Source organism: Juglans microcarpa x Juglans regia, chromosome 1S (assembly GCF_004785595.1).
Source record: "Juglans microcarpa x Juglans regia isolate MS1-56 chromosome 1S, Jm3101_v1.0, whole genome shotgun sequence".
NCBI lineage: Eukaryota > Viridiplantae > Streptophyta > Magnoliopsida > Fagales > Juglandaceae > Juglans > Juglans microcarpa x Juglans regia.
This window is the reverse complement of record NC_054595.1, coordinates 17651558-17712291: the sequence shown is the minus strand read 5'-3', so window position 1 is coordinate 17712291 and position 60734 is coordinate 17651558. Positions and strand designations below refer to the sequence as shown.

The 60734-nt window shown below is 39.1% G+C and overlaps 2 protein-coding genes across 2 annotated transcripts; one reads left to right on the top strand and one right to left on the bottom strand.

The window, feature by feature from the left end:
• Positions 1–2052: 2052 nt before the first annotated feature.
• On the top strand, positions 2053–22482 carry LOC121245975 (DNA-directed RNA polymerases II, IV and V subunit 9B). The gene is made up of 4 exons (XM_041143915.1): positions 2053–2276; positions 2450–2525; positions 3660–3818; positions 22237–22482. The coding sequence occupies exons 1-4, from the start codon at positions 2248–2250 to the stop codon at positions 22315–22317; spliced, it is 345 nt and encodes a 114-aa protein (XP_040999849.1). The 5' UTR covers positions 2053–2247; the 3' UTR covers positions 22318–22482.
• A 799-nt stretch (positions 22483–23281) lies between these two features.
• LOC121245974 (bromodomain and WD repeat-containing protein 1-like) lies at positions 23282–55359 on the bottom strand. Its single transcript, XM_041143914.1, has 25 exons — positions 54966–55359; positions 54678–54791; positions 49364–49715; positions 48920–49074; positions 48376–48615; positions 45137–45246; positions 44886–44963; positions 44640–44746; positions 41802–41896; positions 41601–41716; positions 41332–41435; positions 41175–41252; positions 40922–41000; positions 40545–40713; positions 33463–33533; positions 32812–32892; positions 32541–32611; positions 29812–29908; positions 29445–29504; positions 28501–28555; positions 28008–28399; positions 24771–26609; positions 24056–24628; positions 23908–23966; positions 23282–23767 (listed from the first exon to the last, which is right to left on the bottom strand). Exons 3-25 carry the CDS (start codon positions 49708–49710, stop codon positions 23572–23574), a joined length of 5172 nt encoding a protein of 1723 aa, XP_040999848.1. The 5' UTR covers positions 49711–49715; positions 54678–54791; positions 54966–55359; the 3' UTR covers positions 23282–23571.
• Positions 55360–60734: the final 5375 nt, after the last annotated feature.

The following is a 60734-nucleotide window of genomic DNA, read 5'->3' as shown; positions in this document are numbered from 1 at the left end:
CCAACACTATCTATCTGTAAATTGGCAGATCTACTATTATATCTAAATTTAAAATCACCAAATAGGTCTCGGAATGAACCACCAAATCAATGGGGACAGATCAGAGCTACATGATTAGTCTTTACTCTGATAACTGATTGAATTATGTGAAAACATCCTAATTATTGAGCTTCTCACCAACCTAGGTCATTGATAACTTTCTCCATATAAAAATTGGTGAGTTGTTTAAATGCTACATAAAGTATCATCAACCCAATTGCTATGCCAGAAGGACGAATATGCAGTGTATGCAACAAGATTTTAGTGCAGGAATGTGGATCTACCCTGCATATACAGAGAGAAAACCATTCATAGAAGTGAGTCTGTGTGGCATTTGTCAAAAGCAAGAAAATTCTAAAAGAAAATTAGCATGTTGATCAGTTTCTTATTTTTGAGCCCATCATTCAATATAAGCACAATGAAGGGCTTTCTGTACCTGTCATATCTTCTGATGAGTTTTTTGTGCAGGTTAAATCCCTATGACCAACTTCCTTCAAGTCCTCACTTATAGGGTATGGATTTGTTAACGCGACCCATGTCACCATTTTCCTTTTGCAATGACTCTTTCTGATGGCAAGAAGTCTGGTTTAAGACTGCCTCACTTGACAACTTCAATGATGGAACTTCTAAGCTGTAAAATGTAACTGGAGGGCATATATCAAAATTTATATAAAAGTAAAGATATAGGTGTTTGTTCGTCGCAAGAAAATCTATCTATAAGTAATAATTAATGAAAATGAAATCAAGTTAAGAGAAATTGGTGTTAGTGCTTTGAATAACAGTTATGAACCTTCATCAAAGTCCACTATTGGAGGCTAACAAGTTGTTCTTCACAAACTCGGAATCCTCAAACTTGGAAGGAGAAGTTCTCACAGAGTTACCATTTGATCCATCCTCTTTTTTATGATTGTGAGGCCCAATGAGCTTCATCCTCAGCTTACTAGGAGAAATAATACCAGTCTGCAATTGAAGAAACCAGACCACATCAACCTATTCATCTAAAACTAATTTAGGAAGCTCCAAAGCTTGTCAAATTTCAACAAATTCATATCTTCCTCATAAAACACCAAGTGTCTCGGTATTCTTGTGGCTTTCCTCCTCTGTGAAAAGTAGAGTAATGGTTTGCAAACAAATGTAAAGAAAAAAAACAGGGGGGACAAAACTCAAGGTTCTTGGTTATTTTTATTTAAACCGTGTATGTATGTATATCATATATATATCCGTTTGTACATAAACAAAGTAAAAATCATGAAAACCGTTCCATCATTATAACCAGGAAAAAGTAATAAATAAAAAGAAAATCCATATTTATGGATAATTGAATTGAACCAACCTCCTCAGCTTCCCCAATGAAAAAATTCAATCACCTGCCCAAGTAAATATTCTGAGTTGAAGAAAACCTATAACTCATACAAAATCATATTTCCCAAAACCATTTCAAGACCAAACCAAGTGCAACAAATGCCATGTTTTGAGCCCAAATCCAAACATTTCATGTCCAACCCCTTTTTATACAATGAAAGAGGAAAAAAAGAACAACTCATCCCAAAACCCACATTAATGGAGAGACAATGCTCGAGGAAAGAGAGAAAATGGAGAGAAAAGGAGAGAAAGTGGGAGAAAGGGAAAGAATCGTTCCAAGAAACGAAGAAAAATTTTTTCTTCTCTCAAACAGAGCGAAAATGGTGATTTGGGAGAGAAAACAAAAAGAAATGGAGAGAATGTGAGTTTCATACCAGAGAACCTTGTTCCAGGAAACAGAGTGGTAGAGCTGGCCAGAAGGAGGAGCGTCGCTCGGTGTCGCTGGACAGAGAAACGGTATCACCGGGTGGCACTGGGCAAAGGAAGGTGATGCGGGCGTGGGAGGAGGAATTTCATATGGTCAAATTTTGAATGGGCAAAAAAGCAACCGACCCACCTTTTGTTAAAAAATAATAATAATAATAATAATAAAAAGACACTTAAGGTGCGCTACGGATCGGCTGATCCGTAGTAGAACTCAAAACATTTTCCGACTCTCGAGAAGATAGAGCAGCCAGTCTCTGTGATATTTATCACCTGCGTAACGTCGCAATGTTGTTTTGAAGTTGGAGTTGAGACTTGAGAGCCCGCCAAAGCACACCCCCAAGCACAGCGCTGAAATCACCTATTCTACCGGCTCTCGCTCTCTCCGCCTGTCTCGCCCATCTCTTCCTTTTACGTTTCAAGATGAGTACCATGAAGTTTTGCCGGGAATGGTCAGTACCCCATCTCCGTTACCTTTACCATCTTCATCATCATCATCATCCTCACCACCTATCGGCTTACTTTCACATTCATTTGCAGCATTTATTTATCATGCCTCTGTTATACCATAAAAAAATTATTTTTTGTAACTTCGTTTTGGGGTTTTTTTGTTTTGAAATTTCAGCAACAACATTCTCTACCCTAAGGAGGATAAAGAGCAGAAGATCCTCCTGTACGCGTGCCGGAACTGCGATCATCAGGTCCTATCTCACTCTCGCTTTTGTTTCTTTCTTAAGAAAATAATATTCAAACTCTGAATATATGAACTGAGTTGAGGTTTATTGTTCTTATCTTATACATGTTGTATTCAATACAATTTCTTCATTTTTTGCTGGATAGACCCATTACACTACCCCAATTTTACTTTTTCGATTGCCTTCTTTTTCTTGGATATAGAGTGACAAAGGTTACACACCCTATTCCTAGATTTTTGGGCCAAAAAAGGTGTTTTTATCACGCTAATTGTCCTTTTGCAAGGATTTTGGAGTCCTTGTTGCTTTGATTCTTTCATGCTCTATTCCATGCACCCAAAAAGTGAGTTCAGTCCATCTTGAAGCCCGAATTCCCATATCTCCCACACATAAATCTAAAGATTAACATGCTGTCTTAGTATGTTGATTCTAATTTTTTTATTTTATTTTGGAGTTCTTGTTGCTTCGATTCTTTCATGCTCTATTCCATGCACCCAAAATTGTGTTCAGTCCATCTTGAAACCTGAATTCCCATATCTCACACACACAAATCTAAATATTAACATGCTGTAGTAGCATGTTGATTCTAATTTTTGTTTATTTTGGAGTCCTTGTTGCTTTGATTCTTTAATGCTCTATTCCATGCACCCAAAAGTGAGTTCAGTCCGTCTTGAAACCTGAATTCTCACATCTCACACACACAAATCTAAAGATTAACATGCTGTAGTAGCATGTTGATTCTAATTTTGTTTAATAAGTTTACGAATTTAATTGGTCCTTCTCGTCTTATATTCTATTATTAATTATAGACATTTTTGCTGGCTTCTGAACCCTCTCTAAGCCTATTTTCCCCCCTCTAGTTCTTAGCCTTGCTTTTATTCTGTACGCTGACCTCTTCACTTCCACTTCACTAAATTAAAATTTTTCTCTGCAGTGAAAATGTTAAGTGATTGCATTTTATTTTGAAAATTCATTTGTTTTGGTTCAGTAAAACTGGAATTTTTGCTAGAGTGCCGATTCAGCTCATAATGCTACAGGGTTGGGTTTGCATAGATTGATTTCGTCCTTTTTATGGAGTCTATGATTTCTGGTTGGGTTTTTTTTGTTCTCCTATGTGTTTATTGTTTATCCAACACCATGCAGGAGGCTGCTGACAACAACTGTGTCTATAGAAATGAGATACATCACTCTGTTGGAGAGCGCACTCAAGTATTACAGGATGTTGCTGCAGATCCAACTCTTCCCCGCACTAAATCTGTTCGCTGTGCCGAATGCAACCATGGAGAAGCTGTCTTCTTCCAGGTGAAGTTTCTAACCTATTTAAACTGCTATGGTATTTATCGTAGTTACAACATAGTTATTTAATTGACCTTTTAACCTGTTCTAAAATATAATAACTTTTATGACTATATTGGTTATAAAACTAAAAGAGCATCAGTTGATAACCTCAAAATGATACGCGTTGAGAAAGCCAAAAGACTACTAATTCTAAATGAAAGTAACCCATCTGATAAAGGCAAGGATTTTCTCTCCGTACACTTTTTGCTTTGTTGGTTTTTTGCTCTTTCAATGGCAATAATTCCTTGTGGTGATTAGTGTGTTGTCCAGTTTGGAGTGTAGTCCAGTTGGTGATTAGTGTGTTAGTGTATTGGTTGGTTCCGATGGGAATGCACAGTGAGGTTTTTATTGAATAGAAGTTATTTGCGTTTAGAAAGGAGAATGATAGGTGGTAGAGAATCACTGAGAGTAGCTGTCAAGTGGTGAAATACATCTCCTTGGATCATGAAGCTTTGGGTTGGTTGGGCTTTATAGTGAAGGAATGTGCGGTGTCGTTGGGCTCTTCAAAGTTTCTTGGAACACGTAGAACAGGAAATTCTATGTTAACGATGCAGAGGGGCTGCAACCACAATGGTAGTTTTTTTTCCCTTTCGGAGTTTGGGCATGAAAAGAGGAGAGGTATGATAGTAGTTCTAGAAGGTAGGAAGGGGGAGGGCTGGAGGAAATTTGGAGCCATTTTGAAGGAACTCACAACTCATTCCTTTGGTTTGAGTGGGAAAAATAGAGTCCCATGGCCCTCCCAGGTAGACAGTTTGAAGGTTTTTAGGGGAGATGGTGGTGTTCCATTGCTAAAGGTAGATGCCTCAAGGACGTACAGCGAGGTGCTTTAAGCACAAAAGGTACGGCAGCGTGAAGTGAGTGGAGCGGTGTCTGGTGTGTTTGAGGACGTGTAGAGGTGTGGGGGAGATGGCAGGAAATCGTTGGGGCCAAATGAAGAATATATGTTAAGGGTTTTGGGTGACATGGAGATTAAAGTGGGGATATTACTGGCAGGCTGGGCTAGTGAAGGGTCATGGACTAGGCCAGGCCCAGGCCGTAGGCCCAAAGAAGGCTTGGAGGGCTTTGCAGCGATTGCCTCCCGAGATATCGGTCCAGGAGTTGCCTACCGATATCTTGGTCCAAGACTTGAATCTCGCGTTTGTGACGCTAATAAGGCCTTCAACGAACTCCATACCGGCACAGAAAGGGATGCTGGTCGCGGTCGACCATCACGGTGTGTCGACGCTGTCACCTAGACTGGAGGTTTTTGAGGAGGGTGAGTTGGACGAGGAGTTGGAAATGAACGGGCTCTTGATTGTTCATTTTCTGTCGCCAACGTGTGGGCTGCCGTTGGTGAAGGTCTAGAATCAGTTGTGTGTGGCGGAAGGAGGCACAACAGTGCTTCCAGTGCTGTCAAACTCGTCGGAGCAAGAACTGAGGTCTTCGACAGGTTTGTTTTCTTTGGAGATGGGTTCTTTCAAGGGGACTAAGGTTGGGGTTGGGCTTGATAATTTCAATCTTGAATTAGAGAGTGTGAGTGGCTCAGAATTGGCATTGAGGGTTTTATCGAGTGTTGAATCCAGTGTTGAACCTAGGGTTGGGCTTGAAAATTTCAGTTTTGAGCCAGAGTGTGTGTGGTTCGGAAATGGCGTTATGTGTTCCTGCCAGTACTAGTGAGGAGGGGGCCATTCTAACTCCTTTGTGTACACTTCCTCCTAGCTCTAATTATAGCAATAGTTCATCAAATTGGGTTTTCAAGAAAGTAGAGGAGATTCAAGCTGTCATTGGGATTTTGTTTGGAGGGTATGAAGAACAATTTAAGGCTCTCATCGTTGCTCTTGAGGCATTCGAAGTCAGCCTCAAAACGGGATATGGAACTTAAAAAGCTTACTTGCTCTATTAATTATGATGTGAAAGAAGGAAGTGGCGGAAGGGATAGATCGAGAGGAAGGGGCAATGTAGTTTTTTTATGAAGCCTAAGATTTTATCATGGAACGTACGAGGGCTCAATGGTCGCAATAAACGCCTTTGTATCAAATCATTATTGCTGATATGGAAGGGCGATGTGGTGTGTTTTCAAGAAACAAAGTTGCGATTCATTGATAGGAAAATTGTGTGAAGTTTATGGGGGTGCACGCATATGGGTTGGACTTATTTGGCCTCTTTGGGAGCCTCAGGTGGAGTGTTACTTATGTGGGATAAAAGAGTGGTTGAGTCAATTGAGGAGTGTATTGAAGATTTCTCGGTTTCGACTTTATTAAAAAATGTGGTTGATGGATGAGAATGGGCATTTGTAGGCTCCTATGGTCCTAACGTGGACAGGGATAGGAGAAGGTTATGGGAGGAGTTGGCGGGTTTATATTCCTTATGGGATGTGCCATGATGTATGGGGGGTGATTTTAACATTACTCGTTTTCCTAGTGAATGATCAGGACTTTATCGGTATTCAGTGGCCATGGAAGAATTCTCCGAGTTTATTTTTTATCTGGACCTCATAGATCTCCCCTTGGTGGAGGGCGAGTACACGTGGTCAAACGGGCAGGTTTGGTTGAGATTGGATAGATTCCTTGTATCTTCTTCGTGGGAAGCTCACTATCTGGAAGTAAGTCAGAAATGGTTAGCTCGAGTTAGTTTAGATCATTTCCCTATCCTTCTGGATTGTGGGTGTATTCACAGGGGGCATCGGTATTTTAAATTTGAAAACATGTGGTTAACAACGGATGGGCTTGCAAGTAAGTTGAAGGCACTGAAACAAGACTTGAAGAAGTGGAATTTGGAAGTTTTTGGCCACATTGACAACCAGAAGTCTACACTGTTGGAGGAATTGCAAGAGTTAGAGGGTAAAGAATTATTGGGAGATACCTCGGAGGAGGTGTTATTGAGGAAGGGCAGGGTTATGGCAAATCTAGAGAGGGTATTGTTGTCAAAGGAGACTTCATGACATCAAAAATCCAGGGCCCTTTGGTTGAAAGAAGGAGATAGGTGTACGAAGTTCTTTCACAAAGTGGCTAATTCATATTGGCGCAACAATGCTATTGAGTCACTTCTATCAGGCTCTCGGGTGCTATCTTCTCCTCCCGAGCTAGAAAATCATATTGTACATTATTATGAAACCCTTATCACAGAATCGGCTTCTTGGAGGCCGAAGCTTGATGACTTGCCCTTTGAGGCAATTGACTCGCGAAGTGTGAGTGTTCTGGAGAGACCGTTTGTTGAAGAAGAAATTTACAAGATCATCTCTAGCATGGTTAAGGATAAAGTGCCTGGTCCAGATGGTTTCTCAATGGGTTTCTTTCAAACTTGTTGGGATATTGTGAAAGGTGATGCTATGCAAATTTTTAGTGAATTTCACTCTTTTCAAAAGTTTGAAAAATCCCTTAATGTGACCTTCATTGCTCTCATTCCCAAGAAACAAAGGGCTTCGATTATTGAAGACTTTCGTCCTATAAGCCTAGTTAGTAGTGTTTATAAAATTATTTCGAAGGTTCTTGCAAACCAGTTTAGCCCAGTGATGGAACATATTATTTCTAAGTCCCAGAATGCTTTTGTTCGTGGGAGACAAATTCTTGATTTGGTACTCATTGCAAATGAGTGCGTGGACCACAGATTACGGGAGGGTGGTTCTGGTGTTCTTTGTAAGCTTGATATGGAGAAGGCTTATGATTATGTGAATTAGGAATTTCTCTTATACCTGCTTGAGAGGTGCGGTTTTGGGGCTAGGTGGATTCCATGGATGCGTCACTGTATTTCAATTGCCAGGTTCTTAGATGATGAAATATATTGACAATGATTGTGTTAGATTACCTACCCGTGTGTTGTTGGTGGTGTTTATTCACTAACCAAATATTTAACAACATACCCATTTCGATGTCATTAAAAAATCTGTAACTACATATACACTTACAAGTGGTTTGAGTGAGAAATTAATATTTTAATATTTAGCCAACCACTATAACAAAAATTTAAATTGTTTTAGAGATGTCCAATTTAATGTGAAGTCTTTGTAAGCTTGATATGGAGAAGGCTTATGATCATGTGAATTAGGAATTTCTCTTATACTTGCTTGAGAGGTACGGTTTTGGGGCTAGGTGGATTCCATGGATGCGTCACTGTATTTCAATTGTCCGGTTCTTAGTTCTGGTTAATGGCACACCCGTTGGCTTTTTTGATTGTTCTTGGGGTTTGCAGCAGGGAGATCCTCTATCTCCTCTTCTATTTGTTATAGGTATGGAGGCTTTAAGTAGGATGGTGCAGGTGGCCGTTGGGGGAGGTTTCTTATCTGGTTTTCAGGTGGGCAATGGTTCTGGTAGCTCTACTATCATCTCACATCTTTTTGTAGATGATACCTTAGTCTTTTGTGAAGCGAATGCTAGCTAGATACATTATCTACAAGCACTGTTACTCTATTTTGAAGCAATGTCAGGGCTTAAGGTGAACATTGGCAAGTCTGAGATGGTTCCTGTGGGTGAGGTTTCTAATATCCGTAGTTTAGCAAGCCTGCTGAATTGTAAGATGTCTTCTTTTCCAATGAAATATCTGGATCTTCTGTTGGGAGCAACTTTCAAGAATAGAGTTATTTGGAATGGCTAGTTGGAAACGGGTGTATTTATCAAAAGGGGGCTGCTTCACTCTCATCAAGAGTACTCTCACTAACCTTCCTACTTATTTTTTATCGTTGTTTCCTATGCTTATAGGGGTGGTGAACAGGATGGAGAAACTTTTTAGGGCATTCTTATGGGGAGGCATGGGGGAGGAGAAGAAATTCCATCTGGTGAGATGGAAGACAATATGTGTCTCAGTTGAGAAAGGGGAGTTGGGAGTGTGTAATTTAAGAACTTTTAATAAAGTTGAGAAAGGGGAGTTGGGAGTGTGTAATTTAAGAACTTTTAATAAAGCTTTATTGGAGAAATGGCTTTGGAGATATTATTTGGAGGAGGGATCATTGTGGAAGGAAATTATTGACGCTAGATATGGTGTCGCTAGGGGTGGTTGGTGTTCTAACGAAGTGAGAGGGGGTATGGTGTGGGTGTATGTAAATTTATAAGGAAAAGGTGGCCACGTTTTGTAAATCAAATTCGCTTTGTTGTTGGTGAGGGCAATCGAATCAGTTTTTGGAGGGACGTGTGGTGTGGAGATCAAGCATTGGAAAGGGCTTTTCCGGCTCTATATCGCATTGCAGGTAATAGGAAGGCTTCAGTGGCAGATGTGCGGTCATTTTCTTATGGTGCGGTCATTTTCTTATGGTGCGCACCAGTGAAACATTCTTTTTATTAGGGATTTTCATGACTGGGAATTATGTATTGTTTCAAATTTTTTTTAGCCTACTATATTCTATGGGGACCTATAGGGCATAGAGAGATGGATTGACGTGGTCTTATGATCATAAGATATGTACAATAAAGGCGTATTATAACATCTTAACAACACAATAGCATACTCTGTTTCCCTGGAAGAATATTTGGAGGACTCGTGTGCCTTCTAAAGTAGCTTTTTTTGTGTGGAATGGTGCTCTTGGAAAGATATTGACCATGGACAATTTGAGGAAGAGAGGATGTGTAGTGATGGATTTGTGTTATATGTGTAAAAATAATGGAGAATCTGTGGACTACCTCTTATTACATTGTGAGGTAACTAGGGTGTTGTGGGATGAGACTTTTCAAAGGGTTGATGTTGCATGGGTTATGCCTATGAGGGTGGTGAATTTGTTGGGTTGTTGGAGAAAAATGCAAGGCTGTTATCAAGTGGTTGCAGTGTGGAAAATGATTCCGTTGTGCATTATGTGGTGCATTTGGACAGAAAGGAATGCGCAATGCTTCGAAGATAAGGAACGCACAATGGCCGAGTTGAAGAATTTTTTTCTCCACACTTTAATGTGCTGGTTTTCTGCTATTGTATTGCATGGGGATAATGTGCATGATTTATTGTCTTTAATTTATCGCTTTTAGAATGTAATTAGGGGTCCTTCTGTATACTTCCTGTATACAAGGGCTATGTCTACTTCACTCATTTATATAATATTTATCTCTTACTTATAAAAAAAAAAAAAATTCTAAATGAAAGTTACTAAAGCATATATTATTTTCATATAATCACTTTAATTAATGACGGTATTTTAATTAATGACAGTTTTCATGTAATCATATAATCAGGGGGTGAGTAGATGTCGTGGCTTCGTAGGAGTAAAGTTTACAGAATTATATATTATATAATAGATAGAAAATATAATGCTTGGGAAAATAATGATGATGACAATGATTAGGGCTGCAAACAAGCTGAGTCGAGCTGAATTCGAACAAGGGTACTCAAGCTCGATTAGCATGTTTACTGCTCATTCGAACTCAGCTCGAACTCGAATAAGACTTGAATATCTTTTGTTAACCATTAATGTTGTTCAAATTTGGTTCGAGCTTGACTAAAAATAAACAAATGACACAAACTCCCTCTCTCTCTCTCTCTCTCTCTCTCTCTCTTTTAATTCTAATTCTTATCTTTTGTTTAATGTATTTTTTTTTTTTTAATTTTACAAAAAATTCTAACCATATAAGTATTCAACCAAGTAGTTTTGATTCAAAAATTCTTATGATATAACTTTTTATAAAATAAATTAACTTATAGTTGTAAATTAAAAAAATAATACATAAGATAAATGTATTAAACTAAACCATTTAATTTATAGAAAACATAATAAATCAAAAGTTCTAGTTGTGTAATATATTATTATTAAATATAAGTTATGAAGCTTACATTAGTAATTATTATATTTATAAGTGTATTACAAGCCTATGATATAAGTATATAATTATTACATATAAGTTCATGTACATATATTACACTATAAAAATATAATAATATGCAACTATAAATAATAAGTAATAGTTATAACTTACAATATGTGTTATCATTTATCTAGTATAATGAAAACCATGTTGTGTATAAGGTTAATGATAGGATTCCTTAATTAAAAGGAAATACCATCAACTTATGTTATGAGGTGCATTATATATACAAATTATAGTTATTCAATTATAGATAATTTGGTAATCGTTTCAAGTAAATGTGTATTCAGCTATTCATTTATTACTATATCAATAGGCTATAATCTATATAACAATTAGAAGATTAATATATAACATTAATACTTATAAAAAATTTAATATATAATATTAACGTTATATTACATAATACATATTTAACTAAATTTATAAAATAAATTGTATTACAAACATAAAATAGCTTGATATATCATATAACTTGTAATAAAATACACAACTAAACATTCATAACTAATTACATAAAATATTTTCTATAAGAAAAAGAATAATACAAATTATCCTAAACACACTTTGGGCACATAATAAATATATTAAATAAGGTGAACTATATTTTTTTTTTGATAAGTAATAATCTTTATTGATGTGAATGAAATTAGGCAGTGCCCAAGTACACAGGAAATATATTAAGAGAGGCACCTAATTACATTCTAATAGACTAGAAAGAAGATAAGAACTCATGAACATTCCCTCCCCTCAATACAATAGCAGAAAACCACTAGAAAATAGAGAATACAAAAAAGTTCCAGATTTCCCCCATTGCACGCTCCTTGTTATTAAAACATCTGTCATTCCTTTCCAACCATAAACACTACATTAAGCACAAAGGAATCATCCGCCACACGGCTGCTAATTGGGCACTACCATGAGACCTATTCCAGCATGCTAATAGGTCCACCACACTCTTGGGCATAGCCCAACTTAGCCCAGCTCTACTAAGAATACCAGCCCAAAGCTCCCCAGCCACCTCACAATGTAAGAGCAAGTGATCTACCGATTCTCCACTTTTTTTACACATGTAGCACCACTCTATAATCACCATACCTCGTTTTCTTAAATTGTCAACCGTCAATATCTTCCCATGAGCAGCTGTCTAAGTGAAAAAGCAACTTTAGAAGGCACTAACACCTTCCATATACTCTTCCATGGAAAGAAAGTGGGCTGTAGGACTGTCAAAGCCTTATAGAAAGATTTAACAGTAAACTTCTCTTTCCTCGTGTGAGTCCACAACATACGGTCTCCCCTATTGACCCCTAGCTTTGCTGAATATAAGTAACTGTAAAACTCTGCCAGCTCTTCTAATTCCCAGTCCTGAGCATTTCTTGTAAAAGTGACATTCCAAGTGACCATCCCGTTGGCACGACATAGAACTTCTGAAACTGGGGCTTGCTGATTTCCAGCCAAATTAAAAGCACTTGGGAAAGCCAGGCAAAGAGGACTCTCCCCACTCCATACATCGAACCAAAAGCGGGTACGTGTTCCATCACCCACCTCAAACTTAAGATGTTTTTCAAAGGTATTCCACCCCTTCCTTATGAATTTCCACAGGCTTACTCCGTAAGTCCCCCTACCCTCCTTAGAGCACCATTCCCCCCACTCACAACCATACTTATGATCAATAACCTCTCTCCACAGCGAATTCCCTTCCTTATGATACCTCCACAGCCACTTCCCTAAGAGTGCCTTGTTGAAAACACACAAGTTTCGTACCCCTAACCCCCCATTCGCCAATGGACAGCTCACCATTTGCCAACTCACAAGGTGAAATTTGGATTCCTCCCCATACCACCCCACAAAAAAGCTCTAAACAACTTTTCTAACCGGTTTGCCACACCCACCGGTAATGGAAATAGAGAAAGATAGTAAGTGAGAAGGTTGGAAAGAGTGCTTTTAATAAGGGTTAATCTCCCCCTCTCGATAGATATAGCCGTTTCCATCCTGAAAGTCGTTGCTCAACCTTCTCTACCACCCCATCCCAAATGCTCTTTGCTTTGAAAGACGCCCCTAAGGGAGTCCAAGATATGTCATAGGGAGAGAGGCAATTTTGCAACCTAGTAACTCCGCTAAAGAGGCTATATTGTTCACCTCCCCCACCGGAACCAGCTCCGACTTCCCCAAGTTCACCTTGAGTCCCGAAACAGCTTCAAAACACAACAAAACTGCCCTTAAAGCTTGAATCTGGCCACTTACAGCATCACAAAAAATGAGCGTATCATCTGCAAAGAGTAAATGTGAAATGGAGCTGGTATTACTATTGCTGTCCACTGAAAAACCAGCAAGAATTCCCCCCTTACAGCGGCCTCCACCATACGACTCAATGCCTCCATTACAATGACAAAAAGGAAAGGGGATAGTGGATCCCCTTGTCTCAAACTCCTGGAAGATTGAAAAAAACCACAAGGTCTTCCATTGACTAGGACCGAAAATCGAGCGGTTGAGACACAATGTTTAATCCAAGCACACCATCTATCCCCAAAACCACATCTTCTAAGCATATAAAGGAGAAAATCCCAACATACATGGTCATAAGCTTTCTCCATATCGAGCTTGCAAAAGAACCCCCGGGGTGCCCTCTCGCAACCGACTATCCAAGCACTCATTTGCTATCAACACTGAGTCCAGGATTTGCCGCCCCTTTACAAATGCATTTTGAGGTTTGGAAATGAGTTTGTCCATAACCAAACTCATACGATTAGCTAACACCTTTGATATGATTTTATAAATTCCCCCTACCAAACTAATATGCCGGAAGTCTTTCAATTCATATGCACCGGCTATTTTCGGAATGAGAGCAATGAAAGTAGCGTTTAGTGACTTCTCAAACTTTTGACTAGAATGAAAAGTATTGAAAATCTGCATCACTTCCTCCTTCACAATGTCCCAACTCTCCTGAAAGAAAGCCAAAGAGAAACCATCCGGACCGGGTGCTTTGTCTCTGCACATACTTTTCACCACGAGATGCACCTCCTCTTCATCAAAAGGCCTCTCCAACCATCCAGCTACATCCAAATCCAATTGAGCAAAGGGTAAACCATCTAGTTTGGGGCGCCATTCTTCTTTTTCAGCAAGGAGATCCTCATAATACTGCACTATGGGGTCTTGGATTTCTTCAGAAGAATGTAACACACTAGGACCAGAATGGAGTACTTCAATGGCATTGTTGCGCCTATGTGAATTAGCCACCTTGTGGAAAAACTTAGTACATTTATCCCCCTCCTTCAACCAAAGTGCCCTTGATTTTTGCCTCCAAGATATTTCTTCTAGCAACAATACTTTCTCAATTTCTGTCACCACCACTTTCTTCCGTAATAAAGAGTCCGCATTAACTACACCTTCCTCCAAAGCCTGCAGCTCATCCCAAAGGATATTTTTCTGCACTTCCGTATGTCTAAATTCTTCTTCATTCCACTTCATCAGGTCATACTTGAGAGCTTTAAGTTTACCCGCCACTATGAAACTAGGGGTATCCTCAAAAGAATAACTGTCCCACCAAACCTTTACCTTATCCGCAAATCCTTCAACTTCCAGCCACATATTCTCAAATTTGAAGGAGCATCTACCCCCACGAATACCACCACAATCAAGCAAAATTGGGAAATGATCGGAACAAACACGTGGCAGTCTTTTCTGACATAGGTCCGGAAAATGCGTCTCCCAAGAAGAGGAGACTAGAAATCTGTCCAGCCGGGACCCCCCTCGGCTATTGGACCAAGTGTAGGCCCCCCCAACCAGCGGAAGATCCACAAGATTCAGATCAAAGATCAACTCTGAAAAGGCTTCCATTGCCCCTGACGACGTAGAGGCCCCTACTCTCTCACTAGGGAACCGAACAATATTAAAATCTCCTCAAAAAACCCAGGGTAAATCCCATAAGGAGTGAAGACCTGCCAATTCCTCCCACAAAAAGCATCTATCTCTTTCTACATTGGGCCCATACACACCCGCTAAAGCCCACAACCACCCATCCTCAGTGTTCCTAAAAGATACAGCCATTGTGAATTTCCCCATGCAATTCTCGACCATCTCCACCACACGCTTATCCCACATTACCAACACCCCTCCCGAAGCCCCCGATGAGGGTAGAGAACACCACCCCACAAAGGAACAGCCCCACAAGCTTCGAATTATGTATCTACCAACGCCACACAACTTAGTCTCTTGAAGGCATACAATGTCAGCCTTCCAACTCCGAATGAGGGATCTAATACGGAGACATTTATTCACGTCATTGATCCCCATTACATTCCATGAGAGGATTTTAGGTTTCATTAAATAACGAAATGCCCTTACCCTTCAACCTCTCCCTCCCCACACTTTCCTCCTTGTTGTCGTAATTAATAGAGCATTTGAGACGTTTCAACTCCCGGTCCCGTTTCACTGCTGATTTCAGAACCGTAGGTCTCCCTGCCTCCATTGCAATCAACAGGGCCTTAAGTTCTTCATACCCAGCAAACGAAATTCCCACACACTCTTGAACTTCCTCTACTTTTTTTAACAGCCAATCGTCTGTTATATTGTACACTGGCTTTGGAGAAATAATACGTAACGGGATAGGACTTTCCAACTCATCCTTATCGCCCTCAAAGCCGCTGCCCATGAGCTGATCCGTTGGTTGGACCATAAAATCAGCCTCCTTCAACACCACTGAATATGACCCAGTGCCCCATCGATCCCCCCTTCCATATCCTCCACCCACAAGTTCCGAGTGTTACACCTCTCATCCACCTCCCCATCCTCCAAAGTTTTCCCAACAGGCTCATCATTTTCGACCTCCACTGCTTTCAGAGCCTCTTCTTCCACTTCCGCCAACATGGGCAGTACCTGAGCTACTCCTAAGCCTTCGACGGTGGTCGGCGACATGATCTGGGCGTACCCCGACGTCGCAGGGGCATCAGCTACCTCTGTCGCACCCATCGTTGCAGGTCCCGAAATTAGATCCATGACCATCGCCCCTGAAACTTCACTCCCCAGTGGACAGAACTGTTGCAATAACGTCAGAGAGACCTCAGAGCCCTCCGTCGCAACTTTTTGTGCTAGTTCCGATGAGTGAGCACCTCGACATCCTCTGTCAACCTCCATCGCACCTTTCTCCCCTGTTTCTCGGAGCTCTGCCACTGTTTCCAGCACCCCAGCTGACGACGGGAGACCCACCCCCTCTGACGGCGGCCCCTGGTCCATTGTCGGCGGTGGGTGTTGAGGCCCACCCGACGACGAAGGAGTTTCGGCCCTTGGAGGCCGACGTCTCCAAGCAGTCTCCACTGCCTGTCGCTTGACAGGCTGGGCTTGTTGAGCCACGCAGGGGGCCTGCTGGGCGTATCCTGGCCCATATGCAGAGAGGCCTTTCCCTTTGGAACAATCCAGCCCCAAGCCCAACTCCCTCCAATCCCCCTCCACAACACTGCGTTTCACTTTCTCCAAATTACTCTGCAGAGTACTAATTTGAGCCTGCATATCTGACAAGAGACGAACCATACCTTCCTTGTCAAGGCCATCACGTCCCCTGCCATCCTCCCCACTACTCTGCACCCCAACCAAACCACCATCCCTCCCATGCATGTCAGGACTAGAGCCCAGTCTAACAGTACCTCTAGTAATGTCCAGATAACTTGGTTTCTGTAAAGCATCCATGCTGCCGCTGGAATGAGGCAGCACTGCCGTCGACTGGAGTTGTTGAGGCAGCACCTCCCTCAACACCTCCATCATCCTCCTCCATCCCGCTCCCTCACGATCCTCAGGAATGAAAATACAGTTCCGACGGCCCCCCCTGTTTATATTCCACCAATGCCATGAATGCTCCTTGAGGATTGGAACATCGTTGAGCTATGAATCCCCTATCTCCTTCCCGATGAGCTGTGTAGAACTCTCTTCTCCTTAACTTCAAGCAGTCGTCCAGTGCCTTGATAAACCAACTTGTTGCAGCTGAACCCAAGTGCAGTTTTTTTACAAACTTCCAACCACGTTCAGTGATAAGCACCCCAGAACCATCTCTCACCACCACAAAAGACTTAAATTCACTGAAAACAACATTCGAAGCTATCTTCGTCCTATTCATACCCTCACCCATCTTAATCAACTAAACTACAGAACCAATCAACGTAACAAAGCAACAAGATGCATGTGTACGGAGAGAAAAGTTTTAGGAGAGAGAAAATGAAGCCTTCTCATGTCACAAAGGTCAAGGAATAAAGTTATTAAGGTAAACTATATATATATATATATATATCAATAATATATAATTAAGTATATAAAATACAACTAACATGCAATAAATATAACACATACATATAGAACACATTACAAGCTTCAAAATGAGTTAATTCGAGCTTTTACGAGATTTGTTCACGAACCAGGAATGTTTTCCGACTTTCCCTCACCGTCAAGCGTAGGATCTTTGGCACAACATGGACAGACAACTCCGAGGGTGGGTTTTCAGGTGGCACCATGCCAACGAAGGATTTTCAACAGGAGGTGGGGGCCCGAGAGCTGTGGACAGAGGTTGGAAGTGATGGGGGTGTTGATATAGGGCCCTCAAGAGGATTACAGGTCCTTAGTGCCAATGCAAGGCTTCCTTTAGGAGGACTGTAGGTCCCTCTTTACTGAGGGGGAGATGGGAGAGTCGGTGGAGTTGCAGTGGTCAAGTAGGGACGAGATTGACATGGTAGGGGAGCCCACACTTCTAAACTATCTGTTACCAGGTCAGCATTGAGCTTATAATTGGGTTTTACATAAGGTGTCAGAAATCCAACACTGTGTGGGGCTTGAATGTTCAGGTTTTGAGGAGCAGTTCATGGCTTTGCTTATTGCCATTGAAGCTGGACGCAATCAAATTAAGAATTCAGAATTAAAAAAAAAAAAAAAAAAAAAAAAAAAAACAGAGGGAGCTAAAGAGGTTAACTTGGTCTATTAACTACGAGGGAAGCTCAAGTAGAGATAGATCCAAAGGGAATGTCCGAGGGCTTAACGAGGCCAATAAGCGATTTTGGATAAAAAACTTGCTCCGTGGGTGGATGGTGGACATTGTGTGCTTACAAGAAACTAAATTGAAAGTCATTTCAAGAAGTATTGTTCATAGCTTATGGAGTTATCTATATGTTGGTTGGGCTTACCTTGCATCAGTGGGGGCCTCAGGAGGAGTATTAGTTATGTGGGATAGAAGGGTGGTAGAGAAAATGGAGGAGTACATTGGGGAATACATAGTGGCATGCTCCTTTAAGAGTGTAGAAGATAATTTCAGGTGGGCCTTTGCTGGTATCTACGGGCTGAACTTGGACAGCGAAACAAGACTGTTGTGGGATGAATTAGCTGGTGGGACTTGCCATGGTGCATTGGCGAAGACTTCAATGTTATATGATTCCCAAGTGAACGTTCGGGAGAAAGTAGATTGCGGCCAGCAATGACGGAATTCTCGGAGTGTATTTTCGAGCTGGGCCTGGTGGACATTCCTCTTATGGGAGGAACATACACGTGGTCTAACAATCAAACGTGGTCTCAACTGGACATATTTTTAGTCTCCTCGGAATGGGAAATGCATTATCCAAAGTTATGCCAAAAGAGACTTCCTCATCTCTGTTCTGACCATTTTTCTATCTTGCTGGATTGTGGTGGTATTCATGGAGGGACTCAGTATTTTAAATTTGAAAATATGTGGCTAAAAACAGAAGGTATTGCCGAGAGGGTTAGACAATGGTGGTCCTCATACTAGAGTCATGGCACCCCTAGTTTCATTTTTGCGGGCAAACAAAAAATTTTGAAAAAAGATTCAAAGTTTTGGAATGCCCAATCCTTTGGTGATATAATTGAATGTAAGAAGTCCATGTTGGCGGAGCTATAGGAGATAGAGCAGGTACAGGAGGGTCGGTTCTCTCTATGGAAGAATTCTCTTGGATGACTGAGTTAATTTCATAATTAGAAAGGGTTACCTTATTGGAGGAGATGTCTTGGCGCTAAAAATCACGAGCATTGTGGTTGAAAGAAGGAGATCGAAACAAAGTTTTTTCATTGAGTGGCCAATTCTCATAGGAGAACTAATACCATAAAGACGCTGAACATAGATGGTGTTGGTTGCACAAAGGCCCCTGTGATTCAAGAATATATTGCTGGTTTTTTTGAACATTTACTTACCAAACAAGTGGGGTGGAGGCCTAAGCTTGATGGGCTAGCCTTTGAATCCATCAACCAGTAGCATGTTTCTTGGCTTGAGAGGCCTTTCGAGGAGACAAAGGTTCATGGGTGTGGTGAGGAGAATGGTCAAAGACAACACCTGGTTCTGATGGCTTTTCTATGGGATTTTTTCAATCATGTTGGGATGTGGTGAAGGAGGACCTAATGCAGGTGTTCCAGTAATTTTATTCGGTTGGAAAATTTGAGAAAAGTCTCAATGCCACTTTTATTGTGTTTATTCCCAAGAAGATTGGGGAATTGGAGGTGAAGGACTATTGGCCCATTAGTCTTGTGAATGGGGGGTGTACAAGATTCTTTCCAAGGTGTTTGCAAATCGCCTTGGGGAGGTTTTGGGGTTGGTCATCACGAAACCCCAAAACTCATTTGTAAAGGACAGATAAATTTTGGACTTAGTTCTCATTGCCAACGAATGCCTAGATAGTAGACTCAAATCTGGCAACTCGGGTTTCTTATGCAAGCTGGATATGGAGAAGGCATATGATCATGTTAATTGGGAGTTTCTACTTCACTTACTTGAGAGGTGTGGCTTTGGGAAGAGATGAAGCTCTTGGATCAAATCGTGCATATCAACGGTGAAGTTCTCAATTTTAGTGAATGGCAGTTTGGTGGGATTCTTCCACAACTCCTGTGGGTTAAGACAGGGGGTTCCTTTGTCCCCACTCATGTTTGTCATTGTCATGGAGGCACTCAACAAAATAATCTCAGCCTTGGTTAACAGAGACTGTGGCTGGTTTTTCAGTCGGTGATTCTCTTAACATTTCTCATTTGTTCGCAAATGATACTTGAATATTTTGTGAGGCAGAACAAAGCAAGATTCGGGCACTTCTACTCTATTTTGAGGTTGTATTTGGTTTGAAAGTAAACTTAGCCAAATCAGAATTGGTTCTAGTTGGTAATGTTCGCAACATCCGGCAGCTGACCAACACTTTTGGATGTAAGGTTTCTTCTCTTCCCATGAATTACCTTGGTCTTCCTTTGGGGGCAGTCTCAAGGGCTATTCCTATCTGGGATACAATAATTGAGAAGATTGAACATAGATTGACAGGTTGGAAGAGACTGTACTTGTCGAAAGGCGGCGGGAACACATTAATCAAGAGCACTGTCAAATTTACCAACCTACTTTTTATTGTTATTCCCAATTCCAACGAGCATGGCGACCCGTTTTGAGAAACTTCATCACGATTTCCTTTGGGTTGGTCTAGGGGATGAATTCAAATTCCACCTGGTTAAGTGGGATAAGGTATGCTCCCCAATTTCTTCTAGTGGGTTGGGTATTAGAAATCTGAGGGTCTTCAATCGGGCCCTTCTTGGGAAATGGTTGTGGCGATACAATCAAGAACTAGAAGCTATATGGAAGTTGGTGATTGACTATAAGTATGGAGGTATGTGGGGGTGGTGGAGCACTAGGGAGGTATGGCGTATGGAGTGGGAGTTTGGAGGTATATTAGACGAGGATAGGGGTGTTTGCCCGTCATACTAGACTTGTGCTGGGGGATGACTCAAGAATAAATTCTGGTACGACTTATGGTGTGGCGATAAAGCCCTCAAGGACTCATTTGCTTCAGTCTTCAAGATTGTAGGTGAGAAAGAAGCTTTAATGGTGGAACTCATGGAGATATTTGGGAACATAGTCCAGTGGAATGTGAGCTTTACTAGGGCAGCCCAAGATTGGGAAGTTGCAGCTTTGAGGACTTCTTTAGACTCTTGTCCTCCATAAAACTGAGCACTCAAAGATCAGATACGTCATGGTGGATACCTGCAAGTAAAGGTATAGTCTCGGTTCGCTCTTTCTCTAAGTCTCACACAATTGCTGAACAATCACTTTCCATGGAGAACAAATACAATTTAGAGAAATAAAGTGCCTCCCAAAGCGGCATTTTTTTGCTTGGACAACTTCCCTGTACAAGATCTTGACAATGGATAGCTTACGAAAACGCAGGGTGATTATAGTGGACTGGTGCTGTATGTGTAAAAACAGCGGTGAGACTGTGGATCATCTTCTATTGCATTGTCAGGTTGCCAAAGCATTATGGGACGATATATTCAAACAGTTAGAGCTAGCCTAAGTTATGCTCGCTACAAGGGTTCAATTTTTGGCCAGCTGGACAAATCTAGGCAGTATTCCACAAATTACAGCTACATGGAAGATGATACCTATTTGTATTTTGTGGTGCGTATGGCAGAAGCGTAATGACCGGACGTTTGAGGACAAGGAGCGCACATTAGAGGAGCTTAGATTAGTTTTTGTCAGAATTTTGCTTTTCTGGGCCAAAGCTGATGATTTTAATGGCCTTGATCTTCATGATTTTCTTGTTTCCATTTCCTCCTCCTAGATAGGTGTTACTTCTTGTATACCATCTTGTGTACTTGTGCTATGCCTATTCTTATTAATACAATCGTTTAATTACCAAAAAAAAAAATTCTTCTTCTAGATAAACCACAGCATCAGAAATCGAGATGTGGCACATGATGCTATATCAAGGTTGCATAGCTGCAGGCTCATACATCCATCAGGTCTACTGTGAGCTTGGGGCATGAACCAGTATAACACATCCACGCAAGATTTTGTTCCATGTGGAAGTAATAAATAGGAACTGCCAAGTGCCCCGCGAGTAAGTTGCCATGTGCACCCTAGGAGGGCAGTCTAAGTTACTTCTACTATCCATGGTACAATTAAAAAATCAAGCTTTTGGAGGGAATTGAAGATGTGTGTCAAAGACACGGAATCAATAATTTTAACCATCGAGAGAGGTCCATAAGTTCATATTAGTTTTTGGCTTAGATCATAATTTAATTTATCTATCTTAGCGGCAAAAAAAAGTTCATATTAGTTTTTGGTGTCATATCCTTCTTTGCCAATGGCTCGCATGTGGGAATTCATTACAATTTTAAATCGATTGCTTGTTCCTCTAGATAAGCCAATGTTATAGTGCTGCTTTGAAGTTAAAAATTTTGCTTCTCAGAAAATCCAGATCTGCTGGATTTGGTTCAACTTAGATTTTTCTAGATTTAATTTCATGTTATTCTAGAGATTGTTTTTTTTTTTTTTTTTTTTTTTGGGTAAGGTTTTTGGTGAGCACACACAGCACACTTATAAGCAAGCTACCTTTCACCATTGCAAGACAGGAAGAAATGATGTCAACAGTTACCCTCTTCCCTGAGCTTCTGAACTCTAGATATGCTACTTTTATGCCACCAAGCCATACCTGCTTGAATATCATTGTGCAAGCCAGCTCAAAGTTCAGGCAGGAGGCAAAGTGCTCCCGTCTCGTTTTCTGCAGTTCTTTTATGCTGGACAATCATATGCGCCTCTATTAGAAAACTGATGGCAATCCCTTGATTAAATTCATGATGAGCGAGTAATTTTTCAACTGCTTCCAATTTATGTGCAGGCAACTGCTAGAGGGGAGGAGGGTATGACACTGTTTTTTGTCTGCTGCAACCCAAACTGTGGCCATCGATGGAGAGATTAGAATGAAACCAGGCTCAACTGCTTCCAATTTATGTGAAATTGTCGAAGACTTGTGACGATAGTATGTCGTAATGGAGTTTAGAAGACTTCCATTAACAAATGAGAACCTGTGGCTGTATCATCACACCCTTTTGGATTGTGGGTAAATAATCCAATTTTTATACGATATTGAGTGTGTAAAATAATCATGTTCAGCCCTTAGGCCAATATCTTTATTGTTTTGCTTAGTTTGATTCCAATGTGGATAATTTTCATAAAAATTGGGGGGGCGTCTTGACACTTGATTATCATGGCCCCCATTTTCACACTTCAGCACGGGTTGCAATCCGTAGAATTTATTACAATACTGGAAAAAAGAAATATATAACTAGACTTGTGAATTCTAGTGTGTTCTGTACAAAAATACTGTTCTGATGAAGGAACAGAGAGATAACAGTGATTAGTTAGTTTTCGTTTGGTTATACAGATAAGATGAGATGAAAGTTAAATAAAATATTATTATAATATAATTTTTATTTTAGAATTTGAAAAAGTTTAATTATTTATTATATTTTGTATTAAAATTTGAAAAAATTATTATGATTATATAAGATGAGATGGGATAGATTCATTTAGAGATAGAGTAGTTAGTTAAGTCAATATTACTAGTATTCTAATACGAGTTCATTTTATTTTTTCAAAAGATTTTCGATTTCACATAACACAACAACTTTTCCCTTTTTTATTTTATTTTATTTTTTATTTATTTATTTTTTTTAATTCAGTAAACAGCTTCAAGGCAGGAGGAGAAAGCATTGCACAAAAAAAGCTACAATCATCTCCTACGTATGTACAAACAACCAGACTTATCCAAAGCAAGAATCCCTACTAAAATGTTGGGAAAAAAATTATAGTTATGTTTATACGTGCAAGCCTCGAATGGATACAAGTCACGCAAGAGAGAGAGAGAGAGAGAGAGAGATGCCGTCAGTCAAGAATGCTAGGCCTTTTTTGCCATCATTGTTATTAATGAAAATATCGAGCGTCTGTCTATACAAGAATGAATTTTCTGTCAGGAAAAACTTACACGGAAACTGGCTAATCCCTGGGTTCCCAAAAGACTAATCAATTCCCCAAATTGAAACTAAAGGTACGGTGTAAAAAAAAAACTCTATATAAATAAGAATCAATATTATATCTACAAAAAAATAGAGGAAAAATCCCAGATGGGAGTCGAACCCCATCAATTACTTCTCTACAGAACTATACGTAGGAGCTACAAAGATGACAATGTCCGTGTGAACCAGTCTGATAGGCGCTCTATTTTTCCAGACATTTCTGCATTTTTTCCAAAGTAAGATTCAGCATTTGACAGCATGACTGAGAAGTCATGCTTCAATGCCTCCAAACTTCGATAGTAGTTGTTCTCTAATCTTGCCTGGATCACTTCAAGAGACAACGGAACAGGAAACCTGTAAAAGGCTCATAAATTCAGACTCCATTTCAAATTCCCCGCTATAACTAGAGAGAATAAAGATTATCTTTGGATGCGCAAAGCAAAGACAAAAGTACATACAAAACAAGTTCCACAAAAATATAGACAAAGCCGAACCTGTTTGTAAAATATGACTTATCTGAAACATTTTTCAATTTTTGAACTCCATAACGATCCTGAAATGTACGCTACAAATTAAAACGTGGAAAGCGATGGTGAATCTGTAAAATTCAGGGGCTTAAAAGAGGTTTTCTGCCTATATTACCTGGGGTTTGTCACCTGACTGCTCTAACTTCGCAAAAGCAGACAGCAGCTTAATTCTGATCTCATCATCAACATGAGGCTGCTCCCATTGAGTATCAGCATCAAAGAGCTCCCAAGGACTATGATTATGCCTTTCTCTGGGATCACTCTTGTATTGAATAGTGTACCTCTCCCATGGACTGTCAGGAAAATCATCTGATTTGGCCTTTACAGACACAATACGACCATCCCACCAACTACCATCGTCTTCACCTTCAGTTTTCCACCAGACTCTGCATTTATCCCTAAACGTCCAATTTTTCTTCATAGCAGCATCAAACCTAGTTCTTTCAACAAGGAAGTCTGGGAAGCCAGTCACTTCAGGCAGAATCAATTTAAAAGATTTATGGAAAACACTGGAATCCGGATCTACAAATTGAAGTGTCATTTTACAGCAGCTATCCCCAGACCCAGCAAGTGAGGAATATTCGAGGTTTTCAACTTTACAAAATTCCACAGCTCCTCTGTTACCCTTCAATGATGTCCAAGTTTCCACTTCTCTTAAATTAAAATAATTATTATACTCCTGATGGCCCTGAAAAGTAGAGGTTCCAAAGGTAAATAACTGAGATTAAGACCGAAAAGAACTAACAACACCCCCCACCCAACAAAAAAAAAAAGAATAAAAAGTGAATAAAAATCAGCAATAGAAATCATTTCTACCTCTTACAACTAACCTGTCTTAGATAGACGACCCCATCCCCTTGCTGGGGGACATATCGGGAGCCCTCCTCATATGTCGTCAACAGTAACCAAGATCCTTTTCTAGCTGACCGATGTGACTTCCTTCTACCAATTGGATCCCACTCACGGACATAATTACTGCTCCTCCTGTTTCGAGTAGACCTCAGTCCAACAGTCATCCTAGAACTTGATCCCCAATTTTCACAGGGGAGTTGATATCTGTTTGTGGATCTATAATGGGTACTTCTAAATGTATGCCCCAGTTCATGACCTTGCGCCATCATGAGACTATCACTGATCACATCATCTGACTCATGTGTAGATGCCTTCAGTCCCATGGACCTTGTCCTACGAGCCCAAGCAAAAGAGCCTTCTAGAGACTCCAGTCCTCCAGTTAGACTCTGGTTGCTTGCATTTGAAATGCTTTCTCCCATCCCACCACCATCCACTTCTAAAATTGCCTTACTCCTGTTTGATTTCAACCTTTTGTAAACAGCAGTATAGACTTTGTTTGTATTCGAATGCAACTCATGTGAATCATGTGTAATGGAGAAGGAATTATTATCCATCTGAGTGTGCAATTCTAGTGCTTCATCTCCATGATCTGTACTAATTCTACTGTCTCCATCATCCTCAGGTACAGCTAGATCCTGTTCCTTGTCCAAAGGACTTTCATGCCAACCATTGTCACCATTTTCTACTGAAAATTTCATTTCCTGCTTATGAGATGCAGAATCCCTTAAAACCCTACTTGCCATTATCGTGAACTTTGTGGAGATAGGTGTAATTCTCTCGCTTTGTTCCGGATGCTGATCATTCTCATTCTTGTACTGCAAAGAAGGGGTGGTATCCTGAGCAGCCCCGTGAATAGATTTTGTTGTATCACTATTAATACCCTCAGGGGTAATACCAACAATATTTGTACCGTTTGTTAGTGGCAACCCATTCATATTATTCCCATAAATGTGAATTTCTGAAAAGGGGGATATCGTATCACAATCCATTTGAGATTTTACGTGTCCAACAGCATTATTGTCTTTTTCATCATGACTACCCAGACTTGCACAAGACCTGGCATGAGTGTCTGATGACATGCCTTCCCCAAATCTCAGACACTTGGATGTACGAGCCTTGGCCCCTCCCCATTTAATTTGATGAGTATCATAGCTTTCAGACAGGTTTAAATGATCTTCAACCTTATCTAATTTTTCTATAATGCTGCAGTTTGCATCACCAGAATGGTACCTTGAATCCCTAGAGCTTTTCTGATCCCCATTTTCTTCGATGGCCGCCTGAGAAGCCTTAGACGATGATCCCACCAAATCAGCCTGGTAGTTGCTTTTATGTAATGTGCTCCCTGGAAGCACAAGCTTACTTGAATCCTGAATTGGCAATTTGAGGACCAATCTCCTCCGGTTTCCACCATCTTTATGGTACTCAGGTAGTTCATAACATTCAACAGCATCCTTGGACTGATCCAAAGATACTTCTTTACCTTTTAAATGCTTAGTTTGCTCATTTGGTAAAGATCTATCAGATTCATCACTCCCAATGATTGAATCTTGCAATGCAGATTCGCTTTCTGACAAATTTTCCAAGCCATCTTCATCTTCACACGCTGTAGACGTTCCTGTGATTTTTGAAAACAAAGTAAGAGCATTTCGCGCAGCAGCTCTTTGGGGTCTAAAAGACTTTAATGTGGAAGATTTCCTCTTTGAAGATTTTCGGCCATTTCTTGATTTCCTAGTTTGGCTACCTCTGGCTGAATTGTTATCACACTCATCCAGATTCCTCCTTTTAACAAGCCTCCCAGAAGACGTCATAATCTCAACCTGAAAAAGGAGAAAATCAATTCAAGCAATCCAAAAAAAAAAACCTGTTTCTGCCTTCCAAATAAGTCATTTGCGTCCACTCTCCCAAACTTTTTACCCCCGGTAAAAGAAAAACTTGCTTTTCATCAGAATCTTAAAAAAGTAACTTGTCACAAAGACCTCTAAACGGAAAGAAAATGTTATCTTAAGCAATAAATAAGATGCACCATTTAGACCCTTTTTGGAGTATGTTTGGGTAAGAGATTTTGAGTTTTTTTTAGATGCATTGTTTATTGGATTTATGAAAGTGGATAGGTATAGTTGAAAAGTCGTTTAAATATAATTTTTTTATGTTAGTTTTAGTTTTGATTTTTGTAGAAGTAGGGTTGTAAATGAACCAATTTGTTCGATAGCTCTCTCAGTACTCGCTCGGTTAAACTTGAATCGAACTTGACTCGTAAAAAGAAAAGCTCGTTCGTGAAAACAGATACCCGCTCAAATTGTAAATGACACATACCCGACAAAACTCGACTCGACTCGGCTAAAGCTTGTTAAAGCTCGCTCGTTTATGCTCGAGTCGACTTGTTAACTCGACTCGATTAAAACTCATTCATATATTGATAAATATATACATACATCTATGTATATATACACATATATATATGTAGTAACTAATAATATATCACTTTTATAATTAAATATACTGAATATACTTCATAAGTATATTTTATAATTTATATAATAATTAGTCGATAAAATTTAATAATTTCATATACTAGTATGTGGGAACTATATATGAAATAGATATATGCTATCATATTAAGTGTATGTATTAATAATATATGTAGGCATATAATATATTGTTATTTTGGATAAATATCAACTAGTTAGATATTAATTATTTATAAATTTTTAAAATTTTATAATTCAATAGAGATTCTACTTGTTAGTTGTATAAATTCAATATTAAAATTTTTATTTATTTAATTTATTAATTATTAAATCTTATTCAAAAAATAAAAAAAATAAACAATTTGAGCTCGAGCTCGGCTCGACTCGAACTCGTTTGTGGGACGAGCTCGAGTTGAAAGTTTAGCTAATCGAGTCGAGCTCGAACAAAGAATAAAAAAAAAAACAATCTCGAGCTCGAGCTTGAACTCGAGCTTGAGTATTTTGAGTCGAGTCGAGCCGAGCTTGGCAAGCCAAAGACCGGCTCGGCTTAGCTCGATTACAGCCCTATGTAGAAGTTTTTTTGGTTTTTGCGTCTTTACTTTTCACTAAACTTAGGAAAATGATTGGATGAAAAGTTGGAAATTTGAAATAGAAGTTCTTTTTGAGATTGAATGATGTTTGGATCAAGTTGAAAAAAGTGGAAAAATTTTGAAAATTTTGATTAGCCAGAAATAACCATAAACTTACTTCTGCCTTTTTCCTCCTTGATCTTCGAAGGCTGTCCATTCGTGTGTCAGCCTCACTGTCTTCTGCACTACACTCTGGATCACCAGAGGAAATCGAACTAAAAGTTCCTGGCTCTCTTCCAGTAATATAATCTTCAGTAACATTGTACTCTGAATCAGTATCATTACTTTGCACTTCATTCTCTGGCTCCCAATCCATTGCATCTACAAATTCTAGCAATGGATCAGGAAAAAATTCCAAGTCTGCCAAAGGCAGCATTTGGTAGTCTGGATCTCCGCTGAAATCAGGCCCCATGGCTAGTCTCAAAGTAGAAGGATGCCATTCTTTACCCAGAGCTCCTAACCGTCTTTGCTGGTATGCAGTCTGATAGGGTTCAGGGTATGGCACCATGTCTGGCATTCCAACCAGATAACAAGTACTTGAGATAAGGGGATTGTTACAAAAACTACTTGCATAAAGAAAAATCATATTAAGGTTAGTGCATCCAGTTAACCTGAGCCACAAAGGAGATCTTCCAGATTCCGTCTATATGGTGGAAGCTGAGTTTCCTGAATCAATGTCGTCATGCTTCAGCATTCAAGGGGGATGATAAGAACATAATATATCAAAAGCTAACAGCAAGCCAGCAGTTAATTTATTGTCACAAGTCTTTCTTACATTTGACCATCACCCTTAGACACGCATATACCTAGCACCTACCTAGCAGATGCATGGTAAATGGATCAGCAGGAGGAAGAACAAAGTATTTTTTCAAGCGCATGTAAAACCAAAATTTTCATTACATTAAAGCAGTCCATTGTGGTGGGAGAACTGCTTATAATCTATATACATTACCCATTACCGGAGTCATTTCCTACAGCATTGTAGCACTGTCCTTAGCATGTAACTTTGTTTTGCTTGTGCTACAAAACTTTGCAAGTATTGTTGTAACAACACAAGGAAAGCACAAGCTACATCTGAACTTAATACTCCAAAACAACAAATCAAAATTACGAGTAAAACTTGTGGAAATCATTATAAACCATAAGAACTTCTCCCTCCTACGCAATGTGGGATCCTATTCACCATCCTTTACAAAATTTGACAATCTCCCCTACTCAAATCCTTGACATCCTCATCAAGCCATTCCTGAGGTTGCACAATTCAAGTACCATGCAGCTTATGGCTGGAAGTGGACTGTAATACTATTTGTACTGACCAAGAAAACTCCAAACTGCATCTGGACTAATTCTCCAAAGAATTAGTCAAGATTACAATTAAAGGTCCACAAAATCATTATAAGCCGCAATAATTTCTCCTTTTGAGCCAATGTGTGATTTCATTCCCCACTTTTCCTATACTCAATCCAAATGCTACAATAGTGCCAAAAATTTAAGCAAACATGGAAAAACTAAGTAAAAGGTCACAAATGACAAAAGTTGCCAATAATCAACTAACCTGGTCGAGTGCATTACCATGGGTATCATAAATAAGGGGGCGATAATCACCAAGAAAGAACTGTCAATCAAGTGCATACATGATAAGCACCACAAAGAGGCAAGAACCTTTACTTAATGAGTTATTCGATTCTCAAGCCGGTGTGTAGAGCACACCATCCACATCACTTAAAAGGAAAAAAACGACTTGTAAGATTCAAATTTTAAAATTTATCTTCCAAATCAAATTATGTCATGTAAGCACTTTACTATGTGTGCTCTACAATGCTCTACACACTGGCTTGTTAATAGAATTTTTCTTTCTTAATTTTTTAAGTAGGGTTGGGAAAGGAAGGGGAAAAGAAGGGGGCAACAAAATGTATTTGTACCTGATCATATTTGGCATCCATTTGGGACTCACCTTGGCCTGTATTTAATATATACAGTTGACCAACATCATCCGAAAGAATAATCGATGTCCCATCCCTTATAAACGAGTAAAAGAAAATTGCATATCATATGTAACAATATAATTCTCCAGAAAATAAGCATCGCAACAGATTCTATCTCAAAAAAGAGGCAGGAATTAATATGAAAATTGTTTAACTGCATAGAAGCACAAAACATCAGAATGCATTCGATAAAGGTCTGTAATGAAACAAAAGTCAAAAAGCTTATTTTTGGGACAAACTCTTCTGAGTTGCAAGCACTGCATCAACTCATGGAAATCAATTTGCCCAACTAATTAGATTGGTAAGAAGATTTGCTGTCATTTCACCCTCTCTAGGGCTGTATTTGCTATCAGATCACACAATTTTTTTTTTAATAAGTAGATCACACACAATTACAAGAACAAATTTTCAAAATTCATATTAAAAGAAATTTGTGGAGTTGAGTAGTGTTTAGTCTACCAAACTTAAACTTGGTTGGGATTAGGGCTAAGTTTAGTTTAGTTCATGCTTTTTTTTGGATAAGTAGTTAAGTTCATGTCAAAACAAATGTAATTGGGCTGGCAAGAAGATTTGTTGTCGTTTCGCCCTCTATAGGGCTGTATTTGCTATCAGATCACACGCAATTACATGAACAATTTTTCAAAATTCATATTAAAAGAAATTATGGGAGTTGAGTAGAGTTTAGTCTACCAAACTTAACTTGGTAGGGATTAGGGCTAAGTTTAGTTTAGTTCATACTTTTTTTGGATAAGTAGTTAAGTGCATGTTAAACAAATGTACACAGTTATCAAGTATCTAAAAAAGAGATCTCCATAGATCTTATGAGAAAATAAATCTTCATTCAACCAAAAAAAAAAAAAAAGGGAAGAGTAGTTTCATGCGAGCAACAAGAAGCTCGGAAAAAGTGAAGCTTAAGGCCTGGTTTGGTTTCACAAACCTTTCAAACCATCTCATCTCAACATCCAAACACCATTCAAACACAAACATGTTTCAATTTCAAATTTTCAATTTTTTCATCTAATCATTACCTAATTATTACCACTTTTCCAAACTTCTAAACAAAACACAAAAAACAATTCAACTTTTTCAAATCTCAAAACAAAAATAATATTAAAAAATTATATTCTAGCTCTCTTTTAACTTTATAATTTTTTTATTCAACTTTTTCTCTCTCATTTTCCAAAACCCCATAAAAATCATAACTCAAACCATTTCACTACTATTCACAAATTATCTCACTATTATTCACATATTTCTCATCTTATTTCATATGTGTAACCAAACGAGGCCTAAGACTTATTTTTAGTTTCATCCTATCTTAACTTCTAAAAAAAAAAAAAAGGTTTATCCTATCTTTGACACCAATTTTCTTCTAACAGCTCTACTTCTTTCTCTATCTTTTTTTACAATTTTTTTAATAGGTCTCCCTATTTTCTTTTTTTAATTAACATTACCCTAATTTAATTCCAGCACTTGTAATCTTTTTAAATACCAGCTTGTATAATTGCAATACCCCATACTAATCGATGAATGTAGGTGATGTACGAGACCCCACATTGCTAATGAGGGGGAAGTTCTTGCTCTTTATAATGATTCCAACGTGGCTCTAATTGTTTTTTTTTTAAGTTATTCCAGTGAGGCTCTTATTGTATAATTGACAAGTCATTTTATAGTATAGACCCATATATGGCTTGGGCCTCCCTTGGGGCATTACAAATGGTATAAGAGCCTATTCCAACTAGAAATAGGAGACTTGAACAGTGCCACCTATGATGGAATGGCCCAACGAAGACGTTGGGAATTTAAGGGAAGGAGATTGTGATACCCACATACTATCTGATGAGTGTAGGTGATTTATGGGATTTCACATTGCTTGGGAGGGAGAAATTCTTACTCTTTATAATAATTCCAATGGGACTCCAATTGTACCATTGACTAGTCCTTTTGTGAGCATAGGCTCATATGTGGCTTGAATCTCCCTCAAGGTGTAACAATAATTCCAATACCTTCCTCTGTCGAGATTCAACCTCAGCCATGGGCTTCTTCTGTTCACAGAATCACAGCGCCTAGAGCAACCCCACATCTTTGGTTTTCTTGCCTTTATGCCAAACCCCACTTCTTCTCATAGCTAGGACTTGCTTAAAATTAGAAAAAAAGAAACATACCATAATATTTCAGAAAAAATTCCAGCTTTACAACCAATAGACCGTCAATACTTCGACACAAAGTACAGATATTATAGTTCAAAACAAATAAGTAGGGAGAGATGAGCCAAATACAGGTTCAGAAACCATCATAGGAAACCTTGAGAGCACATTTGCTTAGCAGAAAACCTCACTAGAAGGGAGATGATATTTATTATTAGGCGGTATGCATGTCAAAGCTTTAGATTTATAAGAAATGCCAATTGATAATTGATCCCAATGCAAAAGAGAATCAATATTTGTTAGTCCATATCAGAGAAGAATCTAGAGCAAGAGTAAAGACTGGACCCATTCAACTACAAATGTCAGAAAATAATACAAAGTATGAGCACTTTTGCAGAGGGAAAGTGTATGGTAAATGAATTGAATCCCTAAAAAAATGATTTGAAGAGGGCCTAAACTGAATGGAAGTGTGTAACAGGAGTAGATCGACTTCTAGTAGTTCTTTTTATCATTACTTACTGTGAAAACTTCCCATCTACCAGTTTGAAACGTGAAATATCATATATCCATATAGGCGTGCCTTCCCATATCTGAACAAGATAAAAGGATCAATCAGCAAACATAAAAAAGAGTAAAAACCTCAGGATTTGTTTTATAAGCAAGAATTTTTGTGATAAGAATCTAGGCAAAGCTCAAGTACACAAGACGCATACAAGAGTAAAAACCTCAAGGAGATTAGAGAAAATGGAAACCTTTATTTTATAAGCAATCAAAGAAAATAAAAACTTACATCCCACACAATGGTTTTTCCATCATAACCTGCGCTCATAGCTATCCGTGGATTGAAGGGATGAACATCCAAAACATATGTCTATCAAAAGCAAAGTTGTCACAATCAGAATTTTAACTTGATGCATCCTCAGAGTGGACAGCAGCGGCACAAGCCATCAAAACATGTTGGGGACCAGTGGCAGCAATACGAAGTTTGTTGGTTTGAAAGAGCATCAGATTATAATATGCCCCCACTTTGGAAGGCTACACAAACTGTGCCAGGCACAAGTGGCCCTTATTAGGTTGGCAAACATGTCTATAGCATACCAATCAGCCAGTTACTCTAAAGAAATTAGGCTAACAGAGAGTGCTGTATCTCAATTGTATGTTCTTACACTTCCCGTCACATTGGTATTATTAAACATGATGCAAAAGGAGAATCTAATAAACATTTGTGAATATTAAAAACTAGGCAAAGGGGCAGCACACAAGGCACTCAATCCTCATATATACAACGATATCAAGTAAATGAGTATTCAACACGTTAAGTCCTCTTGACTTGCGGAAAAGGACAAAAGGCATAAAAATGATCACTTCCTCTATCTGTATGCAAGATACAATAACAAGAAATATGGGAACAGCTTCACTACCAAAAGATTAACCCACTTACAGATTCAGTATGACCCGTCAAAGAATGTACTAAGCTGCCATCAGCAGCATTCCAAACACATATTCTGCAATCTGCATCACAAAATCAATATTATGTGGTTAAAAATCACAGCCTATGCCTCCACAAAAAAGCAACCGAGAGTATATTGCTGCTTACTTCTAACTTTATTTTACAAGGTAATCAAACAAAAAGGCTTGAGAATTTTACATTTGCAGACATGCATATGAGACTAAAAATGTAATACAAAAAAAATGCTTCATCTCAAGCTGCAAAGAAGAAAAAAAGAGTTACAATTAAATATAGGAAATAATCTGAGTTGAAAATGGTGACTTCCAATTATTTCAGAAGCAAAGAAGCCAGACCAATAAGGCCTCACATTTATGATAAAAAAATACAAACAGAGAATAAGAAAAAAGCTATTTGGCATCTATCACCCACCATCAGACTCCTCCAATACCAAGAATGCCAGGTTCATCAGCTAAGAATCTAATCCTCAAGGTTGTGCTCAAAGAAAACAAGCCACGAACTAGACTACCCCCTTTTGAAAGGAAATTGAAAATCCTTCAACATTGTGTGCTAATTCCCACATCATATTCTGAACTAAGAATTTTCTAAAATAAGATTGCAATAGCCATCACTTCACAGGTCAAGCAGGTAAACCTGCTAACCCTGTGAATGGATATGATACATAAAACTAGTCCTGTATGACTATTATCATGAACTCAACGACCAGTGTACATTAAATTCCCATTCTCCTTAAAGTTCATGATCATGTTAATAATGACATCCCTCTAGCTTTGTAGCCCAAAAAGTCTAGAACTGAAGGTCACAACTAACACTATCATGCACCCTTTTCCTGAAATATATCATATAAACTCATTAAGAAATCTATTTTCAATTCACTGATTGTTAGTTAATGCTAACAGCAGTCACCCATTGAAGCAAGTCAATTTTACGAAAAACTGCAAAGTGGCACAACACAAGTACACAGGAAGTCTACAAGAGAGTACCCAACTAGGGAGAAGAAAAAAGGAATTTATAGATTTAGGAAAGTAACAAAGCAGGGAGTCTGGGACTATTGTAAGCAACCATCCAATTGTAAAAGGTCTTAAGCATGGTGGCTTCTAAATCTTTTTTTATCGCTAAACAAGATTTTATTGATCATAAGGATAGGCAAAAGCCCAACTACACAGGTCATATACAAGAGCAATGCCTAGGAGCGGTGTTCTAGTGATACAAGAAATTCATGAATGTTCATGCCATTTAAATCAGTTACAATTGACCAATGGAACAAAGTAATAAAAAAGTTCTAAGTTCATCCATTGACCGGTCACGATCTTCAAAACTTCTCTCGTACCTCTTCCTCCAAAGACACCAATCACACCACCAGAGGCAGATTGGAACCATCTTCCAAATTGTGGCAATCTGAGAAGTGCTTTGGAGGCCTCTCTATGAAGCTAAGTGGTCAACCACCATTCTTGGCATCACTCAAGCCACACCCATTGTGATACCTCATATGATAAGGATAAAGGTAAGTGGTGAATGGGATCTCACATTACTTGGGAATGAAAAGTTCTTACTCTTTGCCTTTATAAGGTTCCAATGGGGCTCCAATTGTATCATTGACTAATCATTTTGGAGTATAGGCCATGTGGTTTGGGCCTTCCATTGGAGCATTACAAATGGTATCAGAACCTATCCCAACCAGAAATGTGGGACTTAAGCCGTGCCACCTACAACGGACAGGCCCGACGAGAACGTCGGAAATTTAAGGGGGGGGAGATTGTGATACCCCATATGATAAGGATATGGGTAGGTGGTGAATGAAGTCCCACATTGCTTGGGAAGGAAAAATTATTGCTCTTTGCTCTTTATAAGGTTCTAATGGGGCTCCAATTGTATCATTGACTAGTCCTTTTGGAGTATAGGCCATGTGGTTTAGGCTTTCTATTGTACCTTACACCCACCCTAGCAAAAATGTCATTCCATAATGTCGTGGCAATTTCACAATGTATTAGTAGCTAATCAACGGATTCCCCACTCCTTTTACACAAACACCAATCCAAGACTATGATCTGGTGCTTCATTAGGTTGTCAATAGTGAGAATCTTCCTCAATGAAGCTGTCCGTACAAACAAGGTTGCCTTTAAGAGAGCCTTTGTCTTACAAATACTCTTCCACGGGAGTGGGTTTGCATTTTGCTTATAGATGGATTGATAGAAGGAACAGACTATGAACTTCCCTTTTGCCGAGGGGCACCAAAAAAGCTTGTCTTCACCTCCCCCCTCATAGGAACATAATAGACTAGATTATAAAATTCAGAGATTGCATAGACTTGCCAATCTTGAGCAGCTCTAAAAAAGTTGAATTTCCATTGGGGAGTGCCATTAGGTTGGTGTAGGAGGTTCGCAATTGAGGCTTCCATCATTCTCTCTTCTATACCATATAAGTCTGGATAAGCTTCCTTGAGTGCCCTTTCACCACACCATATGTCATGCCAGAATTTGATTTGAGACCCATCACCCACCTCAAAACGGGTATAACTCCATTTTGCCCAACAAAGCCTTATAAAAAAGATGCAAATTTCGAATACCCAGACCTCTTGAAATTAGGGAACAAACGATGGCCCATTTTACCAAGGAAATCCTGTTGAATTTTCTCCATACGGTAGGCCACCTTTGATGGAAATGAAAATAATAAGAGGAAATAGGTGTAAGTTGGAGAGCATACTTTTAATAAGTGTGACTACCACTTTTGGATAAGTACATACGCTTTCAACTAGCAAGTTTCTGCTCCATTTTTGTAGGGCATCATCCCAAATAAAGATCGATTTGTATTGAGCCAATGGAAGGCCAAGATATTTCATTGGTAAATGAGATATCTTACATTCCAAGATGGAAGCCATACTATTCACATTATGCACTTGCCTCACTGGAACTACGTCTGATTTTCCCAAGTTCACCCTTAATCCAAAAATGACATTGAAGCACAGAAGAAGAGCCCACAATGCAAGGATATGTTCATGGCTGGCCTTAAAATATCAAGGTATCATTAGCGAATAAGAGATGAGATATATTAAGAGAGTCAATCTTTGCCTCCCCCAATGAGAAGCAGAAAAAAAAACCACCCTCCACAACGCCAAAGATCATTTTGCTAAATGCTTCCATTCTGAAAACAAATAATGGAGATAGGGGATCACCTTGTCTCAATCCCCGTGAGCTTTGAGAGAAACTTGTTGGTGTGCTATTAATCAAGATAGAGAAGCTTACATTAGAGATGCAATGTTAGATCCATGAGCACCATTTCACCCCCAAAGCCGTATCTCTCAAGCATATAGAGTAAGAAGCTCCAATTGACTCGATCATAGGCCTTTTCCATATCTAGTTTGCAAAGAAGCCCCAGGTCTCTTGACTTGAGTCTACTATCCATGCATTCATTGGCAATAAGCACCACATCAAATATTACCCTCCCCTTTACTAAGGCATTTTGGGGCTTTGATATTACTTTCTCCACCACCATGCTTAACCTATCCGTCAAAACTTTTGAGATGATTTTGTACATCTCACTAACCAAGCTAATAGGGCAATAATCTTTAACCTCAACCACAATTTTTTGGAATGAGAGCAATAAAGGTTGCGTTGAAGTTTTTTTTGAACCTTCCATTTTCATGGAATTTTTGAAAGACCCCATGATATCACCCTTGATCACTTCCCAACAAGTATGAAAGAACGCCATAGTAAAGCCATCCTTTTTTTTTGCTAGGTAAACGATTATATTATATTAATATGAATAGGGCTTAGCCTAGGTACATAGGGGGTATACAAGAGATAACACCTATTTAAGAAGAAGAATAAAATAAAGAAAATCATGAAAATCTAGGCCATTGAAATCTATAGCTTTAGCCCAAAGAAACAGAGTTCTAATAAACAGTTATATAATCTCCTCCAATGAACGCTCCGTCTTCGAACACCATGTCATTTCACTCCTACCAAATGCAACATAGAATACAAATAGAAATCATCTTTCACACAGCTGAGATTTGTGGAACACTGCCTATATTTGACCAACATGCTAGAAGTTTGACCATTGTTGCAGGCATAACCCAGGCTAGCTCTACCCGTTTGAATACATCGACCCATAACGCTCTAAGGTAAGTCCATCTAATCTCGGTTGCCAAGAAAATTGTTCCAACGACCTCAAGTTGTTTAGATATAGTCACCCCATCTACCAACACCAACATGCTAGAAGTTTGACCATTGTTGCAGGCATAACCCAGGCTAGCTCTACCCGTTTGAATACATCGACCCATAACGCTCTAAGGTAAGTCCATCTAATCTCGGTTGCCAAGAAAATTGTTCCAACGACCTCAAGTTGTTTAGATATAGTCACCCCATCTACCAACAATGTCTCTATGGCTTTGTTCCTCCTATGTAGTTAGCCACCCGATGAAAGAACTTGGTACATTCATCCCCCTCCTTCAACCATAGGGCTCCCAATTTTTATCTCCAAGATATCTCTTCTAAGAGAGAAACCCGCTCAAGTTCTACAGAGACTTGAGTTTTGCAAACCCTTTCCAATTCTATCAATTCCCTTTCCTCCACTATATTCTCCAATCCCTTAAGCTCCTCCAAGAGTGAATTCTTCTGGCCTTCCACATTGCCAAACACCTGTTCATTCCAGCTCTCTAAATCTTTTTCCAGTGCCTTCAATTTGCATGCCAAAATATAACTTGGACTTCCTTGGAATTGATAGGAAGTCCACCACTAGTTGACTCGGTCAATAAAGCCCTATGATTTCAGTCACATGTTCTCAAAATTGAAGTAACTTGGACCTCTGTGTATTACTACACAGTCAAGAAGGATGGGAAAGTGGTCTAAACATAGTTGGGAAAGTTGCTTGTGAATAAGATTAGGAAAATGGGTTTCCCAATCAGAAGAGACCAAGAATCTATCAATCCTCAACCAAGAAGGATGTTCACGGTTGCTTGACCAAGTGAAGGAACCACCTGCAAAAGGAATATCTAATAGATCTTGGTCAGAAATGAAGTTAGAAAAGTCTACCATTGCTGAATTGTAGTTGGAACCACCCAATCTTTCAATCGGGAAACGAGGGACATTGAAGTCGCCACCAATACACCAAGGCATATCCCAAATACTATATAAACCAGCCAACTCATCCCATAATAGTCTACTTGCATGTCTATGTTAGGACCATAAACACCTACAACGGCCCATTGGAAACCACCCTCAATATTCTTAAACAAGCAAGCCACCGTGAAATCTTCCATGCCATCCTCCACCTTGTCCACCACCCGTTTGTCCCACACCACTAGAATGCCCCCCGAGGCTCTATTAGAGGGTAAATAGTGCCAACCCACATGATTACATGCCCATAAAGTCCTAATGATGCTTAAAGGGATAAACTCCAATTTTGTTTCTTGTAAACATATAATATCGCCTCACCACTTGTGGAGTTGATTTCTGATTGTGAGGCGCTTCTTCTCATTCAGCCTCATTACATTCCATGAAATGATTTTTGGCTTCATGGTACAACCTCCATTGCCCTGCCCGTCGCTCTCCCAAGGTTCATACTCCGTCTCTTGCCCCATCATTAATTGTCCAGTTAAGCCATTTAACTCCCTAGCTTTTTTCTTAGCTTAGTTGAGCTCACCGTCTGGGCTAGCATGTCTTTGTCCAGCCTCTACAAATGCAAGTAAAGAGATAAATTGGTCTTCGAAACCATTACATATAAGCCCAACACAAAGTTGAATCTCCTTAACTTTGTGGAGGACCCATTCCGAAGCTTGGGTATCATTCGGGTGTAAGGAGTTCAAAGGGGTAGGTGTCTCCCAAAATTCTCCATTGCTACCCATGGAACTCAACTGGAGTAATAATGGAACATCTTCCTTCACCAGCTCAGAACTTGAAACTTGCCAGTGCTCCCTCCTAGCCCCATCAGAATCATACAAAGCACCCATGGAAGTCTCAATCTCTGCAGTGACCATTTCGCAGTCCCTGGCTTCGTTAGAAGCCTTCTTGGAGCTGAAGCCCACCTTTAATGGACGTTTCGACCCACTCTGAGGAGACACAAGTGAGGTCACATCATTCGTGTCAATTTCGTCTACATTTTCTAGCTCCAAGACAGGTACAGCTTCCTTGGTTATCACTGTCGCTGTCACCACCACAATGTTGGCAAGGATGTCATCCACCGGATCGCCCTCCTCCGTTTTGTGTCATCACCGTCCTCTCACAATCTTAACATTATGGGAATTACGCTCCATCCAGATATTAATATACCACATTTAAGCAGAAGGGGAACATTTAGGAGATGGATGTCTTTAGTGAATTCTTTAATTTGTTATATTCCACTAGATTGAGAAGAGGAGGTGAAGACAAGATTTGTTGGGCCCATCCAAGAGAGGGGTGTTCAAGCTTCGTTCTTTCTATAATGAAATATGTCATGTAAGAGCATTTGGCGAAACAAAGGTTTTATTGAAAGCAGCGTGTTTTGCCTAGATAGCATTTAAGGAAGAGACGTATAGTCATTATCAACTGGTGTTTCACATGCGAGAGAAGCAGGGAGTCCATTGATCATTTTCTACTTCATTGTGATATTGCAAGCGCATTATGGAGTAAGTTTTTTTAGTTGGGTTGGATTGGCTTGGGTCAAGCCTAAAAGAATCACATACATTTTTTTATTCTTGGAGACTGGGTGTCAACCTACAAATTGCAGCAATGTGAAAGATGAACCCTATTTCCCTCATTTGTCCTATTTGGAATGAAATAAATGATAGAACCTTTGAGAATTGTGAGCAGACAATGAAGGAGCTCAAGAATTTATTTATCCACACTCTTTTCCTTTGGACCACATCTATAGACTTTAACGGACTGAGCATACATGAATTTTTAGCATCCATGTATGCTTCTTGTGTAATTAGGTCACCATCTTTGCACTTATAAAAAAGAACTTATAACCTATTTAAAAAAACAAAAAAGAAGGGAGCCCATTTGCCAATGATAGTGGAAAGGATAAAGCCAAAACATTAAAACAAAATAAATTAGAAAAATCAGTGAGCAAGTTACCCATGATAGCAGCAAGGACAAATCGATTGTCTAGGCTCCAAACAATCATATTAACACCACGAGGAGTTGGAAGCATTATTTGACGAGGACCCCCTCGAGGAGGTTGAGGTGGCACTGGCGGAGGTGGAACTTTGAGATGGTAAGCTTTTGTCCATCGACCAGCTTTGCCCTGCAACAAAATAATAGAAATACAATTTTCTATCTAACAAAAACATGAGGTAATCTTTTACCCAAAATGAAAAGGCCAAATTTAACTTCATAGTTGAGAAATCAATTATGGCACTGGTTACCTTAGAACAAAAGTTCTTTGGGGGCAAAATATGAGAGAAAGGCTACAAGACCTATAAAGTCAGAAGCCATAATTGACCAGAGCTTACATGTGATCTACGCGATCTGGGAATCCAAATAATTGCACTGCCATCACGAGAACAGGTAACTATGTTGTCGTGAGTGAACCTGGAAACAATACAGATAAGGTAAGTATCTTTTAGATATCCCTAACATTAAATGTTTAAAAAGGCAGCTGAAGGGAGAGAATAAGAAAGAAGTATAGGCCAGATAACATGCTACTTTTAACTCCCCGCCCCCATCCCTAATGAGCAAAGAAAACAGAGAAACAAAGAAACACACCAGAAGTTCCTAAATTTTGGAATATCATCTTCCTTTGAGGTCTCAGACAAAGATAACCTGGATGCTACAGCACATCCACTGCAAAGATATGGAGTAACATATTATCAATATGCAGAAGTTGGTCAATAATACTGGCAACATACCAGGCCAAACTAACCTAAATTGTACGTAATTGACGTCATTCTCATGGCCTGATAACACATCTATCTCATGATTTGGTTGGTCTGAATCATCCACATTGGGTTTACAAGCATTCCACACCTGCAAGCATATCATTCTTTAAATAGAAAGTTTTATATCTTTAGCTGGACTTCACTCTGTGAACTAATGCAGTGGAAAACTAAAAGTTGGGCTGAACATTGACTAAAGAAAGAGGAAAAGGGACAAATAATACAGGGTAACTCAGAAAAGATAAATTTGACCTACCCTCGCAAGTGTGTCAGAGCTACCAGTGACAAAGACAGTTCCATTAGCATTAAATGCACAACAAAAAATTTGATGTCTCTGTCGAACAATACTTGAAGATGGACCATTGTTCTTTCCTGCAGCCAATCAGAAGTCCAGATTTACCTATTTAGCTCAATGAATCAGTCAATCAATCAGAAGGGCGGTAAAAAACCAACTAACCAGCTACAGAATCTGAAGGCCTTGGAACATATATCCTTGGACTCAACTGGGAATACCTAGCATCCCATATCCTACATGTTCCATCATCAGACGACCTGTAGATGAAAAGGATACACAATCTTGTTGAATTACATTAAAAAAAAATAATAATAATTAAAACAGAAAAAATACAAAGCAAAAATTCTTTCCTTCATAACAAATGAATGGTTAACAGTAAAACTCTCCATAACTAATTAAATTTATAATTGAATCTCTTTAAAATCAAAGTTACAAAGCTTAGTTCCACCTATATAAATAATAAATAAAAAATGTAGGACTTGGCACTCTTCTTTAACACTTTATGTCAATGGTCGATTGTAATAGATTTTAATAGAACAAGTATTCATGATTTTCTTGTATTGGTTGTTAATCATGCTTAGGCGTCTCTATGCCTATTATCAAGAAATGTATTTATTACTTATCAAAGAAAAAATATTCAACCTAGGTGGGATTCGGGACATACAATCTCCCCACCACCCAAAATTTTAAATCCTTGACACACTGTAGTTTCCCATGAATACCTAGTATTACTAGGTTGACTCTGATATCATTTGTAATTACCAACGTTTGTTATAGTGTGCTTAAGCGCAAAGTGCCAATGTTGAAGTGTTTTGCTTACCAAAAGCTAACATTTACAAAAGTGCTTTTTTGCTATTTTTTTAACTTAAAGCACAAAAAGAAATTTTAAAAAATTATATAAAATTCACTTCAAAACCCAAAAAATGATGAAAACAAATATTATTAAGTATTTACTTAATATTAAAGACCATTTACGTACCATGGCGCCACATATTGTCATATGTGATGCTTTAAAACCAACATAATTGTCCAAGTTGGCTTTCTAGATGGAATAGTATTTGATTGCTTATGTTAGCAACTTAGCATAGAAGTCAATACCAACATGTTAAGAGCTTTTTCCGTCATGGCCTTTTCGGAATATTTTGATTCAACCATGTACTTCGATTTGAATCTTGATAATGGCTATCAAATATCATCATAGATGCGTATATTTTACTAAGTCCAAGAGAATTATAGAATAATCTATGTTGACATGATATGTAAATAGATGATTACTTGATAGTCACATTGTATACTACTCTAATAAATTGAGCTAATAGGCTAAACATATATTACCATCTTGCTTTTCAAACCACCACTATGGATGGTGGCTCAATGGTTCATGGGTTACTCCCAAGTGGTTTGGCATGTACTAGATCCTGAGTTCAAATCCATCAGTTATAACTATTAGTAGTAGCCATCGAAAGATTCATTGAATTCCCTAGTGGGGTTAGGCCTTAGGGTTTAAGCTATGACTCAAATCTAAGTTAAGGGAGCACCTGCTTCCCGCCATCTAGGCCCCTCCTATCTGGTTTCCAACGGGTAGGATGCTATTATGGTTACACCCAAGTAGGGAAGCCACCTCCGATTGGCCCTTCTTACCCTTTTTATTCAGCAAAAAAAATAAAAATAATAAAAAACTTGTTTTTCAAACCTTTTGTTATTGTATTTTGGGAATGCTTTTTGTAAATGCACCGAACTTTTAAAAATGTGTGCTTTACTTCAATCAGACGCGCGATTGCACTTTGCGCCTAAGGTGTAGACAACATTTGCGTTTTAAGTACACCTAACGCTTTCACCAACACTGGAAATGACCAATGAAGTGCTAGCCACATATGCACTTATACTCTAAAAGGATTAGAGAAAGTTACGATTGAAGCTCCTTGGAATTGATGTGGGATTTTTCTCATATAATTCAATTATAATTGACCCATCCAATGTGGGGCCCCGGGCATTACATCTACCCTTCAGCACTTTACTATTGCACCAAACAATAGCCCCTTTTTAAAAATAGAAATAACTGGAAAATGGTGGGAGTGATCCAGGAAAATTATACAAAGATAGCTAATAGGATTTAGCTGATTCTGTATTGTGCAAGGGATTGAAAACCACTTTTAGGGATTCCATATTAACTCCAAAAAAAGGGAATCAGCTTATAGCACCCAATAACAACAGCTATAACATTTCACATTGTAACTGCTATGCTTTAGTGTGTGATGAAGAAGAGTCCAAGAAGCCATCCAAAACCAAGCTAACAGATTAGATCTAAAGTAATTTTTACTCCTTCAGTAGCGGATTGGATTCTGCCTAAAGTTAACGAGATTCAGTAGTTTGTGGGAATTTCACATGGAGGATGTGAAGACCAATTTAAAGAACTAATTACAGCGATTGAGGCAAGCCGCGCGCTTGAAACCAAATCAATTTTCAAGAAAAACAGGGAGTTACAACGTCTTTTTTGGGCAATCAACTACGACGCTAAGTGTGGTAGCTCAACTAGAGGGAAGTCTAAAGGAGGGCATTGTGAAGACGAGAAACAAGGGGTTGGGGTGGGGGTTTTGGGTAGAGTTTTAGTTCTACGGGAAGCAAGGGGTTGGGGTCGGGCTTAGTGTATTTTGGGTTGTTTTTTATGGGCTTTTTGGGTTATTAGGGGTTTTCTATTATGGGCAAGGTGTTCTCTTGTATACATTCAGTGTACTTGATTACTCCTTTTGATATATATATATATATATATATATATATAATATTTTTACTTCATCAAAAAAAAAAATTTACTCCTTCAGTGTGAATCCCCTACTGCGTCTAAATTTTAATTGTAGTCAATAATCAAATTTGCAAAATAAAAATGAAGATCTACAACAATATATAATCAAGATTTTAAAACAAAGAAAACTGTTGTGAACAAAGTCATACAAGACCACAAAAAACTAACAGCGGCACACACACAAATGAAATCTGCCTTACGATAGAAGGTGATAAACTGAGCTAGGCTTGGGGCTAAATGCAATAGCAGTAACAGCTCCAGAATGTCCCTTCAGAACCGAGATGGGAAACCCATCAGGCAAACGCCACTGGCAAAAAAACAGAGAGAGAGAGAGAGAGAGAGAGAGAGAGAGAAAGAGGCAAATAGCGACATAATCATTAAGCATCCAAAAGCAAGAGGGGGAAGAGGGAAAAGAACCAGTTTATCTACAAATGAGAAAAGCTTACAACTCGAATGGTACAATCATTTGAAGAGGATGCCACCAAAGCATTGTTGGAACTCATGGCCAAGTCAGTGATGTCACCCTTATGGGCACAAAAGAATACGTTACATATAGCGAGGCATTAGAAAATCATATTTAAAACTTAGGTGTGTACTTTATGTAACAAATAAACCCCTTTGTTCTATTTTGGTTCTGCATGTAAAAATATCAATCGATGCAAAAGAGTCTGTTGTCTTATTGACCATCCATACTCACTTCATGCCCACGGCAGCTGGCCAAACAATAAGCTGTTTCCATCGACCAGATTTTTACAAGGCGATCATCTGAGCCAGTAACAACATATCTCCCAGAGCGATCAAAAATTGCTGCAGGAATCATGTAAAGGTAAACATCACCAAAAGAAATACATGCATGCGTTCTCTTATAAAAAAGGTATTAAAAATTCATTGACCTATACATAGATGGTGATCATTCAACAGAAAGTAGAAATAAGCTACTAGGCCAATAAAAAGTAAGTTTACTTGATTAATGTTATCCTTTCTTTAAAAGTAGACAGAGCACTTGGGGTAGCTGGATATCTAAAGAAGTGTGTGGTTCATTTGGTGTGGGTGTCTGGAAATTTATTAGGAAGGGCTGGGAGGATTTCTTTTGCAATTTCAGATTTATGGTGAGTTGAAGCACTAGGGTCAGATTTTGGTGTGATTTCTGGGCAGTCAGATTGCTCTCAAGGAGGCTTTTCCTTCTCTTTTCAGAATAGCATTGTATAAGGAAGTTTCAGTTGCTGATCATATGGACATTTCAAATGGCCTGCTGCAGTGGAATGTGCCATTTATCAGAGCAGTTCAAGATTGGGAACTGGGAGATATTTCTGACTTATACAGCACCCTGTACGCATTGACTTTGGAGCATGGTGTAGAGGACAAACTGTTGTGGATTCATCCCAGAAAAAAGAACTTCTCAGCAAGGTCCTTTTATAATGCTTTGACCTCTCAATCTTCTACTTTTTTCCCTTGGAAGCGTATTTGGAAAAGCAGAGTGCCTCTAAAAGTTGCTTTTTTTGGTTGGTTGGCTCTCATGGAAAAATTCTGACCATAGACAAGCTAAGGAAGTGCGGTATTTTCATAATGGATTGGTGATTTATGTGCAAAGGAATGGGGAATGAACAGACCATCTTCTTCTACATTGTGACGTGGCGAAGGCTCTTTGGGATGATATATTTGTAAGGCTGGATATTGTGTGGGTGATGCCAAAGAGGCTGGTGGATCTCTTGGCTTGTTGGAGTGGAGTACGGGGAAATCGTCAAGTAGCGGAGGTTTGGAAGATGGTGCCCTTATGTCTCATGTGGTGCATATGGAACGAGAGGAATGGACATTGCTTTAAAAATAGAGAACATTCTTGGGGGGTATTAGATTTTTATTTTATCAATCTTTGTTACTTTGGGCTAAGGCCATTGTATTAGAGGGGGCTAATCTTAATGACTTGTATGCTTCTTTCTTTGCTAGTACGCTGTAATTAGGTATATTTCTCTTGTATACTACTACCTGTGTACTTGGATTTTGCCTAATTACGAGGATTAATAAATTTCTTCTTACTTATAAAATAAAAAAATAAAAAAAGTTCTTTTTTCTTTTTTTGCAAGTAGTTATCCTTCCTCTTAAAGTGTGAGGAGAATGGAGCTTATGTTTCCACAATTCATCTCGGCAGGACCCAAGCCAAAACCAACCTGACTGAAGAAGTCACACCACTGTCAATGTCTCCACAATCTAGAAGAAGGGGGAAGTGATCAGAGCAAATTCAGGGCAACCTCTTTCGACTCATATCTGAATAATTTTAATGATAATGCGCCCCCCCATTATTCCGCAATGGGAAAACAAGAATAATGCCCCTCATTTTGGGAAAATAAGGAATCTATCAATTCCAGACCAAGATGGGATATCTTGATTGTCAGACCATGTAGAAGATCCACTAACAAAGGGAATGTCAAGAAGTCCTTGCTCAAAAATAAAATAAGAGAGAGTCTCCATCGTGGAACATAGATGAGCATCACTTGATCTTTCACTAAAAAACTTTTAATCTCCAATACACCACGACATATCCCACCAACTACTCAAACCAGCCAGCTCCTTCCTCCCACGGAAATATACTTTTGCGATCACAATTGGGCCCATAGACTCCTACAAATGCCCAATGAAAATGATATTCAACATTCCTCAAAGAACTAGCCACCGTATCTTCCTCCACACATGCACTTTCTCCACCACCCTTTGATCCCACATGAGCATGACTCCACCAGAGGCCCCTCTAGAGGACAAGTAACACCAATCAACTTGTTGGCATCCCAATAAACTTCGAACACATCTTTTTAAATATAGTTCCAACTTAGTCTCTAGCAAGCAATGATATCTACCTTCCATTATCATAAAAAAAATTTAAGTCTAAGGTGCCTGTCAGCATTGTTCAGGCCCCTGACATTCCAAAATAGCAATTTTGGCTTCATAAAGAAACTGTCTTCGCCCTCCCCTCATCTCTACTTTGACTATAATTACCACCTCTGGAATCATAATTATGATTATGCTTCCCTCTTGATACACTTTCAGTTTCTCTAAATACTTTCGGTTGATAATCAATCTAAAATATACAAGGACCATCTTCCAAATCGATCTAAATTTTGAATTTAAGTCTAAAATAAGATTGTCAATTTGGTCTGAATACCTCTTCCATTAGGTTTCTTTCATTATTTATAGAAAAGAGTTACAACATTTGCTAGATATTTCAGCGTAATTTTAGCCCCTAATTTCGACACGTAACGTTTATAGACACTTAACGTGTTACAGAGAAATCGGCAGAAATTAGGGGCTAAAATTACGCTGAAATGCAACCTCAGAGAAGCAACCAAAATGCAACCCAGAGAGCAACGCAGAAACAACTCAGAATTTCAGCGTAGAAAGTGCCGAGAATGAGAAATCAACTCAGAATGAGAAAACACTTTTCTGAGAAAGTGCCGAGAATCTCCACAAGCAACTCAGAAAGTGCCGATAGGCACCAATCAATTCAGAAAGTGGCAAAATCACCACACAAAGCCACAAGAGACTTCTCTGAAAGCAGAAGGTGCTCACACAACCACAAGAAGCTATTGCCGAAAAAAAATTTGCCCAGAAATTGAAAAGCCCAACTCACAAAATTCTCACAAATAGCAATGGAAATCGCACACCAAAGATTAAGACAACAGAGACTGAAATCTGAGTAGGGGGCTCTGATACCATGTCAATTTGGTCTGAATACCTCTTCCATTAGGTTTCTTTCATTATTTATAGAAAAGAATTACAACGTTTGCTAGATATTTCAGAGTAATTTTAGCCCCTAATTTCTGCCGATTTCTCTGTAACACGTTAAGTGTCTATACACGTTAAGTCTATTTATAGTTAGCCTAATTCTCTGCTATACAATCTAAATATAGAAAGACCTAAATTATATACGTAACAAAGATGACATACCACAATAAACGGAATTCCGGTGTCCCCTTAGCCTCTTGATATTTTGCATCTTTTGTACCATTGTAGACGGTTTTGCTATGGCATAACTTGCCGCACGAATAGATGGTGCACGACAATGTCTGGTGAAACCACCCCCTATTTCCCTCAAACTTAGCCCACGAACCTGATCCGCTTTCATATGAGGCCAACGCATGTAACCAGCAGGGCACTTGATATCATTATTTCTGTCATTCCTATCATCTGAAACAGGATAAGTTCAGAATAAAATATAATGGACAAACTACCATTAACAAAAAAACGGGTGCAGATGTGGAGGCAGAATTTCTTCCAAAAACAAAAGACAACAGAACAGCCGAAATTTTGGGTCACATATTAATAACTCATAGAAATCTAAAATAAGATAGTGACTTCTAAATTTCTAATTGAAACCATAAAATACTTGCATATTTCACTGGTCAATAAATAAATCAATCCCAACTTCAATTGTTATAAATATGATACACCACTTTATAAAGTGCATTAAGCTTAAATGAAAGTCACCTACAGCTTAGAAGTGAAAATGAACCCATCCCAAGAAGAGTAGGTACATCAGCTGCATTTGGAGCATTTCTACCACTGATGTCACATGATGTAGGAGCTGCAGTTAATAACAAGTGCTTCAAAAGCTTTACCAAGTGATCCTTTCCAATGTGAGGATACCTAAACAAGTATAAATTACAACATGAATTTAATCAGAATATTTATAGGAAAGATAACAAAAAAGTGATCTGGTTGATCTTTGTCCCCTAATTATAACATAAGCAGGATTATTAATGTGGTAATAGCATATACATGGAAACCTGAATGTCATAATATTGAACACAACTAACAATTACACATTATGCATAACAATGAATATATTAATAGCTACTCCATAACTTAGCTAATACTGATAAGACTTGGCAAAAGTATACTGACTGTACAGGAGAATAATAAGCACAATGCATACCTCTCCTCTAACATGGTGTAATTTAATGGAAATGACAAGCCATCATCATTCTCATCCCCACTATGTGTCCCATTCCTTGAATACCAAGCATGATATCTTCTAGGTAAGAGTTGATGTTCAAGAAGTTCATTCCAAAACTGTCCATAAGTTCTATGACATGGCCCAGCTGAAAGAAAATGCATAATAAGAAAATAAACTTCTCTGAGATCAATATCCACATCATCCTCCATTGTATGACTTGTTTCCAGATCCGCTGGTTGAGTATTCTCATGTGCTTTTCTGGAAAATCTCAATGGTTTCAGATCCTTCTGGGAATCACCAGAAGGAACATACTTCCTAAGAGCCATATTCCCTGTAAAACCTATAAGGAATTAATTAAGAATTCACTTTTTAACCATGGAATGCAGTCACAAGTCACAACATATAGAGTAATAAACTAAGTTGAGATACTTATCAAAAAATAAATAAACTAAGTTGAGATGAATTGAGATGGTTTTAGATGAGTTGAATAAAATATTGTTAGAATATTATTTTTAATACTATTATTGTTTTGGGATTTAAAAAAATTGAATTGTTTATTATATTTTGTGTGGGAATTTGGGAAAGTTGTAATGATGAGATGAGGAGAGTTGAGATGAGTTGAGGTGAGTTTCGAATCCAAACGGGACCTTAATATCTACCTTCCTCCCTCCTCTCTCTCTCCCCACTCCCCTTGAGACTTATATTTTTCAGAACATATTATGTCCAGAAATTTGTGATTATTTTAGATTTGGTCAAATTTTTTTGGTTATTCTTTGAATGAATATTTTCGTTTTTAAACATTTTCTTGGGATTACTGAAAATTTTGATACTACATTGGTGATTAAATGCTCACCCCTTTTGAAGAGCACTTGAAGGTTTTATAAACAAAGTTTAGAAGAAAAAACAGAATCTTGTACCAATAGACAAATGTCTGACGGATATAAAATTCATAAACATTAATCATTTTTTTACTAAATTCAATTGAATTAATGCAAATATCACTATATAAGAAGTGACATATTTTACATATAAATTCTTTTACGTGAAAACGCTTTAGCATCGCTAGACACCATACATTAGACAAATCAAGCATAAACAAGCACAATGAATTATTATTAAAGACAACTCTAATATGACACCCCCCCCCCCCCCTCTCTCAACAAAACAGGCTAAAATAACCACTTCAAAAGATCATTGGTAAGATTCAAAAATCTTTAGATATATTACAAAAATCCCTCAAAAACATTTACTATAGTCTTGTATCGTAAAACCTTAGTCCCACAGTGGGAATACAAATAACCCACATAGAGTGGGTGTTGTGAGGTAGTAGTGAGTGCTAAGTTCCAGATTGACTACTTACTACAAAAAATTGGGCATTACATGTGTGCTATGTGCCAAGATTTAGGGAAGTTTTAAATTGACCAATATTTATGCAGTTCTATCATATGTGGCTAGTGTTTTCCCTGGCTCATTACATATGCATTTGTAATTATCCGGGAAAAAAAAAAAATCCCAAGCCACATCCAAACTTGTAATACAAAAGGACTAGTCAATAGTATAATAGGCTTCGTTTGGATGAGTTGAGATGAGCTGTGAATAGTATGAGATGGGTTGTGAATAATAGTGAGATTTATGAGTTAAAGTTGATGAATAGTAGTGAATAGTAGTAAGATGAGTTGAGATAAGTTGAGATGGGTTGTGAATCCAAACGAGGCCTATAACTCCTCGGAATCATTGTAAAGGACAAGAATATATCCTTCCTAGGCAATGTAGAACCCCATTTACCACCCTTCTATACTCAATATGGGTTATCAAAATCTCTCAACTTAAATGGCAATTTCATTATTGATGTGGCTCAAGTCTCACACTTCTAATTATGATTAGTTCTTATAACAATTGCAACGGCCCAAGAAAAGTCCAACTCACGTCTAGACTTATACTCCAAAAGATTGGTCATGTTATAGTTTGAGACCCTTTGAACTATTATAAGGGTAAAGAACTTCTCTCCCTCTTAGTCAACGTAAAATCCCATTCACCACATTTTATATTCAATGCAAGGTATTACACAATACACCATCAAACTATGACTCGTAACAACTCACAACTAACCCTAGAATTGAACTTCTTGTACTGAGTTGCCCCCAAGGCTAAAATTGGGATTAAATGGAAGGTAAAAGAAAACCTTAGATAAAAAAATAAAAAATAAAAAGAAAGAAAGAAATTAGTGGCACACCATGAGAGCTGGCCATGAGCTTCCATGGTGGCCCTGAGAGCCATGATTACCAATTTTTTTAAGGTTTTTTTAGTGAAGGGCAGTTATTTTGTTTTTATTATAAATATGGGATGATAAAATAATTTAACTTCCCATTCAATGTCCTGATTTGACTTTGGAGACAACTAAGCAAAACAAAAATCACTTAGGCCTCGTTTGGTTACTCAAATGGGGCGAGATGAGATGTCGAAATCTGTGAATAGTACTGAACTGGTTTATGTTAAGATTTTTATGGAGTTTTGGAAAAGGAGAGAGAAAAAGTTGAGTAAAAAATTTATAAAGTTAAAAGAGGGTTAGAATATAATTTTTTTAATATTATTTTTGTTTGGAATTTGAAAAAGTTGAATTGTTTTTTGGGTTTTGTTTGGAAGTTTGGGAAAGTTGTAATGATTAGGTAATGAGTAGATGAAAAAGTTTCAAATTTGAAAATTTGAAATTGAAAAATGTTTGTGTTTGAATGGTATTTGGATGTTGAGATGAGATAGTTTAAAAGGTTTGTTAAACCAAACCAGGCCTTAAGGTCAGGTTAGAGTGTTTTTTGTAATTCAACCTTCTAAATTTTACACAAACTTTCGTTATATATACCCAATTTGAGCTAAATGAGGACTTTCTCTCCGTACACTTTATCTCATCTCTTCTGCTACTCGTTTTCGATGACTGTTTCTAGTGATATTCACCACATCATTAGGAGGTGTAACTCTTTAAGGATGGAATGTTCAAAGGCAGTCCTCATTGAGACAAAGTTATTTGAAATTTCATTTGAAGGTAGTCATCCAACACATCAAAGAGAGAGGAAGGAAGGTGACTAAAGAGCTAGTACTAGGTATTCCAATAGTGACTTGGGTTGTGTAGACTCCAGAAAAATGCTCTCAATCAGACGAAAACAAGAATTTATCAAAACACACAGCCTAGGCAGTAGTGCTTTTATTGCACAAAGGTCCTCTACTATATATGGTAGATATCGTACCATAGTTGAGTACAGAGGCACTGGAAGGAATGGTCTCACCATCATCCCTGAAGAAGTGGAAGGTAAAGGTTGGAGGAAGATGGCTACGGAGCTTCGTGAGATGTGTGGTAGTGTGGGTAAAACCGAAGGGAAGAAATATTGGGGGTTTGAAACTCTCAAACAGCAACTGTGCAAAAAAGTCACACACGATGGAGTTACCTCTATGACATATGCAGAGGCAGTCTCATGCTTTGCTCCAGTCATTAAAGGCGACACTGGGAGAATAGAGGAGATACCAAGAAGAGTAGGGTTGCCAAATCAGGGAATGGAGGGCAGTATTGGTATTTTGAAGGAGAAAGAAGTTACTGTTAGGGAAAAGTGCAGAGAGACGAGGTCTAATGCGCCGCAAGCCAGAAGAGTTTACGCAAGAAGACCAGGAGGACAGAGGAGATACCAAGAAGAGTAGGGTTGCCGACCCAAGGAATGGAGGGCAATATTGGTATTTCGAAGAAGAAAGAAGTTACCATTAGGGAGAAGTGCAAAGAGAAGAGGTCTGATGTGCCACAAGCCAAAAGAGTTTACGCAAGAAGGGATGGTGGCTCTCTGTTCAAGGGGTGTGGGGCATAGAAGACTTATATACAAAGCATCAAAGATGAACTAATAGACTTAAGGGAGAGGGTCTTTGATTTAATACATAGGATAAACCAAGATATGGGCCTGGGTTTGGGTTAGGAAAGACAAGTGGCCTGTTATGAGTCTGGTTGGACCATGGGCTCAAATGTGGGCTCAGGAGAAACAAGAAAAACATGGGCCGAGAAAGGGAAGATGAAAGCACATGACCCACAGGCCATCCAACCCGGTGATGGCGGGTGAAACACTTAGGTCACTCTATCTTTGAAATCGAGTCCTCCTCTGGAGCTGCAAAAGAAACCATTGGAGCAAACGTTACACCGGATAGGGACAACACAGATGCAACTAACTGAGGAAGGCGAGTCAATGGTAGGTATCCAGGTCGATGAGGTGGTGGCGACGGCACTGACAACAAGAACAATAGACACTGGGCTGGTTTTTTACACAGAAATCATCACTCGGGCTGTCAAAATCAACGAGAACATGTTGGCCTTGCCCTAAAAAGTGTCGTCCCTAGAAGTAGAGGGTATACTAAGCATGGGCAAGGTTCAAACAAAGGATGGGATTTGTGAAGAGTATTTTAAGGGGGGAAAAGGAAATCTCAAACACTATGATGGTAGTGTTTGACTTGGTTGGGGCTGAGGGAGAGTATTGGCAAGTGTTGTGTCCTATCTATGACAAGTTGAGTGCGGTGCAAACAAGTCCCTTTGTCAGTGAAGAGATATACTAGGAAGAATCCACTCCAAAGTTTTCTCTACACCCAAGCAACAACAGCAACATCCAGGTCTCAGATTGTGTCTTACACAATGCAAAGGAGATTTAACATTGTGTGGGGATCTTGTGTGACGGCTTTGAGGACCGCTCTCCTTGCAGCTATAGAGGCTGGACAGACTCATTCTAGGTCACTAAACTAGCACGTGTAGGCGTTGCTCTTGTATATGCCTATACACTAGGGCTCTTGCCTATCTCTTGCCTATCCTTATGATCAATAAAATCTTATCTACTGGTAAAAAAAAATTTACACTATATTAACAAGCTAAAGAAAATCCAAAATCTCTAAGACTTACCATCAATAAGAAAGTATATCTTGAGCTTATTGTTCAAAGTCCTAAATCTCAGCAGCATCCAAAACCAATTGGAAAATAGTGTGGGGGCAATAAATGTTAATAAGCCCAAGCAGCAATCAAAACTTTGCAGACCAGTTTATCTCTCCTAATTCAAATGAACTACAGCTCATTTTATATTTCAATCGTGAAAGACTTTTGGTTTCCAACTCCATGAATTTATACAATTTATTGCTGCAAGATCTCTTAAAGTTTTATGTGATACAATCTTCGGCATGCACTACATATGCGTACATTCATACAAGTAAAAAGTTTAAGCAAATCATTGCTATCTATAGAATTTACAAATTAAAAGAAGAAAAGAGAATCAGGAAGAATGACCTTTCGAATGTGGCACACAACTTAACCAATTGGGCAATCCCAGAAAACCCAAAACTTTCTGTTACTCTTTTGCAATTCTGACCTCCGAGAACTCATAATGCATTATCTGTGGCATTGGAAGAGAAACCCTAAAGTCAGTTTTATGTATGCATCTTGGCCTAATACAATATTATTGGACAAATAAATTCAACATAAATCAAACACATGCAGCACAAACGTTATTGAAATATCCCAAAACTTATAAAAACGTTGATTGATTTAACAAACGCTACTACGAAAACAGGTTACCTGCAATGGAGATGGTTTCGGGGGGACGGACGAAACGAAGAGCTTGGTTTCTGGGGGAGGCTTATATTCTGGTTTCTTTTGCGCCCGCCGGGGGGGGGGGGGGGGGGATAATGGTGAATTGGGGAGGGGCGTCGAGAGGTGTTGCAGAGTTGCGAGAATGGTGAATGCAGGATCGAAGAAGAGAACGAAGAGTGAGAAGCACGCGCGTAGACAAGGAATTTGTGTTTTTTTTTTAGATTCTGGGAGGGAGCTCTGTGTGTCAGGCTCTGTTCTTCGGACTTTCTGGTCTCTCCAAAGAGAAGCAGAGAGAGAAAACGAACAGAGACGACGCGGAAACGAAGCGTTTCGAACCTTCCCTGCGACTCTTCCTGTGAAGATGCTTGAGGACGAAAAAAACAAAAAATTAAATAAATAAATAAAAATAAGAATTTTGCTATACAACCTCTACCATACTTCATATTTTATATTTTTTTAAAATTATTACAAATTTTCTATACATTATTTATATAATAAATATTTAATAAAAAAATAATAAAAATTTAAAAAAATATAAAATATGAGGAAGTTGTAAAAATTTATTCTAAAAATAAATATCCCTAAGAAAAAAGTTTCGATAATCTACAGGCACGCCGCACGCAACTCAAGGTCACGTGCGTAGACTGTGCGTAGACTGCACGAAGTAAAACGAAGACGTGCATAAGCCCCAGGCCACGACCACCATATCAAGGAGTGGCCAATGACTCAATTTTGCAGTAGTTCTTATTTTTAAGTTTTAATAATATTTGTATCGTGGATGTATGTTTGGTATTTTTGTGAGTTCATAGTAAAATAATAGAAAAAATCTATTTAAAAGTCTTAATTTTTAACACATCCAACGCACCGCTAATGTGAAAGATTTCCATGTTAACAATGTTAAAAAATTATTGGTGTTTTTATTTTTTTATTTTTAAATTATAATGGGTCTCGTTATTAAGTGATGTGCTAATGCACTAATTTGTAGCAAAATTCAAAATAATAATGTGTCAAAATTTTAGTAGGAGAACCTGGTTTGACACCAAGGTTTGATTGATATTTTCTAAGCTATTTATATATAATTGTAAAAGATGGGCTGGATTCTAACAAAAACTTCATAGCAATTGCTACTCTAGCGTAAGTTTGGTTTTTTAAAGAAAAATGTGAAGCCAAAATGCTTTGTATTCAATGCCTTATGTATATTATGTTGGTTTTTAACTTAGAAATAATTAAAATATTTTATGTAAAGTAAAAATAATGTGAACCATTATTATTGTTCAATGTATCAGTTCGATTGTCTAGATTTAAATGAAAATGTGTTTTGATAACTTGAAACAATGTATACCTCTTGAGAATATGAGTCTTAACCGCTTGCCAACCAAACAAAGGATTGTATCCTTTAGTGAATTAAAAATATTTTCAATGTATTATCTAATATTTGAGAAGTTGTGACTTCTCAAAAGTGCTCCTTCATTTTAGTTGTGACTTTTCACAAATACCCTATCATTTATATAAGCTGTGACTTTTCACAAATATCATTTCATTCTAGTTGTGACTTTTCACAAGTGCCCTTTTATTCTCTATAAATAGGAAACCCCACCCACAAATTCATTTATTCCAAATTCTCTACAAAAATTAGAGAAACGCATCCTCTTTCTTTTTGTCTTTCTTTCTTTGGGCTTTGGTTATTTTATATCGAGTTCGAGAATCTTCTTTTGTGTGCAATGACGAGGAGATAGATAAATAAAACAACACATATTCACAAATTGCAATGTGATGATCCTCTCTCTTTGGGATTCACGAATTGCACCCAAGTAGCCTAAGTGCAAAGGCACCAGAAATGATCTCAAGAACAATCAAGCCGTCCACAAAAGAATTTGCCAAAAGATCTAAATGAAATGTATAAAGGTCATATTTAAAGTAATAACATAAGTGAGAAACCCTAAAAGACCCCTTGTAAAATGGGTCTTGGATGGGCTCCATGATGGCCCATGGCATACGTTGGCCCTTGGTTGGCCTAGGCTAGCCCATGGCATAGGCCATGGACATGGTCGACATGCGTGTGGCTGGCATGGCCCAGGCATGGGCCTGGGCGCTGGGCTGTCTACTGGGGCTGCATGCAGTGCCTAGTTGGCATGGCCCATGCAAGGGGCATGGGCGCTGGAGCTGTTGCTACTGCTAGGTGTGCTGCATGTTGCTAATATGCTACGTTGTTAGGGACCTCGGTCTAGTCCCTAAACGCTATGTTGTCCTCACCTTGGTTATCCTTGTGATGACCGATGTCTTAGCCTTTTTGCTTTGTCTTTGATCAATAATGGCACGTATGATGGCAATTATGGGTTCCTAGGTTGATGAAGGTATGCTATTTAGTGATGGAAACAATGATGATGATGAGTTCGGGTGATCTAAATGATTAATATGAGTGTTTGATGCAATGTGGAATGGCTTAAAAGTTGTCATTTATGTTAAGGCCACTCGAATGATGATTAGGGTTGGTATAGTGAAGCGTAGCTTGGGTTTTGTGTAGTGGCTAAGGAGGATTACAAAATTGGGAAGTGATGGACTAGAATTGGAGTCTAGGATGGGTTGCTAGGGTTTGGAAGGTGTTTGAATGAGTCTAGGGTTGTTCCTAGAGGTTAGAGATTAGGAGATGGAGGATAAGATTTGAATATGGCAAAATGATGGAAGTTTTTGATTGACTTTGAGTGATTCTAGGGAATGAGAGATTTTAAGGATTGAGTGATTTTAGGGAAGTTCCTAAAATTAAGGGATTGGCTAGGTTAAGATAAGGAAAATTGGATTTGAATATGGTAAGAGGATGGAAGTCTTTGGTTAACTTGAAAGATTCTAGGAATGGAGAGATTTTAGAGATTGGGTGGTTTGGGTGGTTTTAGGGATTGAATTTAGAAGATGAGATGAAGAGTCCTAAAAAGTAGAAATTATCTTATTGGACTCTAGGGTTTCGGCTAGGACTAATGTGGATGAGGAAAAGCTAATTTTAGTAAGTGAAGCTTATGGAAAATCTGGCATTAGAAAGATGGTAGGCGTTATATGTGTTTGTGAGATGAGAAAATGCAAGACAATGAATGACAATGGGAATATTTATGAACACGTAGGAATTTATATTAATAAAGGATGAATAGACTTAACAAAAGAATATGAACACTCTTTTTGGTTTATATGGATATTTTGATGAAGTAAAGAATACTAAAAATAAGGCTTTGGATGTGTTTGATATGTAAGAAAGTATAGATGAACAAGATGTATAGATGAACAAGATGGAAAAAGTATGAACACTCAACTATGAATGAACAAAAAAATAACAAATCAATTTTGATTCACGAATTTCACAAAGTTGAAAAGGAATAAGATAGATTGAATCGCACTTATTCACGAATTTCAAGGTGATGATCCTCTACTAGGGATTCACTAATTTCACCCAAGTAGTCCAAGTGTTAAGCACCAAAAAAATGATCTCAAGAACAAATAATCCGCCCACTTATGGAATTTGCCAAAAGATGTAAACTAAGATGCTAAGGGTCCTATTTATAGAGATTACAAGGTGGAAATTCTAATAAGTCCCTCGATAAATAAAATAAATAAATAAATAAATAAGTTATAGTGGTGTGGTGCCCATGAGGGCCCATGGCATTGGCCCTTGGTGGCCTAAGTTGACCTAGGGCATGGGCCATGGGCCATGGGCATGCTGTGCGTGTGGCTAGCATGGCCCAAGTATGGGCCTAGGCTTGGGGCTACCTACTGGTGGTGCCCACTGATGCATGGTTGGCATGGTTGTTTAGCTGTGCGCATGGCTTGTTGATGGCATAGCTGACATGGGCATGGTTGCTGGGCTAGGCGCATGGGGTTGTTGCCCTACTGGCATGGCTGTGGGTGTTGTGCTGTGCTGCGCACATTGGGCATGTCCTGACATGGCCCTGGCATACTGATGGCCAGGTCATGTGCTGTTGGTGCTCACTGAGGCATGTCACTAGCCTCACCTTGTGTTGTTAAGGCCATGGCATGGCAGGATGGCATGCCTATTACGTGCTACTGAGTGTCAAGGACATCTCATGGCAAGGGCCATGGCATGCCTGTTGGGGTGTCCTGGGCGTGCCATGGCATGTCTGTTGTGCTGACATGGGCGTGCCATGGCAAGGGCCATGGCATGCTAGCGATGCTGTCCAGTGCGTGCCATGGAATGTCTGTTGCGCTGTCATGGGCGTGCCTTGGCAGGGGCCATGGCATGCATGTGGTGCTATCAGGTGGGTGCCGCCATGGCATGTTTGTGGGGTTGTCCTGGTCCTGCCATGGTAGGGGCCATGGCATGCATGTGGCCGTGCTGATGGGCTGATGATGCTGCTGGGCAGGCTGATGGGAGCTGGGCTGCTTGTTGGCCATGTTGATGGGCTGTTAGGCATGCTGATAGGCATTGGGCTGCAGCTGGGCACTCTGCTGGGCGCTAGGCTGCTATTGAGGGTGCCATGGCATGTCAGCGACAATGTCAAGGCATGTGCCATGGGGCTGTCAAGGCATTTCAGCGACAGTGTCAATGGGCTATCATAGCATGTCAGCGGCAGTGTCAAGGGATTGTCATGGCATGTCAGTGGCTATGTCGTGGGGTTGTTGTGGCATGTCAGCAACAATGTCAATGGGGCTGTCAGGGCTGCGCCATGGCACACTCAAGAGGGAAAACATGAGCCACGTTCTAATTGACCCATGCTATTCTTGTAATCTTCCTAGGGCATTCACTAGACCCTTAGGGAAGTTGGCCCAATCTCGGCTACCCATGCATGCCTAGAACCTTGTCTTAGGGCAATTTTTGTTAGGGTCTTGACATGTGCGTTGCGTGCACTAGGCATGCTGCTGCTGGCCTGGGCAGCCACTAACCTCACTCGTTGTCCTAGCTGGGCTGTTGCACGATGGCCTAGGCAGTCACTAACCTCACTGGCTGCCTTAGGCGTGCCATGGCATGGGGCATGCGTGCTGGTCTGTCATGGGCCTTCCATGGCAGGGGCCATGGCATGCCTGCGGGACTAACCTGTGCGTATCATGTCTGGGGCCATGGCATGCCTGTGGGGCTGCCTTGGGCATATCATGGTAGGGGCCATTGCATGTTTGTAGCTCGGTTGTGCCGCTATCAAGGCTTGTTAGTAACAGTGTCGAGACATGGCCCATGTGGCTATCAAGGCTTGTCAATGGCAGTGTCAAGGCCTGAGCCATGGCATGATTGGCAGCTTGGCCGTGGGCCACTAAACTTGGGGTTTTAACATTCCCCCTTCTCTTCAAGCACATCCTTGCCTCAAGAATCAAAGTTGGAAACCTCCATGCCATCTCATCATAATCCTCCCAAGAAGCTTCTTCCATTGACACTCATTGCCATTGTATCAACACTTGACACATCTTCCTCCTACTTCTCTCCCTTTTTACCACCATATACTCAAGTGCTTCCCTTGGTTGCAATAGCATTCTTTCCTCTTCACCAAAGTTAGGCAACTCTTTAATGATGAGCCTAGGGTCCCCAATCTGCTTCTTTTCCATCTCACAAACAAAGTCTTCCTTGGCTACCTTAATGGCAAAGTAATGTGCCCCACCTTTGCCTAACTTCTCAAACATTAAGGCCTCACTAGACTTGGCTTCCTTGGATGCCAAAGTTGTCCAAACATTCTTCTTGGACTCGAGCTTGAACTCCATCGTTATTTTGTTGTGGTCAAGCACTACCCTTCCAAGGTCTTTGAGCCATGCATTGCCCAAGACCAC

Coding starts and splice junctions, on each gene's coding strand:
- LOC121245975 (XM_041143915.1), top strand. CDS start 2,248: ATGAGTACCATGAAGTTTTGCCGGGAATG. Junction 2,277..2,449: donor ATGAAGTTTTGCCGGGAATG/GTCAGTACCCCA, acceptor TTGAAATTTCAG/CAACAACATTCTCTACCCTA. Junction 3,819..22,236: donor GAGAAGCTGTCTTCTTCCAG/GTGAAGTTTCTA, acceptor ATTTATGTGCAG/GCAACTGCTAGAGGGGAGGA.
- LOC121245974 (XM_041143914.1), bottom strand. CDS start 49,710: ATGGCTCTTAGGAAGTATGTTCCTTCTGGTGATTCCCAGAAGGATCTG. Junction 41,897..44,639: donor TCAGTTTATCACCTTCTATC/GTAAGGCAGATT, acceptor TTTCATCTACAG/GTCGTCTGATGATGGAACAT. Junction 28,556..29,444: donor ATGGTAATGCACTCGACCAG/GTTAGTTGATTA, acceptor ACATTGATTCAG/GAAACTCAGCTTCCACCATA.